General features: G+C 46.0%; 2 protein-coding genes across 12 annotated transcripts in view; both read right to left on the bottom strand.

Annotated features, from left to right (window-relative positions):
* Window positions 1–402: 402 nt before the first annotated feature.
* On the bottom strand, window positions 403–39,048 carry LOC113425110 (zinc finger protein 18-like). 6 transcript variants are annotated; one of them, XM_087952936.1, is made up of 9 exons: window positions 38,703–38,915; window positions 31,819–32,781; window positions 29,869–29,992; window positions 24,874–24,956; window positions 22,756–22,882; window positions 20,392–20,505; window positions 16,801–17,397; window positions 13,021–13,625; window positions 1,244–1,366 (listed from the first exon to the last, which is right to left on the bottom strand). In XM_087952936.1, the coding sequence occupies exons 2-8, from the start codon at window positions 32,524–32,526 to the stop codon at window positions 13,057–13,059; spliced, it is 2,322 nt and encodes a 773-aa protein (XP_087809062.1). In that variant the 5' UTR covers window positions 32,527–32,781; window positions 38,703–38,915; the 3' UTR covers window positions 1,244–1,366; window positions 13,021–13,056. The 6 variants fall into 6 exon arrangements, with proteins under 6 accessions (XP_087809066.1, XP_087809065.1, XP_087809062.1 ...); XM_087952938.1 differs by lacking the exon at window positions 1,244–1,366 and having other exon boundaries at window positions 12,914–13,625; window positions 31,819–32,784; window positions 38,703–38,931; XM_087952935.1 differs by lacking the exon at window positions 1,244–1,366 and having other exon boundaries at window positions 12,914–13,625.
* Window positions 39,049–43,949: 4,901 nt separating this feature from the next.
* The window catches only part of LOC113430525 (uncharacterized), a 23,250-nt gene continuing 16,474 nt past the window's right edge, over window positions 43,950–50,725 (bottom strand). For 3 of the 6 annotated variants that reach the window (XM_087952906.1, XM_087952911.1, XM_087952907.1), the window contains 3 exons: window positions 48,537–48,663; window positions 48,280–48,414; window positions 45,693–46,860 (listed from right to left, as the gene is read on the bottom strand). In XM_087952906.1, coding sequence (XP_087809032.1) covers window positions 45,875–46,860; window positions 48,280–48,414; window positions 48,537–48,663 — 1,248 coding nt within the window. In that variant the 3' untranslated portion in view covers window positions 45,693–45,874. Of the gene's footprint in view, window positions 44,539–45,692; window positions 46,861–48,279; window positions 48,415–48,536; window positions 48,664–50,725 lie in introns of those variants that run through there. The other 3 variants (XM_087952909.1, XM_087952908.1, XM_087952910.1) reach the window with 3 other exon arrangements.

Here is a 50,725-nt window from a genome sequence, read left to right as displayed (position 1 = left end):
ACATTCAAATGTTCAGTCCATCTGAGTGCGTCCTGTTAGGGCAGTTTGATCCCTTCCTAGGAAGGGAATCTTGTAATGCACTCGAGGATCGTGAAGATTTAGTTTTTTTAAAAAAAAATAGAAACCGAGCATTGAAAAGGGTCATTTCAGGCCAACCTGCTATCCAGAATGAGGTCCGGATTAAAGCCTCCACAGCAGATGGCTGCTTAGCTTCTATTTAAGTCCATGGAGGGATGATCACCCTTTGCTGGTTCACCTTCAAATTCAAAGGAAAAAAACCTTCAAGCCTGCATTAGTTACACAATACCCAACGTCCCTAAGCAATCAAAACTTAATTACAACGCTTCAAAAAACAAAGTACTTCCATTTTCTTAAGACAAAGCCTCAGAGACTCGTGTTGTCTAGGTAACATTTGTTTAATCGGAACAAAGCACAAACACAAAGCCGTTGCAATTGAGTTTTTGTTTACAAGGGTGCAGCGGTTCTCAGACGACAATTGTCGTCACGTGGACGCGCTGGTGCTTCAGCAGAGCCCCTTTGTGGCAAAAGCTTTTCCCGCACTCCGGACACTGGTAAGGTTTCTCGTGGATGTGCTTCCTTTGATGGTCGATCAAGCTGTCGCGCCGAGAGAAGCTTCTCCCGCACTCAGGACACGCGTAGGGCCTTTCTCCCGTGTGGATCCGCTGATGGCGTATCAAATGAGCCCGCTGTCGGAAGAACTGGCCACACTGAGGGCATTCGAACGGTCTCTCTCCCGTGTGGATTCTCACGTGCCTTATCAACGTTTCCCGGGTAGGGAAGTTTTTCCCGCACTCGGGACATTCATAAAGTCTCTTCCCTGCCCGGAATCCTCTCAGCAAATCATCTCTTTGTTGGAATATTTTGCCAATATCGGGGTACCCGTGAGGGATCTCGGCCCCGTGCAGCTGCCGATGGTGCATTAAATGTTCTTTCTGCTGGAAGCATTTCCCACATCTGGGACATCCGAAAGGCTTTTCCCCCGGTTGAATTCTCGGACACGGCTTTGGTTGGCCATTTTCCACCCATGTTGCACATTCGGTGGGGTCCTCCCCGGGGTAGGTCATCACAAACCCCGGCCTGTAGTGGTATTTCCTACAATAGTCTGAAACCAACGGTTCTTCTGCCATAGACTGCAGCTCAGAGGTTTCGTTGCAGATGAAGTTTTCTAGAGTATCTCTGGGCTCTGCGTCTAACGGCACCTTCCCCGGGTCCGTGCTGGGCTTGCAACTTTGTTCGTGAATGGTTGTCGTCGTAGGAATGTTCCACTGTGAGAATTCGGTCAGCGTCTCTGTCTCTCCTTCCATCTGGGAGCTCTTCAGTTGCATCCAAGGCCTCTTCTCGTCACCTGAAGGGAAACAGAGGAACTTCTAAATCTGCTCATCTCTTTCCTACGGTTTTTTGTTTTTTTTAATGGCGGTTCCTACCTTCCCGCTTCCTTCCTCCAACTGAATGAGAATGTGGTTACTAAAAACATCTGCCTTCCTGCCCTGCGATCTGGTTACGCCGGGGGGCGTGCAACCTTAAAACACTCAAAAGAGCCATTTGGATCGGTTTCCCACAGAAAGCAACCGGAAGCCACAAAACCTGAATGGGTGTGGCCAACTTGACGTCACTCTCACCCAGTCACATGACCCCCCTCCCCAGCCATGCCTTCCCAGGTTTTGTGGCTTCTAGTTTTCTATGGGAAACGGGTATTTCTGTGCCTCTCTCTGCTCTCTCTTTCTCTCTCTCTCTCTGTCTCATCTTAGGGATCATCTAATCTCAAGGATCCCGAACGCGGTTATTAAATTAAATTTATAACGAGGGAATCGCCTTGGTTCTCTTCAGTGGTACTGGATGTACATAGGATATGAGCCAAGGAAACGTTTGGTTACATCTCACACTGTGGAAAAATACGAAGTACAAATAATCCTTGCTGAATGACCAGTTGCTTAGCAACCATCGTTAAGGAGCCCTTGGTAGCACCATGGTTAGAATGTCCCCCCCCAACAATCTGGGTCCTCATTTTACCCACCTCGGAAGGACGGAAGGCTGAGTCAACCTGGTGGAAATCGAACTTCTGGCAGTCGGCAGACGTAGCCTGCAATGCTGCTGTCAGGGCTCCGGCATCCACCCCCATTTAAATCGTGAGTTTCTAGCCACATCATATTAGGAGTGAACATGCCGGTGCTACCTGGGTGTAGCCGGCTCTGAGACACGTCATTCATTTCCCCCTTGACCCTGTTCTTCCCCCACCCTCTGGGTGTATATTCTCCAATGGGACACATCCATAGCCAAGAGTCATCAATCATGCTCTCCAGTAATATTCTTGTGCGCCAGAAGCTTTGGCCACCTAGCAATTTATCTATGAAAGCATTTAAGGAATGCACTACTTTCCCCGCTCCCTTTCTGCTGGCAACTCTAAGAGACCAGAGAAATATTTTTGAGTTGACAACTGCATTCTAACCACAGTGCCACCACGATGCCAAAATGGGCCCTTCTGGGGACACACGTAACTGCCTGCGCTGCCGTGTTACGCACCAGTTGGAAGTTTCTGTGCACTCTTCAAGGGCAGCCCCAGATAAGAGCGCACTGCAGTAGTCCATGGCACAAAAATTACAGAACGCAGGTAGTCCTCCATCTAAGACCAGTTGAACCCAAAATTTCCGTTGCTAAATGAGACATTGTATTACATCGAAGACCACCCGTACAACCAAGTCACGGGTTCCCTTTGAACGTAAAATTAGAGGTAGTCCTGGACTTATGACGACAATTGAGCTCAACATTTCTGTTGGTAAGGGAGACATTTTGTCCCATTATATGACCTTTTGCCACAGTTATTCAAATAAAATAATAATAATAATAATAATAATAATAATAATAATAATAATAATAATAATAATAATAATAATAATAATAATAATAATTAATAATAATAATAATAATAATAATAAATAAATAATAATAATAGTAGTAGTAGTAGTACTTTATTGTCATTGTATGTATATACACAGTATGTCAACTAAAAAATACTTTGGTCTTTTTAGTTGCCAGCAGAAAGGGAGTGGGGGAAAGCAGTGCATTCCTTAAATGCTTCAGATAGTTGCTGGGCAGCTGTTGGCACGCAGGGTTATTACTGGAGAGCATGATTGATGACTCTTGGCTATGGATGTGTCCCATTGGAGAATATATATCCAGGGGGTGGGGGGAAGACCAGGGTCAGGGATGAAATGAATGATGTGTCTAGAGTCGGCTGTACCCAGGTAATGCCAATATGGTCACTCCTAATAAATCAAGATTTTTTTTACTCTTGAGAGACGTGGCTGGAGACTTATGATTTGAATGGGGGTGGATTGTCGAAGTGTTGACAGAGTATACGCATACAACAAAATTCATATAACACCCCGAGACCAGACCCAACACACACACACACACACACACACACACAAAATCCCCAAACACATCCCCACCCACCAAAAAACAGAAAAGCATCCACACAACAGACCAAGCAATACTATCCAACAGCTCACTGATTGATTCAGTGAATCGCTGAATCACTGCAATTGTTAAATTAGTCCAACGGTTGTTTAAGTGAATCTGGCTTCCCCATTGACTTTGCTTGTGAGAAGGTCAAAAAAGGGGGATTACGTAAACCCTGGGATACTGCAGCCATCAGTCAGTCGCCAAGCGTCTGAATTTTGATCGTGTGGCCCTGCTGCTGACGATGGTAAGTGTGAAAAACAGTGGTAAAGTTACTTCTTTTCAGAACTGTCGTAACTTTGAACAGTCACTAAATGGAACAGTTGTTGAGGAATTAGCTGTACTTTATACAGTGCTGATTTGTATCTTTCGGCAACATCTGGAGCTCGATCTCAAGAGAAGAACAAACAACTGCAGCCCACGTCGGCCAATGGGTACAACTTTGCAACCATGAAACATTTGCATTACACTTTATTTTTGATCCTGCCTTGTTTTTGTCTATTTTAATCTTTTTCCCAGTGGGGGCAGGCGGCACCCGTGCTCTAAAAGAAGGTTGAAGACACCGACTACGCTTCATAACAAGAGCAGGACAAGTTCAAAATTAAAATTCAGGGCATAACTTAAAGACCAAGGATGATGGTGGCTAACCTTTTTGGGCTCCTGTGCCAAAAAATTGTGTGTACGCTTTGCGTGCTCGTGTGCCAACACTCAGAAGGCAATGCGCAACCCCCTACGCATGCATGTGCAACCCCCACCCACGCCTGTCCCCTTACCTGCACTGCAACTCACAGCTGATTTTCGGCCAGATTGAGGCCTTTTTGGCCTCCCAGAGGCTTGAGGAAGGCTTCTGCAGGTTTTGCAGGCCGAATACTAGGTCCGTTTTGTCACTTCCGGTATTTCCGGAAAAACAAGAAGTGATGAAATGGGCCTAGTTTTGGGCCTGCAGAAGTCTGTAGAAGCCTTCCTCAAGCCTCTGGGAGGCTGAAAAAGGCCTCAATCTGGCCAAAAATCAGCTGTGATTTGTGAGGTAAATTTGTGAGGTAAATTTGCCTACAACTTGTGTGCCGGCACAAATGGCTCTGTGTGCCACCTGTGAGATGCGTGCCATGGGTTCGCCATCACGGTATTAGGGCAAAACATGCCGTTAGTTTATAATTGTCTTATTTTTGTTTAGAGAATTCAGCTCTGTTGGGCAAGATCGGGAAAGCAAGGCGTACACAGATTTCAGTACAATCTCTTTAATGTTCATCTCAGTGTCAATACAGTTAGAAAATAACAAAATAACAGAGTTGGAAGGGACCTTGGAGGTCTTCTAGTCTGACCACTGCTCCGGCAGGAGATACCATTTCAAACAAGTGACTTGCCCAGTCTCTTAAAAGCCTCCAGTGTTGGAGCACAATTTCTGTAAAGCAAGTTGTTCCACTGGTTCATTGTTCTCAGTTAGAAAAAAATTCTCCTTAATTCCAGGTTGCTTCTCTCCTTGATTAGTTTCCATCCATTGCTTCTTGTCCTGTCTTCGGGTGCTTTGAATAGGTTCAGCCTCTTGTCTTTGTGGCAGCCCCTCAAATACTGGAAGACCACTATCATGTCTCCCCTGGTCCTTCTCTTCATTAGACTAGACCTACCCAGTTCTTGCAACTGTTCTTCATATGTTTTATCCTCCAGCCCCCCCTAATCATCTCCGTTGCCCTTTTCCTCACTCTTTCCAGAGTCTCAATATCTTTTTCATAACATGGTGACCAAAACTGGATGCAGTATTCTGAGTGGATCTTAGTGGTGGGATTCAAAATCTTTTACTACCGCTTCTGTGGGCGTGGCTTGGTGGGGGTGGCAGGGGAAGGATACTGCAAAATACCCATTCCCTCCCCACCCCACTAACCTGCTTTCCAGCTCCATTCTCCTGTGCGGGGCAACCAAAGAAGACCCAGCCGATCAGCTGGGACTCAGGAGGCGGAGAACAGATGGGGGTGGGGCCAGTCAGAGTTGGTATTTGCTGGTTCTTCGAACTACTCAAAATTTCCGCTACCGGTTCTCCAGAACTGGTCAGAACTTGCTGAATACCCACCTAAGCAGTCCTGCCACAGAACTTCACTTGATCTTGATTCTATCCCGCTGTTAATGCAACCCAGGATTGCATCAACATTTTTGGCTAGAATTTGTCAAGGTGGAGTGTCAAAGCGATTGGAAACCCCCTTTCCCCAGATTATTACCAGTAGCCCCATGGACTAAGTTCCCAATCTCAATGGTCTAGACCAGGGGTGTCAAACTCAAGGCCCGAAAATCGGAGCTGGCCCGCAGGGCGCTTAGATCTGGCCTGCGAGGCCACCCTGGAAACAATAAAGGACCGGCCTGCGGTGCTTCTACCAATGGAAACAAGAGCTCGGGAGGGCCACATGCCCTCCGTTTTCGCTGGCAGAGGGTTGCAGGAGGCTGTGGCCTCCGAAAACGGAGCTCAAGGGCCCATTTTCGCTGGGAGAGCATTCAGGCCACCACAGGCACCCCAGACACGAGTGACATCAAGATGGCTGCACACAGCCTGGACCACTCCCCCGCAACCCCCCTCCCAAGGTCAAACACAACCCTGATGCGGCCCTCAATGAAATAAATTTGACACCCGTGGTCTAGAATGGGTGGGGATACTTCCAGCACCGTGTTAGTTTTAATATCTTCTAACAGTGTCTTTCATCATGGTCAGCCATTCGGTCGTGTCCGACCCTCAGTCATTCTATGATTTAGGATACAGTGGCTGAGGGTCGGACATGACTGAATGGCTGACGATGAAAAGATGCTGCTAAAAGATACAGGCAGTTCCCAACTTACAACCATTCAACTTACTGACTGTCCAAAGTTACAACACTGTAAAGACCGACTTATGATCGTTTTTCACCGTTTGTAGCATTCCCTACGATCACGTGATCAAAATTCAGATGCTTGGCAACTGGTTCACACTTATGATTGTTGCTGGGTCCCAAGGTCATGTGACTCTCCTTTTGCGACCTTTTGACGAGCAAAATCAGTGGGGAAGCGTGATGACCCGGGGTGTGGCACGAAGGCAACACAGTCAGATAAGCAATAAGAGTCCCTTTAATAGCTCCAACTTTACCCCCAATGTCCTGGTTACCTTCTGGCTGGAGAAAAACTCTCCCAAGAACAGCCTTTGCTGCAGAAAATTAAGTCCAAAACATGGTCAACACAAACTGTAACTTAAAAGTCCAAACAAGCCAAACTAAAGTGATTAGTTTGGCAGGGCAGGAGCAAGAATTTCAGACTTGAAGGCACGGCAAAGATCACATGGTTGGGAAGATGCCAGGAATACAGATAAGGCATGACAATACAGGATAAAGTCACGTTTGTTCCCAGTAGCTGCCGCACACAGCCTACCTTTCTTATCAACTGTCTTCCTACTGTGGCTAATGAAGGGGGTCAGGGCCCTTTCCTCCCCCGTAAGCCACGCAACCCACATTGCTCCTTTCTCCGTTCCTCCCTGTGTGCCCTAGGATGAAGAGGGGGTGGGCCTGGGTCTTCCTCTGAACTCCCTCTCCCTTGTTCTACCTCTTGCCCTGCTCTGCCCAGCCAGACTTTGCCCTTCCCCAGTTTCCTCCACAGCCAACTGAGCCACACTCCCACTCCGTCAGCTGTTCAGCTTCCTCCTCAGATTCAGACTCTGATAGGGGCATGACAGGAAGCCAGATTCACTTAACTGTTTCATTTGTATTAACTACCACTGTATCAGAAGTATCCCCACATATTCTATTTATGCTGGCTGGGGAATTCTGGGAGTTGAAGTCTACACATCTTCAACTTACCAAGCATTTCAAGATACAGGCAGTCCTCGACGTACGACCACCGAGCCCAACATTTCCGTTAAGTGAGTAATTGGTTAAGTGAGCTTTGCCCTGTTTTATGACAGTTCTTGCCACAGTTGTTAAGTGAATCATCACAATTGACAAGTTAGGAACACGGTTGTTAAATGAGTCTGGTTTCCTCACTGACTTTGCTTGTCAGGTGGTCACAAAAGGGGAATCCCATAACCCCGGGACACTGCCACCGTATAAATGTGAGTCAGTGGCCAAGCATCTGAATTTTGATCACATGACCATGGGGATGCTGCAAAGGTGACAACTGTGGGAAAATGGTCACATTTGCCATCGTAACTTCGGTCACTAAATGAACTATTGTAAGACGAGGACCCCCTGTATTGTTCCAGCCTCGTCCGTAAGCAAACTTGTCAAAAGGTGGGGTGACGATCCAAAAAGACAAGATAACCTAGTCAACCTAATCACAATTATTGTTCTTTCAGGCCTCCACTTATGAGCTTCGGAGGTGCAGTGGTTAGAGTGCTACACGGCAGGCCATTTCTGCTGACTATCAGCTGTTCAAATCCCACCAGGTTCAAGGTTGACTCAGCCTTCCGTCCTTCTGAGGTGGGTAAAATGACGACCCAGATTGTTGAGGGCAAGAGGACTCTGTAAACCACTTAGAGAGGGCCGTGAAGCACTATAAAGCGGTATATAAGTCTAAGTGCTATTGCTATATTCTTGTAGATGTAGTGCCATGTTGGCAAACCTATGGCACGCGTGTCACAGGTGGCACGCAGAGCCACTGTGCAGACACGTGAGCCCCAGCCAAAGTTATCTGCACTGCGCATGCGCGCACCTCCAAGCTGATTTTGGGTCCATTTGAGGCCATTTTCGCCCTCTTGGAGGCTCGAGGGAAGCCTCTGCAGCCTCGGGAGGCCGAAAAACGGGCCTCCTGGAAATACCGGAAGCGCCGAAACGGGTCCATTTTCAGCTTCCAGAGGCTCCAGAGGCTTCCCTCGAGCCTCCGGGAGGGCGAAAACGGCCTTAAACAAGCCAAAAATCAGCTGGGAGGCGCACTCATGCACAGTGCAGGTAAGGGTGGGGGGCGAGGCGGGGATGTTGCGCACGCATGGGCAGGGGGGCGGGATGCATTTTGTTGTGGGTGCCGGCGCTCGGGCGCGCTTTCGGCACACCACAACAAAAAGGTTCCCCATCACGGATGTAGTGTGTTCTGTTGTGCAAGTAGCTCTTGACTGACAACAGTTCATTTAGTCATTTTTCGAAGTTACAACATCACCGACAAAAGCAACTACAGACCATTTTTCACACTGATGACCATTTCAGAATCTCCACAGGCATGTGATCCAAATGTGACTGCTTGGCAACGGATTCATCTTTATGACCGTTGCAGTATACGGGGGGTGTCACGTAATCCCCTTTGCAACTTTTCTCTCAAAGGGCTTCCCATTGACTTTACTGGTCAGGTGGTCGCAAAGGGGATCGCATGACCCCTGGGGACACTGAAACCGTCATAAATGCGAGTCACTTGTCAAGCATCCCAATGTAAATCACGTCACCATGGGGATGCGGCAATGGTCGCTGAGTGTGACAAGTGGAACACACTATCGTTGCTGGTAAGATGGCACCATCCGATGGCTGCGGTGCCCCTCAGCTGGTGCATCTGCCTAGTGGTGGTGTTCTGGTTCGGCCCGGTTTGGCCGAACCGAGAGCTCCGAGGACCATCTGCTGGGCCCTCCCACATGCCCCGGCTCTATTCTGACCCAGCGGTGGGATTCAAGTTTTATAACAACCGGTTCTGTGGGAGGGGATAGGTGCCATGTGACTCGGTGGGCGTGGCTTTTTTGCAACCTCCCCCCCATTTGGGGGGCCTTCTGGGCCTCAGGGGAGCCTCCTGGGGGTGTTTTTGCTCCCAGGAAGCTTCCCTGGGGCCTAGGAAGGAAAAAAATGGAGGGGGGGCACAGAGCTCCCCCCGACACTCCATTTTGGGGCTTTCTGGGCCTCAGGGAGCCTCCTGGGGGTTGGTTTTGCTCCCAGAAGGCTCAGGAAGGAAAAACCAGAGGATACCGGGGGGGGGGGGGGGGTATTTTCCCACATCATTATAGTTGTGCTTTTAAAGTTGTAGCAACGTTTCGGCAGAATCTCATCTGCCATCATCAGGCTTCTGTATTGTGTTTGTCTGTGAGTCAGACTTTCACAGCCATTTCTGTTTTAAATTTGGTGCTAGCCTACTGCTGTGCCAGAATGGTTTTTTCACTGCCTTCAAAACAGACAGAAAAATAGCGCTCAGAAATCCTTATTGTCCCCTTGACATTTAATTATCCAGTTTAATTACCTATTGATGCCAAAGCGGGTTTTTCCGATTTCTCATTCATCTCTGTTCGCTGTCAACATAAGGAAGGAGAGTGAAGAAAAAAAAAACTTTCCCTTTTCACTTTCATTCGCTGCTTCTGAATCTTCTTTGGGAGCGATGTATCTTTTTTTTTTAAATTTAAATTCCAGGATACCTTGATTGTTGCTTCTTATCCCGGTCAGCCAAAACTTTCACTTCTTAACTTCCTCCTGCACTTTCTTTTCCGGATGAGTGCTTCTTTGAGGCGGCCATTTCTGACCGCCGCTCTTACCGCCTTCGGGAAAGGGAGTTTAGCCAGCTGGGGAGGAAAGATGCGGCTTTCCTCGACCCTGCTGGGATTTCCCCCCTGTTCACCACCTCTACGGGGTGGCTTAGCCCCAAAGCCAGCCAGCTCGGGACACTCCAGCGGCGAGCCCAGGCAGAAACCCGCGCACAATTGCGGATTCCAGCCTGCCGCCGAAGCCCTGCAAACCGGAAGCCACAGAATTATCAGAGGAGCCATAGAGATCGAAAAAAGACCTGAATGCATGAATAGAAGAGATGATTCCACCAGACTGTCAATTATCTGGAAGCCTGCACTGTCAAACAAAAAAATCTCCACACCACAAAGCTGAATACCATTCATGTAAGTACCCGCGAAAACTTAAGAAAAGATGTATGTATGTATGTATGTATGTATGTATGTATGTATGTTATTCAACTTTGTTCGGGTATTTTCCCACATCATTATAGTTGTGCTTTTAAAGTTGTAGCAACGTTTCGGCAGAATCTCATCTGCCATCATCAGGCTTCTGTACTGTGTTCGTCTGTGAGTCAGACTTTTACAGTTATTTCAGTTTTAAATTTGGGGCTAGCCTACTGCTGTGCCAGAATGGTTTTTTCTTCATCCTGATTGGTTGGGAGTCTTGGTCTGTGTTTATTGGTCTTGGAGTTTGCTGTGTTCTGCTTGATTGGTGTTTCTAATATCTTCTGTCTGTTTTGTGGCTTTTTTTGTGTCTTGATTGGCTGGCAACATTGTGTTCCTGTATTGGAGGCTTTTAGTGCAGCTTGGCTCCGAGTAAATGGACGGCTATCATTTGTTAGGAAGCTAGGTTTCATCTGGGTGCCTGGTTGGGGTGTGTTTGAGCTGGAGGTATCAGGGGGGATCTGTTTGTGCCCAGGTGTTTGGCTGGCTTGTGGTGTGGAGATTTTTTTGTTTGTGAGTGCAGGCTTCCAAATGATTGTCAGTCTGGTGGAGTCATCTCTTCTATTCATGCTTTCAGGTCTTTTTTCAATCTCTATGGCTTCTCTGATAATTCTGTGGCTGGAGTTTTCTATAGTGGCTAAGGTTTTGGTGCCATTGAAGTTGATGCTATGACCTGTAGCTTTCATGTGTTGGACTAGTGAGGAAGTGTGTTCCAGCTTTTTGACTGCATTTTTGTGTTCATCCAGGCGGGTACTTATTCTTCTATTGGTCTGTCCAATGTATGTGGCCGGGCATGATGCACAGGGGACTTCGTATATGCCTTGGTTTTCCAGGTCAATATTATCTTTGGGGTTTCTAAGGATGGCTGCTATTTTTCTGTCTGTTTTGAAGGCAGTCTTGATGTGATGCCTGTGTAGTATCTTACTGATTTTGTCTGTAGTACCTCTTATGTAGGGCAGGTCAGCTGTTCCATAGGTCTGTTCATCTTCTAGGTCTCCATTATGTCTCAGTGTGTTTTTGTGGATCAAGCCGGTGATTTTGCTTTTGTGGAAGCCGTTGGCTGTCAGTACTTTAGTCAGGGTGCATAGTTCAGTCTTTATGTGTGTCTTGTCTGCCAGGTGTTTGGTTCTAGCAATTAGTGTTTTGGCCACGGAGTTTGTCTGTGCTGGGTGGTGGTGGGATTGGGCGTTGAGGTAGCGGTTGGCTAATGCCACCCACAAACCCAAACTATGGTTAAGATACATCGACGACACATTTGTGATTTGGCCCCATGGAAAAGAAAACCTAAACAATTTCCTAACACACCTAAACAGCTCACACCCCAAAATCAAGTTCACCATGGAAACGGAAACAAACAAACAACTAGCATTCCTAGATGTACTAATCTACAAAAAAACAGATGGCACACTAGGACACACCATATACCAGAAGAAAACACACACCAACCATCGTAATTCCATGACAGTGGCCAAGTTGGATCATGTGTGACTGTGGAGATGCTTGCAAAGATCATACCCTTACCAGTTGTAAGTCCTGGTTTCAGGGCCGTTTTAATTCCAAGCAGGTGGTAAACGAATGGCTGTAACTTGAAGACTATCAGGAATTGCCAGTTTTCAAGATAATTAACCTGATATACCTCATATCAAGAAAGCAGATTTATTTGTCTGTTGTAACTGCAATGATAGCAGACAAGTTAAACCTGTTGTGCATCTTATGCTGACTGTTACTTAAAAGAAAAAAGAAAAAGCCAAATTAAACTACCCAGACTCACTGGGAGTTTGATGGCATAGAAATTCAGTCAACTTAAAAATGAAATAAAATTAACAGAACTGCAGAGCTGATCCCGATAACCTGTGTGGATTCCGACAAGGCTGCCATGTCCTGTCAGGAAATTACTGACACCCCAAACTCCTCACCGTCCACAATAACAATTGCACTTAGACTTATATACCACTTCACAGTCCTCTCTAAGGGGTTTACAGAGTTGGCATATCCCCCTCCAACAAACTGGGTCCTCATTTTACCCACCTTAGAAGGATGGAAGGTTGAGTCAACCTTAAGCCAGTGAGGATCGAACCCCTGGCAGTCGGCAGAGTTAGCCTGCAGTACTGCATTCTAACTGCTGCGCCACCACGGGCTCATAGCAGTCTAAATCTCACCAAGGGCAACTACTAAAACAGGCATAGAAATGTATATCAGAGTTGGCTTCATACAGGGCAGTGCCTCTAAGAAATCCTTTGAAGTTTTTGGAAGTTTGGCTCGAGAATCATGATTGAATTAGGGCGATTGCTGGAATCCTGACAACCAACTCTATGCAAATGGTAGAGGTAGCAATAGCACTTAGACTTATATACCGCTTCACGGTGCTTTTACAGCTCTCTCTAAGTGGTTTACAGAGTCAGCTTATTGCCCGCCCAATAATCTGGGTCCTCATTTTACCAACCTCGGAAGGGTCGGAAGGCTGAGTCGACCTTGAGCCTGGTGAGAATCGAACTGCTGGCAGTCAGCAGAATTAGCCTGCAGTACTGCATTCTAACCACTGCGCTGCAATGGCTCACCAAATAGGCAATGAAGTTTTATTTTATCACGGGATTTATTTCCTCCTGGAGCAGCCAAAGACTAAGAGGGGAAGGAAGCACAGAACACCCAAACACAAACCCTGAGGAGGGTGTGAGCCGACTAACCAGCTAACGCACGACCCAGAAGGGAATAAAATGAGCTCAGCACTGAAATCGGGCCGGCAAAGAACGCTTCCTTTTCAGGCGAATGCTTCTGTCCGACAAGCCGCCCTGAGAAGAGGGAGGAGGAGGAAGAGGAGGAAGAGGAGGCGAAGAGGCCTCTGAGTTCTTGCACGGCTCCGCGGAAGCTTGGGACTCTGTCGATGTTTCAGAACGGGGCATTGGGGAAGAAAAGGGGGCCTCTCGGACAGGAGAAGTAAGAACAGGCAAAGACGCAGCTGTACGGCCCTTGCAAACGATGGACAAGACATCCTGGAGAATTCCCGTCCGGCTTGAGTGGCCGGTTTGGAGTTTCCAGCCTTTCTCGCGTAAGTAGCCTTGCAGCTTTTCCACCGCTTTCCTTTCGCACTCTTCCCATGCCTTCTCGATTTCACTCGAAGGGGCCAGGTTGGCCTTGTGGGACCCTGGCAGGGCTGGCTCCTGGAGCGCGCTTCCCGCTGCAGAGTCCTCAATCCCGCCTCGGTCTCGACCAACGTCCGCTGTCCTTTCTTGCTGGGACTTGCGAATGTTTCTCATTCGTTCGGCGCTGGTCAGCGGCGGCTTGTGGCTTCCTGTGAGGGAAGAAGAGAGAAACACCGGCGTCTTAAAAGGAGTGAGTGTGAAACTCAGACACAGACTCGTCGTATCTGTGCGTGCAAGCATCAGGCCCTTTCCTGGCCTTACAAGGAAAAAAAAATACACAATGAAGTGTGATGGCATGAAGGCAGTGGCTTCCTTCGTCTGGGTTTTTAAAGGGGAATGCGTGGCAAGGATATCGTGGAAAGAGGTGAAAGAGCGATAGTGACGGCGAACCTTTTCAGCACCGAATGCCCAAACTGGAACTTTGCATGGGCAATCACCGGAAACCGAACACCAGCTGTCCGGTGCACATGTGCACGCCTGCCAGCTGGTCTTTGCACACGCTGGAAGGCCGGAAACCTGAAGACTAGGTAGCTGACGTGCGCATGAGCACCACCAAGTTGCTTTTCAACTTGAACAATGTTAAGGTCTGTGGACTTCAACTCCTAGAGTTTTCTGACTGGCTAGGGAATTCTGGGAGTTAAAGCCCACCCATTTTAAGAGTTGCCAAGATGGAGAAACACTGCTATACACTTTATAACAGTAGACTGAAATAATGTCACTCCCATGGCTGTTATCCTAAAATAGAAATGTTGCTTATCTTTGCTCTAATCCTAAATTCAGATAATCAACTGGAGCTTTTTTGCGAGAGTTTCCATAATCTCATATGACTCTGCTATCTTGGGCTGATGGAAACCCAGGTCCAAAACATCGGAGGGACAACACTGCCCCTTTCCCCAATTTTGTCCGACAATATTTCACTCATTTTACATCTCTTCCAAGTGGCTAAACTGTACAGGCTTGTCCTTGACTTTTGACCGTTAATGGAGCCTGTGCAATTATCATAGCGAGTCATGCTTGTGAAGCAGGTTATGACTTTTTTTTGTGGCGGTCGTTAAATGAACCCCATGGTTATTACGTAAACGCTATGATCATTAAGAGAATCCCTTGATTGCTATGGGATTTATTTATTTTTTTTGCCAAAACCTGGATGTAAACAGTTTCTAACCAAAAATATCATAAACTGAGGTCACATAACAGATAACAGATAACCAGTTGGAAGGGACCTTGTAGGTCATCTAGTCTAACCCCCCACCCAACAGGAGACCCTACACCATTTCTGACAGATGGGAGTCCAATCTCTTCTTGAAGGTCTCAAGTGATGAAGCTCCCACAACCTCCAAAGGCAAAGCTGTTCCATGGGTTGATGGTTCTCACTGCCAGAAAGTTTCTCCTTATTTCCAGGTGAAATCTCTCCCTGTTCAGTTTCTATCCATGCCTATAGGATGCCGCAAACGGCCATTAAACCCAAACTGGCTACCCAACATCCAAAATGCAGGTCACATGACCATGGAGTGACTGGCTGTTGGAACTGCACAATGGGGTTTTAAGTATCTTTTGGGGTGGTGTGTGTGTGTCAGTTGTAAGTTTTAACAGTTGTGAAATGACCAATCATAAATTGAGGATAGAATCAAGATCATGTTAATAGAGTTAATACTGCTTCATAACACCTTGGGGTAAAGCCACACTTAGAATCCTGCATCCAGTTTTGGTCTCCACAACGTTAAAAAAAAAAAGATGTTGAGACTCTAGAAAGAGTGCAGAGAAGAGCAACAGAGATTATGAAGGAACTGGAGGCTAAAAGATATGAAGAACGGTTGCAGGAACTGGGTATGTCTAGTCTAATGAAAAGAAGGACCAGGGGAGACAGGATAGCAGTCTTCCAATATCTCAGGGGTTGCCCCAAAGAAGAGGGAGTCAAGCTATTCTCCAAAGCCCCCTGAGGGCAGGACAAGAAGCAATGGATGGAAACTAATCAAGGAGAGAAGCAACCTAGAACTGAGGAGACATTTTCTGACAGGGAAGACAATTAATCCAGGAGCGTCAAACTCAAGGCCCGGTGAGCTGGATCCAGCCCGCAGGGGTGCTTAAATATGGCCCAGTGAAATATCAAAGGACACGCCAGCGACGCCTCAGATGGCCAAAATGGACCGCGGGGGTTGGGGGGGGGGAGTGGGGCATTTTTGGCGCCCCCAGCCTCCAGCAGCACCCTGACTGCCAAAAACGGGCCTCGCGGGGGCCTCACGCGGCCTCCTCGCCGCCCGTTTTCACCGGCAGAGTGCTACAGGAGGCCGTAGAGGCCGAAAATGTGGCATGGGACACCTCCCCCCCCCGACACCAATCCCCCGTTTTGGCCAGCAAAGTGCTGCAGGAGGCCAACTCCGTCCCAACTCCTTCCCCCCCCCCTCTCTCCTCCCCCCGCCAGCCCGTGGAGGAGAAGTACAATGCTGATCCGGCCCTCAACGAAATCAAGTTTGACATCCCTGAATTAATAATCGAAACGACTTGCCTCTAGAAGTTGTGCATTCTCCAACATTGGAAGTTTTTAAGAAGAGATTGGACAACGGTTTGTCTGAAATGGTGGCTTCCTGCCTGACCAAGGGGTGGGATTAGAAGGCCTCCCAGGTCCCTTCCAACTCTGCTATTCTATTCTGTGGTTGGGTTCTGTTCTGTTCTGAAAAGGTCTGCCGTAACTTTGAGCAACCGATCGTAAGTTGAGGACTACCTGTACACTCCTAGATAAAAGGTGGGATAAAAAGCTAATAAATCAAATATATAGAACAGAGGTGTGTTTTTGACAAGGGTTAGGCTGTGCTATGACTATGCTATGCTATGCTATATTTTCTATTCTATTCTATATTTTTAGCTATTCTATTTATTCTATTCTATGCTATGCTATTCTATATTTTCTATTCTATGCTATTCTATTTATTCTGTTATGCTATTCTATATTTTGTTTTCTATTCTATATTTTCTATTCTATTCTATATTTTCTTTTCTATGCTATGCTATGCTATATTTTCTATTCTATTCTATTCTATTCTATTCTATTCTATTCTATTCTATTCTATTCTATTCTATTCTATGCTATGCTATGCTATTCTATTCTATGCTATGCTATTCTGTATTTTCTATTCTGTTCTATATTTTCCATTCTATTCTATTCTATTCTATTCTATTCTATTCTATTCTATTTCTATTTCTATTTCTATTTCTATTTCTATTTCTATTCCTGTTCTATTCTAAATTAAAAGATTGCCTTGCATACACAGGAGAGCCAATCAGCGAATGCCCAAAAACCGGATAAAGCATTGAAGGCACACAAACCTGAGCGGGATGTCCCATCGGACAAGCGCGAAGCATGTTTTGCCTGCTTCTTCGACTGCAGCTCACGGGCTTCTATCTCCACTTGAACCTGGGCGACTTTGGCCCCCGGACTGGCCGAGTTCTTCACTCGTTTCCGCCGGCGGTCGACGAGATGATGCTGGACTTCCTTACGCCCGATCTCCCGCGGGACCACCAGCTCCTGCTCAACGCGGAGGAACTGGTTCAGCTGGTTGAAAAAAGGCCACGTTCTCCTGCCCGATCCCCAGTGGCTGTGCCCTCCGAGGCAATCCTTGTAGCTTTTCCGGAGATGCTTGGCTTTCTCCCGGCACTGGAGCCAATTCCGGTCGTAACCCCGGGCCTTCATCTGGCATGAAATCCACTCAAACTGAGAGACCGTCCGGTAGTTTGAGAAGAGGGCTCTCTGTACAGATGTGTCCCCCCAGATCTCAATAAAAGCTTGGATTTCGTCCTCGGTCCAGCGAGGATGCTTCCAGTGAGAGGCCGTAAAATCCCGGAGAGGACAAGAGGTTTTCCGGGAGAACCGGGCGCCTCCTGACGGGCTGGACGCAGCCTCCGAAAACGAAGAGTCCCTGGGTCCTAAGTCGAGAAAAACGGTGAACACGAACAGAAAACGAGCTATGTTTCACTCTGGCGTGGCAGGTCTTTTTTTGGGGGTGGGGGGGTGTATTTTTAAACGCCGGACGGAAGGGGTGAAAAGGCAGCAGGCACACAGCACAGTGTCAGGATTCCGTCAGCTAGCCAAACTTCCAAAACTTCCAAAGGATTTATTGGGAGTTAACATGTCCGGCCCTGCCTGGGTGTAGCCAACTCTGAGACACACAATTCACTGTCACCCTTGACCCTAGTTTTTCCCTTGCCTCCCTGGGCGTATAGTAATTCATATTCTCCAACGGGACACATCCATAGCCCAGAGTCATCAATCATGTTCTCCAATTAGAATTTTGCCCGGCAGAAACTTCAGTCACCTAGTTACTATCTTTGAAAAAAACTATTTATGGAATGCACTTACGATTTCCAAGCTGCCGCACACTGCTCTTTCAAACCCCTTTCTCCCCCCCCTCCCTTTCTGTTGGCAACTCTAAAATGACCATAGACATATTTTATGAGTTGACACACAACTAAGTAGGGGGGCAAATTGAAAGGCAAAAACTGTCACAGGAGATAGGTGCGGAAAAGCGGACGCCAACCAAGAAAGAGGGTGCCCACCAGGTTTTGCTATTTATTTTATTTTATTTTTTTGATGAACATGGTTCAACGCCAATTTGGGATGTTAATTTTTACGTGGGTGTTCCCGTGGTTAGACAGGCAGCCTTATAAATTGGATGAGCCGCTGTGGTGCAGTGGTTAGAGTGCAGTACTGCAGGCTACTTCTGCTGACTGCTGGCTGCCTGCAATTGGGCAGTTCGAATCCCAAAAGGCTCAAGGTTGACTCGGCCCTCCATCCTTCCGAGGTGGGTAAAATGAGGGCCCAGATTGTTGGGGGCAAGAGGCTGACTCTGTAAACCACTTAGAGAGGCCTGCGAAGCACTGTGACGCGGTATGTAAGTGTTACTGCTATTAATAAAGAAACAGGTGCTCAAAATAACAACTGTGAATGGGGGATGTGCCTTAAACCAGAACACACATTTGAAAAATGGGATTCAGCAATGATACATTCATTAAGTATTGTTTTTATTGTAATGGAGGATAGGGTTTCCAGAGTAAAGCACAGGCTATGTTGTGGATCTTGTGTTTACTTTCCCTCCCTCCCTCCCCTGTCATCTCTGTATCTCTCTCTTTCTCTCTCATCTCTGTATCTCTGTATCTCTCTCTCTCTGTCTGTATGTATGTATGTATGTATATACACAGATACATAGATATATAGATACATAGATACACACACACACACACACATATATCCCTCCCTCCCTCCTCTGTCATCTCTATCTCTCTCTTTCTTTCTCTCATCTCTGTATCTCTGTATCTCTCTATCTATCTGTATGTATGTATGTATACACACAGATACATACAGATAGATAGATAGATAGATAGATAGATAGATAGATAGATAGATACATACATACATACATACATACATACATACATCCCATATGGATCCCTCCCCTGTTATTCGGGTTTCTCTCTTTCTTTCTCTCTTTCTTTCTCTCTCGATGAAGTCTCTCTCATCTCATGTATCAGGCTTGTGTCTCTCATCTGTGCTTCTAGAGTAAAGAGATACTCTGACAGACAGACAGACTCTGAGAACACAGATAGAAGACACAAGCCTGAAGATGATGAATGAGACTTCTCTCATCTGTATGTATATGTATGTATGTATGTATGTATACATACAGATACACAGATGTAGATAGATAGATTTAGATAGCAGATAGAAAACACACACACACACCAAGATCTCTGTATCTCTTTTTTTCTCTTTCAAATCATCTCTATCTCTGTGAGAACCTCAGAAAATATATATATATATATATATATATATATATATATATATATATATATATATATATATATATATATATATATATATATATATATATATATATAAATATCCCTTCCTCCCTCCCTCCCTCTCCAAATCTAAAGAGATTTTTTTCGGCCTAACATTCGCTCTTATCAAGAGCCAACATCCCAAGATCTAGCCAAAATGGACATCCAATTCATACAGGCAGAGAGGGATGCTGTATACAATTTCACCCAACAGATCCGTATCCATAACCTCGTTTTCCTACTGACTGAGGGCTAGACGTTGCCATTGCTTTTGGTTGCAAACAAGGCCACCTCAAGAACACAGGCTACAAAACTTTCCAAAGCTGTGGGGAAATTCAAAGACAATTCATCGCAAATTTCCTCCTGTTTTCTTCCTGAGTTGTGACGTTTGCACTAATAACCTTAAAGGAAAAAAATACGGGTCGTCCTCAACTTACAGCTGTTCATTTTAGTGATCGTTCACTACTTGATATAAATACTTTCCAAAAAAAATTGGTAGACTACGCGTCATTGGGTGACCATTTGAAGTTAAAATGGCACTGAAAAAAAAATCTGACTTTTGTCCGTTTTTTTTCCACACCGATGAGCTTTGTGGCATCCCCATGGTCACGTGATCAAAATTCAGCCACTTGGCAACTGACCCATATTTATGACGATTGCTTTGTCCCGGGGGTCATGTGACTCCCTTTTGCGACCCTTTTGACAAGCGAAGTCACTGGGGGAAGCCAGATTCACTTAACAACCGTGTTACTAAGTGAACAACTGAAGTGATGAACTGAAGAATTGCGGCAAGAAAGGTCGTAAAACGGGGCAAAACTCCCTTAACGAATGTCTCGCTTAGCAACGTAAATTTTGGGCTCGGTTGTGGTCGTAACTCAAGGACTCCCTGTGGACTTTTACTGCCTGTCGATCCATTGCTCTGGGATCCTTTCTTGCTGAACAATGCCTTAAAACACGTGAAATAAACCTAGAGAAAAATCAAGCTGATTGAGGAGAATTAGGATGCTCTCCAAACTCATTCCCCTCGCTCAAAAGGAAGTCGGAAATTATTCTTGCAAGGGTGACAAGCAGACTTCCTCTTACCTGTTCCGGGATCTGGAATTCTCTCACTTTCGACAGGAAACTGGATGAAAACCTGCTCATCATCTTCTTCTTCTGGATTGGAAGCCAGGTCTGGTTTGGGCACCAGGAGTCCCTCTTAGGATTCAAGACAGAGGGAGACAGAGAATTATTTGGGGTACCAATTCTGGAGAATTCTTCGCTTCCCAGGCCCATCATTCATTTCAGTGAGGTCTCTATCACTTCAATTAGGTTTTTTTTTTAACAAACTGCATCGCTGTTTGGTTTGGTGGCAGCTGTGCCTCAGATAGAAAGTCCCTACAAAGAGTGGTAAGGACAACCAAGAAGATTATAGGACACTCGCTTTCCGTTATTCAGGATACTGCTTATAAGCGCTACATGTGCTTAGAGCTTGAAGGATTGTTAGAAACCCCATACACCCACGTCACGGTCTGTTTCTGTTGCTCCCACCTCAGAGGAGGTTTCTAAATATTTCTATTAGACTACCAGTTTGTGTAACAGCTTTGTTCCCTGCGCCCTCCCGGTCTGGTAAATTTGCAAGATTCGTCTCTTTCGCTATGTACATGCATACATCCGAACTAGACTGTTGTTTCTCTGTCTGTAATAGACAGTATGTGGGTATATGCATAATTTTGTATTTATTAATTCATTTAGTCATGTTTATGTAATATACATTGGAGGTAGTGAGCCTCTGAGAGCTGTATGCAATGAAATTTCATTTTAATGTATGCCGATAAGTATACACTCAAAGTGACAATAAAGTTATTCTATTTATTTATCCATCATCTATCTATCTATCATCTATCGATCTATCAATATCTATCATCTATCGATCTGTCGGTCTGTCTATCATCTATCTATCAATCGTCTAGCTATCTAGCTATCAATCATCTATCAATCATCTGCGGTGACGCAAGTGGCTAGAGTGCGGTACTGCAGGCTACTTCTGCTGACTGCCGGCTGATTGCAATTTGGCAGTTCGCATCCCACCAGGCTCAAGGTTGACTCAGCCTTCCATCCTTCTGAGGTGGGTAAAATGAGGACCCAGATTGTTGGGGGCAATAGGCTGACTCTGTAAAACCCCTTAGAGAGGGGTGAGAAGCACCGTAAAGTGGTATAGCCATGGTGAATAGGCGGCAATACAAATCTAATAAATAAATAAATACAACTGTTCTTTCTTTCTTTCTTCTTTCTTTCTTTCTTTCTTTCATCTATCTATCATCTATCTTATCTATCTATCATCTATCTATCAATCATCTATCTTCTATCTTATCTATCATCTATTATCTAACTATCTATCTTATCTATCATCTATCTATCTATCTTATCTATCTATCTTATCTATCCATCTATCAATCTATCATCTATCTATCTATCTATCATCTATCTTATCTATCTATCATCTATCAATCTATCATCTATCTTATCTATCATCTATCTATCAATCTATCTTATCTATCTATCATTGATCTATCATCTATCTTATCTATCATCTATCTATCTTATCTATCATCTATCTATCATCTATCTATCAATCCTCTATCTTATCTATCTATCTATCAATCTATCTTATCTATCTATCATCGATCTATCATCTATCTTATCTATCATCTATCATCTATCTTATCTATCTATCATCTATCTTATCTATCATCTATCATCTATCAATCTATCTTATCTATCATCGATCTATCATCTATCTTATCTATCATCTATCATCTATCTTATCTATCATCTATCTATCATCTATCTATCAATCATCTATCATCTATTATCTATCTATCATTAACTATCTATCCTATCTATCATCTATCTATCTATCTATATCTATCTTATCTATCTATCATCTATCTATCATTAGCTATCTATCTTATCTATCATCTATCAATCATCTGTCATCTATCTTATCTATCTATCTATCTATCTATCTATCTATCTAATGAGCAGCTAAACTCGCCCAGTAACCAGAGGCAGTCCTTGACTTATGATTTTAAATGAACCTGGCAATTACAGTCCTAAGTCATAACTGCAGAATTCTGGTCCTCATGCAACCGAGGCAATTGCTGTGTGAAGCTTGCAGCTGGGGGTTGGCTGAAAACCTGAGATAGGGCTGTTGGGGGAACAGACTGAATGAAGCTCTCGACACCAACCCCTGACGTGTGGGCGAGTGGGGTCGGTGGGGGCAGCACATAGCTGGACAATAGACACATTGAATAGACCCATCTTTCCCGGTTGATGAGCCGAGAGGTCCTTGAACCAAAGTTGGAGGGCCACCTGTCGGCGATGCTCCGGTGGTTCCTGGACCGAGAAAGGGGGTTGGGCTTTAGGTCCTCCAGGCCGGGACCCTTCCAATCCCAGGACCCTTACCCAAAGAATCGGCGTCCCCGTCCTCCTCCTGCATGACTTGCCAGAACATGGTCTGCTGGCCCGACTGGGTCGGGGTTGACTCCACCACATTCAACGAGACACCAGCATCTTTCAGGTCCACCAGATCCTAGGGAAGGGGGAAAAGTCACTGGGAAGTGTGTCCCAAACCGACAGATTGTTCTGGGCTTAATCATTTCTGCAGAACAACATGAGGCATTTTGGCAGTTGGTAAAGAGAGAGCCCTGGGTGCAAAAAGGGGAGAGGGAGGGAGAGAGGGAGGGAAAGAAGGGAAGGAAGGAGGGAGGGAGGGAGGGAGGGAGGGAGGGAGGGAGGAAGGAAGGAAGGAAGGAAGGAAGGAAGGAAGGAAGGAAGGAAGGAAGGAAGGAAGGAAAGGAAGGAAGGAAAGGGAGGGAAGGAAGGGAAAGGAGGGAGGGAGGAAAGGAAGGGAGGAAGGAAGGAGAAAGGGAGGGAAGGAAGGGAGGGAAAAGAGGAAGGGAGGAAGGAAGGAGAAAGGGAGAGAAGGAAGGGAAAGGAGGGAGGGAGGGAGGAAAGGAGGAAGGAAGGAAGGAAGGAGAAAGGGAGAGAAGGAAGGAAGGGAAAAAGAGGAAGGGAGGGAGGAAAGGAAGGGAGGAAGGAAGGAGAAAGGGAGGGAAGGAAGGGAAAGGAGGGAGGGAGGGAGGAAAGGAGGAAGGAAGGAAGGAGAAAGGGAGGGAAGGAAGGAAGGGAAAAAGAGGAAGGGAGGGAGGAAAGGAAGGAGGAAGGAAGAAGGAGAAAGGGAGGGAAGGAAGGGAAAGGAGGGAGGGAGGGAGGAAGGAAGGAAGGAAGGAAGGAAGGAAGAAAGGGAGGGAAGGAAGGAAGGAAAAAGAGGAAGGGAGGGAGGAAAGGAAGGATGGAGAAAGGAAGGAAGGAGAAAAGGACGGAGGGAGGGAAGGAAGGAAGGGAAGGAGGAAGGGAGCGAGGGTGAAGAGGAAGGAAGGAGAAAAGAAAGGCAGGAGGGAAGGAAGGGAGGGAAAGGAGGGAGGAAGGGAGGGAAAGGAAGGAAGAGAGAGGGGAAGGAAAGAAGGAAGGAAAGGGAAGGTGGAAGAAAGGGAAGGAGGGAGGGAGGGAGGGAGGAAAGAAGGAAGGAAGGAAGGAAGGAAGGAAGGGGAAGGAAGGAAGGGATGGAAGGAAGGAAGGGATGGAAGGAAGGAAGGAAGGAAGGAAGGGAAAGGAGGAAGGGAGGGAGGGTGAAGAGGAAGGAAGGAGAAAAGAAAGGCAGGAGGGAAGGAAGGGAGGGAAAGGAGGGAGGGAGAGGGAGAAAAGGAGGAAGGAAGGAGAAAAGGCCGGGAGGGAGGAAAGGAAGGAAGGGAAAGGAGGGAGGAAGGGAGGGAAAGGAAGGAAGAGAGAGGGGAAGGAAAGAAGGAAGGAAAGGGAAGGTGGAAGAAAGGGAAGGAGGGAGGGAGGGAGGGAGGAAAGAAGGAAGGAAGGAAGGAAGGAAGGAAGGAAGGAAGGAAGGAAGGAAGGAAGGAAGGAAGGAAGGAAGGAAGGCAACAAAGGATAGAGCCACATTCGCCTTTACTCTTTGCACGTACAAACACATTCTCAGCCTTAAAAGCACAGTAGAAGGTGATTCTCTTTTAAGATCACATCAGATCCAATCAAATTGACCACCGGAAATACTTCCGGCAAGAGGCACCGCTGTCCACAAATCCTACACTAAAATGGTTACGTGGTGTTGTGCATCGCAGCCAGGTACTCTAGTATACCCTGGGTTGTCCCAAAGGTGGATTTTTTTTTTCCCAAGAGGCGACTTGACTTTTTGGTTTTTCTTTTGAAGACCTTTCACTTCTCATCCAAGAAGCTTCTTCAGCTCTGGCTGGATGGTGGGGAATGGAAAGACTGATACTCCTTGCAGACAGCTGGCCTGCACCTCTGAGTACTGCTTCAAGGACCCCCATCTGGCACAACCAGCCACCCGGCCACCCCAGCCAAAAGCCTCAACCATACCCCACTGCCCTGTGCTTGTCAGGCACTGCTTTAGACAGCCCCATCCTTTCCAAAGGACCCTCCTCTCCTCTCCTCCTCTCTTCTCCTCTCCTCTCCTCTTTTCAACCTCTCTTTTGCATTTATTCATCATACCTTACTAGGAGAATCTTGATCCGTTTCCTCTCCCTCAGGAAGAAGCAAGGAGCTGGAATCTCCACAGTCTTTGCTTCCATTACCTTTAAAAGTCAGAAAATATATATATAGATATATATATATAGATATATCCCAACCAATCAAGATGAAGAAAAAAACCATTCTGGCACAGCAGTAGGCTAGCACCAAATTTAAAACAGAAACGGCTGTGAAAGTCTGACTCACAGACGAACACAATACAGAAGCCTGATGATGGCAGATGAGATTCTGCCGAAACATTGCTACAACTTTAAAAGCACAACTATAATGACGTGGGAAATACCCAAACAAAGCTGAATATATATATGTGTGGATCTTTGGTTATTCGGGTTTTCTCCCGCGTAAAATTGGAAGTATCTAGGCGACGTTTCGATGAAGTCTCATTCATCATCTTCAGGCTTGTGTCTTCGGCTTTCCACAAATCCTTTCCACAAATCCTTTCTACAAATCCGAGAAGCACAAAGCTGAAGACAGAAGCCTGAAGATGATGAATGAGACTTCTTCGAAACGTCGCCTAGATACTTCCAATTTTACATGGGAGAAAACCCGAATAACCAAAGATCCACATACAAATACCCGCGAAAACCTCAGAAAATGTATACATATACATACATACATATACATACATACATACTTACATACATACATATTTGTTTTCTGAGGTTCTCGCGGGTATTTGTATGTGGATCTTTGGTTATTCGGGTTTTCTCCCGCGTAAAATTGGAAGTATCTAGGCAACGTTTCGATGAAGTCTCATTCATCATCTTCAGGCTTCTGTCTTCAGCTCTGTGCTTCTCAGAGTGATGTGAGCTTGCAGCTGCTTCTTCCTTTTAACTGCTAGTGGGGGTGTGACTTGATTGGGTGGGGGGCTTGGCTGTGTTCTGATTGGGTGGGGGTGTGTTCTCATTGGTTGAGGGTTTGGCTGTGTTCTGATTGGTTGGGGGGTTGGCCATGTTCTGATTGGCTGGAGATGTGTTCTGTTCAGGTGGGGGCTTGGTTGTGCTCAGGTTGGTCTTAGTTACTGGGGGATTTGAGCTGGTGAGCTGTGATCTTGCTGTTTGTTTTCGAGTTTGTGGTCGTGCTGCATCTTCATGGTGGGGGTCAGTTCGCTTCATGTATGGCTCAGAGGGGTTTGAAGTGGGTAGTGATGCAGCTGCAGTGCGGCTTCTGGTCTGTGGTCGTGTCTCATCTTCTGTATGGGTGTGAGTCTGCTTTTTACGTGGAAGTGTGGTGGTGGCATCTTTTTTATAAATAAAAAACGTAAGGAGAAAACAAAATGCATTCCAAGTACTGCTCAATTTATAACAGCAGTCTGTTTAGCGACCATATTGAAGTTGCAACGGCACTGAAAAAAGTGATGTATGACCGGTTTTTTTTCACACTTAATGACTGCTGTGGTATCCCCACGGTCACATGATCAAAATTCAAAATTCAAACCCTTGGCAACTGACTCCTATTAATAACGGTTGCGGTGTCCCAGGATCGCGTGATCCCCTTTTGCGACCTTCTGACAAGCCAAGTCAGTGGGGAAGCTGGATTCGCCGAACAAGCGTGTTACTAACTGAGCGACGCCGCCAACTCGCTTAACCAAGGCAGCAAGAAAAGTCATAAAATGGGGACAGATTCGCTCAACAAATGATTCACTTAGCAATAGAAGTTATGGGCTCAACTCTGGTCGTTAAGTTGAAGGACGATCTGTATTTGGGGGAAAGCTGGGCAGTCCCTGACATTAAAAACTCCCAGAGGTTTACAAGTCAGCAAAACAGAAAACAAAAAATTGAATTAGTTTGTCCAATAGTCTCCATTTTTCTGTTTGTTTTCTAGGAAAGGTCTTTCAGCTTGTCCAAATTTCCTAACAGTGAGGACAATTAACCAGTGGGATGGCTTCCCCGCTAGAAATTGTGGGTGCTGCATCACTGGAGGTTTTTAAGTCACATCTGAAACAGCATAGAGCATATGGTGAATTTTTTTGTCGTGGTGTGCCGAAAGTCTGGTGCGTGTGCCGGCACCCACAATGCAATGCACCCCCTGTGCATGCGCACGCCACACCCACACCCCGCCCCTTACCTGCATTGCACAGGCGTGTTGCCTCCCAGACTGATTTTTGGCCTGCTTGAGGCCGTTTTCGCCCTCCCGGAGGCTCGAGGGAAGCCTCTGCAGCCCCAGGAGGCTGAAAAACGGGCACTTCCGCGGTCTCCTGAGGCTGCAGAGGCTTCCCTCCAGCCTCTGGGAGGGCAAAAACGGCCTCAAACGGACCAAAAATCAGTCTGGGAGGCGTGCGCATGTGCTGTAGCAAATAAGTTTGGCTGGGGCTTGCATGCCTGCACAAATGGTTCTGTGTGCCACCTGTGGCACACGTGCCATAGGTTTACCATCACAGGCAGAGGGTCTCCTTCTAGAGCAGGGGGCTGGACTAGAAGACCTCCAAGGTCCCTTCCAGCTCTATTCTATTCCTATTTCTCCTCTATTCTATATTCTATTCTATTTCTATTCTATTCTATTTCTATTCTATTCTATTCTATATTCTATTCTATATTCTATTCTATTATATTTCTATTCTACTCCTATTTCTCCTCTATTCTATATTCTATTCTATTTCTATTCTATTCCTATTTCTATTCTATTCTATTCTATTCTATTTCTATTCTATTCTATTTCTATTCTATTCCTATTTCTATCTATTCTATATTCTATTCTTCATGTTCATTCTATTCTACATTTCTATTCTATTCTATTTTTTTTCTTTCTATCTATCATTTATTCTTTCTATTTCTATTCTATTCTATTCTATTCTATTCTATTTCATTCTATTCTATTTCTATTCTATTCTATATTCTATTCTATTTCTTTCTATTCTATTTCTATTCTATTCCTATTTCTATTCTATTCTATATTCTATTATATTTCTGTTCTACTGTACTCTATTCTATTTCTATTCTATTCTATTTCTATTCTATTCTATTCCTATTCTCTTTCTATTCTATTCTATTCTATTCTTATTCATTCTATTCATATATTTCTATTCTATTCTATTTCTCTATTCTATTCTATTCATTCTATCTATTCTATTTCTATTCTATTTTATTCTATTCTATTTCTATTCTATTCTATTTCTATTCTATTCTATATTATTCTATTTCTATTCTATTCTATTTCTATTCTATTCTATTGTATATTCTGTTCTATTTCTATTCTATTCCTATTTCTACTCTATTCTATATTCTATTCTATTTCTATTTCTGTTCTACTGTACTCTATTCTATTCTATATTCTATTCTATTTCTATTCTATTCTATTTCTATTCTATTCTTTTCTATTTCTATTCTATTTCTATTCTATTTCTACTCTATTCTATATTCTGTTTCTATTTCTATTTCTGTTCTACTGTACTCTATTCTATATTCTATTCTTTCTATTTTATTCTATTTCTATTCTATTCTATTTCTAATCTATTCTGTTTCTATTCTATTCCTATTCTATTCTATTCTATTTCTTTTCATATTTCTATTCTATTCTATCTATTCTATTTCTGTTTCTATTTCTGTTCTACTGTACTCTATTCTATATTCTATTCTATTTCTACTCTATTCTATATTCTATTCTATTTCTATTTCTGTTCTACTGTACTATATTCTATATTCTATTCTATTTCTACTCTATTCTATTCCATTTCTATTCCTGTTCTACTGTACTCTATTCTATATTCTATTCTATATTCTTAGAAAATCATTCAAACTTCCAACTCTCTTTAATAATTTCAAGAGACACACTCATTTCTCCCCCCAGCTACATAGACATCCAGACACATTCCCACTACTTAGTTCAAATAGAGGGTTAAACCTTGGCTTCTTAACCAAGGTTAAAGTTAAGGCTTATAAAATAATACTTTATTTCTAACACTGACTCATTAGCACAATACCCTGAGCCTTTTATACTTTTTTTTTTTTAAAAATTGCCTGATATAGGACTCACACATTGTGACAACCCAAAGCTGGACAAACTGGAATAGTGGTCTGTGCGTGTGTGTGTGTGTGTGTGCTGTTGTGCTCATTCACAGGCACATGTAATGATGGTTCAGTGGGTTTATTAATCATCATCATCTTCATTTAATGACCCCACAATCCCTTGCAGGATGGAGTCTGGGCAACAGAATGGAGCTAGCAGAGGGCGTTAATGGCCGGATGCCTTTCCTGTCACCAATGCGGAGTTTTGTTTAGCAGATATATTCTCAGTGTGCCCGGAGAAATATCTGCCTCTACCTAGGATCGAACTCACAGCCTCCTGATTGTGAGGCGAGAGCTCTACCTCGAGGCCACTGCAAGTGGGTTTATTAATATTCCCCATCAATTTCCCTTCACCAAAAACCCAGAACGGTCCAGACCAGGGGTCACCAACCTTTTGCACCTGAGGGACCACTAAATTCATAATTTTAAATCTGGTGGACCATGAATATGATCTGCCTAAGAACTGGCTGGATGGGTGTGGCTAGGTGGTCATGTGACTGGGAGGGTGTGGCCAACTCGATGTCACTCATGTCGAGGGGCGCCTCGCTGGCCTCTACACGCCCCTCCCCCTCCCAGCCCCTCCTCGCATGCCCGCCTGGGCTCCTTAAGGCCCCCACAGGAAGCAGTGGTTAGAGCTAAGCAGCAGTGGTCTATGAACCACCAGTTGGTGACCGCTGGTCCGGACTACGTCCAGACAAAAGCAGACCAATGCTAGTCCACAGAGCAATAGCCAATGAGTCCACAAGGCCCTTGAAAGTTTCCTAGACAAGATAAACCCACAAAAACCACCGTTTAAGTGTGCGTGTGAGTGAGTGGGACACCACAGTGCGATCTGAAGGCAGCCACTGTTCCTTGAGGAAGGTCATCTTGGCTTTTTTTGGAAAAAAACAAAAAACCCACACACAAACACCCACGATGGAAGACCCTGCTTTAATCCTTGGCGTTTCCTCACCCGACAAATGGATCCCTCCGTGATTGTCCTGCTTAATGTCTTTATAGATCGCTTCCTGGTCAACATCCAAAGTAATCCGCTCTTCGGCCAGGGCGGTCTTGGCGATCACCTCCTGCGACGGCTCCTAAACAAGAGAGGAGAATCCCGTTTTGGATCAGGCCGGGAGAATGAAGCCAAAGCATGAACAATTCTGCCAAAACTGAGCACCGACGGTGTCAGCCTTCAAGATCTTCTACTACTGCTTTGCATCTTTTGGCTGCCATAAGTAACGGGGGGAGGAGAGGGAATATTGTCTGGGAAGAGAGCTGGAGGTGTTACATTCTTGTGTTGTGTAAATGAGGAGAGGGGGGAGTATAAATTCCTATTTAGGTTTCTATTTCTCGCTTAGCTCTCTTTTCTCTGCGCAGCTGCAAATCTTTATCAAAATATGCCAAGGTCAACGGACAGAGGCCTCATCACCACCTGAAGATGTCCACATGATCATCTTCACAACTTTTAATTGGAAGAATCATTTGAACTATGGGGGGTGGGAACATTTCCATCACTTTGTATATGTGATTTGCGCGCCTAATTTCTCAGATTCAGAATTCTACTGATGCTACCACTTCATTTTCAGTAAAAGGTATCTTTTCTCTAATCTAAAGAGTCTTAAGTATTTCTTTCTTGAATTTTGAATGGAGCACCACCTGACAGACGGTCTTCTCTTACAGGTGGTCCTCGGTTAACGGCCATTCGTTCAGCGACTGCTTGAAGTTGCGACGAATGAAACCAGTTGGCAACTGGCTCACCCTTACAACGCCCGCAGGGCCCTGTGGTCATGTGGTCACCATTTGCAACCTTCCTTGCCACCTACTCATCAATGCGGAAGCCAGTAGAAAAGACCGCAAGTTGCACCCGCTGCCTTTCTCCTGAGGGGCCCTCTTGCAGAATACTCCGTAGCAAACAGTTGTGCTGCAACACCCTCCCTACACATTCAATACGGTCTCACTCTGTAGTATGTACCCGCTCTCCGGTATTGAAGATTTAAGAGCTGACCAGCCGCTCTAAATGCTGATGCAATGAGAATTGAGTCAGCAGGACATTGCTGCTTTAAGAAGCTGTCTATGTAAGGGAGGCCATAAGAGGGCTTATCTCTCTCTCTCCTGGTGTCCAATGAAACTACATCTCCAATGTAGCTCTCTGTGCATAGTAATGAAGATTGACTGCTTACCTGGTATGTGCCTAACACGTATATGTATGTACTAGTTCTATACCCTGCTTCATTACAAAACTATGTGATCATGCTTAGTTTTTGGGGAGGAAAATAAGGGGGGGGAAATTCTGCCTCTGCCTTACCAGCATCCATCAGTATTCATCTGGCTAAAATCCTGTCAGTGTGTGAGAGAGTAGAGGGCTGTTTGGAAACTGAAGCAGTATTTGCCGTGTGAGCCAGGAGACAGCAAGGAGCCCGGGCGTGGCTTAGCTCAACTGTTTTGTACTAAAGCTACTACTTGGTGCTGTGAAACTGAAACTGAAACTCCTCTGCTCTGCTTGTGTTTTGCATTTAAAACAGATTTCTTTTCAGGTGGGAAGGGGGAATAGAACTCCTTAGCATCAGAGCGTGTTAATAATAATAATAATAATAATATATGAAATATTAATGCTCTGATGGTCATTTCGAAAAATCCTTTCTTAGTGAGCACCTAGAAGCCAAGAGGGACATCTGTGCCAAATTTCAAGTTTGTAGGCTTTTATGGTTCTGGAGATTTTGTGATGATGTCACATAGATGGATGGATGGATGGATAAAAATAGAAGGTTCCAATAAACATGTTCTCTGAGGAATCTGCCTGCCTCAGAGTTGTGATTTTGGTGGATGCGTTACTCAGAACGATGACAGACAACCTGTACTGAAACTTAATTCACCTGTCCTGCAGAGAGGCTCAAATATTACAGACCAGCCACTTTCCTACCTTAACCTCCTGCCGGTTCAGCAGGAAATTCTCTATCAGAGCCGCCGCCTGGGAATACGTGTCCGATCCTCCAGGTCGGATCCAGCTCTGGAGCTCCGGTGGGAGGCTGGCCAGGAACTGCTCCAGGATCAGCAGCTCCAGGATCTGCTCCTTGGTGTGTCTCTCCGGCTTCAGCCACTGGCGGCAAAGCCTCTGCAGTTGTCCGTAAACCCTACGCGGGTCTTCGATCTCCTGGAAGCGGAACTGCCGGAAGTGCTGCCGCTGCACTTCGATCCGTATGGCTTCCCCTCTCAAGATGGCCTCCTTCACTTTCCCATAATCCTCCTTGTCCTTTGCTTCTAAGCCGCTGAAAGCCCGCTTCGCTTCTCCGCTCAGGGCTGGCAGCAGACGAGGCACCCACTCGCCCCTGGGCCACTGGCAGGCACGGGCCACCTGCTCGAAGGAGGCCAGGAAGGCCTTGGGGTCATCCCAAGGAACGCTGGCCAGCATCTCAGAGTCCTCCTCCCACCCCACGTGGGGACATGGCAAGGTCTTCAGGAAGTCCTGCCACTGGGTTTTCCAGGGTTGCTGCATCCCACGGAAAGATTCCAGTTTGATTTCTTGAGATAGCTTCCAGCCTAAGTGCTCCATCTCTGTGCATTTGGAAAAATCATCACTGCAAGGTTTCCTTACACGTTCCCCTTCTGGACTTCTAGATTTTGGCTCCATGTCTCCCTGAACTGTCAAGCCACCAATTTGGAACGGGATCACTTCTTTAAAAAAAACACCTGTTCCCCCGATTAAGCTAACTGGAATAATTAAACGGCCTTTTCCCCCACTTCTTTCAAATTCTGGTTTGAAATCCAAAACACATTTTCTCCGTCTGGATTGGCAAAGAGGAACCCCGAGCCAGGACGCTGGTTAGCTTCCAAGTTACAGAAGACGCTGCGTTGGCCTCTCTCGATTTGCAGAGGGAGCTCCTTCCTCCTAAATGAACACAAACCAAACAGAAGAAAAAGTGTGAGATACGCCAAAAAAAAAAAAGAGAGAGAGGAGACTTCGAGGATCATCTCAACGGACAGAACCAACCTAGAATGAAGGAGAAATTTCCTGACAATTAAAACAATTAATCAGTGGAATGTCTGGCCTTAAGAAGTTTTGAGTGCTCCAACACTGGAGTGTTTTAAGAAGAGACTGGACAACTATTGTCTGGAATGGTATAAGGTTTCCTGCTTGAGCAGCGGGGTGGACTAGAAGACCTCCAAGGTCCCTTCCAACTCTGTTATTCTGTAGGACTACCTATAGAATAGAATAGAATAGAATAGAATAGAATAGAATAGAATAGAATAGAATTCTTTATTGGCCAAGTGTGATTGGAAACACAAGGAATTTGTCTTGGTGTAAATACTCTCAGTGTACATAAAAAGAAAAGTGACATTCGTCAAGAATCAATACTTACACTTAATAATAGCCCTAGGGTACAATAAGCAATCAAATCATACTAGGAAACAGTCAATAAAAATTGTAAGGATACAAGAGACAAAGTTACAGTCATACAGTCACAAATGGGAGGGGATGGGTGATAAGGTTTTTCATTCTATTTAGATTATGCCCTTTCTGTAAATGAAATATAGCATATTTGTAGCTCAGGGTTGAATTGTGGGGTCCTCGGTGCTCTCTGAGCCTGGTGGTTTTCTTGTAGACGTTTCATACCCAACTAGATAACGTCATCAGTGCATTGATGACGTTACCTTGTTTGGTAATGAAACGTCTAAGGAAAACCACCAAGCTCAGTAGAAACTCTCTCTGTTTCCAGGCTGGTTATCCTAGGGCTGTTTCACCTCTTTCCTTTCCAACTCTTGTTATTCTATTATAGTAATTCATTTAAGCAAAAAATGCACACAGACACATACACAACTCAGAGGGCTGAGGCACTTTAAAAATTAAAAAAAAAAAAGATTTAAAAAGGATTAGTTTTTCTTAGAATGCGGTTATGTTAACGTTGTGTGTCAGGGGAATCTCAGAAGGAATCTAATAAGTCCCTTTTCCGACTAAGAAATGTGGTTAAAAGGTAGAAGCTTTTAGAATTTTGTTCTGTTCTGTTCTGTTGTTCTGTTCCGTTCCATTCTACTCTATTCTATTCTTTTGAAAGGAGGTGAAGCCAGAGCAATTGTGCAGGTGCACATTGCATGTCAAACAGGTTACAAGGGCCTTATCAAGTAACTCCAGGCTATTATTTATTTATTTTTTTATCAACAAACAACCACAAGACCTAACAGGCCTGAAGGACATACAGGTAGGAAATGGCTGCAAATGTGGGCCGGTTGCCTAGCACCTGAAATGTAGTCACATGATCATATGGGGGGGGGGGTAGGAACTTTGCAACTGGGTTGTAACTAATTTTAAGGGAGTCCGTTGAATATTTGAACGGTTGCTAAGCGACCGGCTGTACAACCACTACCTGTACAATTATCCTCCAGGTGTAGCTTCAGTTTCAGAAGGCCAAAGACTCCTGGCTCCATAGCAAGATGGGAAGCAAATAAATTTAATAATAAATAAAATAATAAATAAATAAAATAGGGTTTTTAGTGCCCCAGAAATATTCAAGGAGCAAAGTAGTCTATGGGGAACCAAGTGCTACTTTCCTTTTATTTAAAAATTCGCAGGGAGCACAAAACTTTTTTTTCTCCTCACAAAGTATAATAAATGTAGATCTAAGTTACACACATTTCAAGATACATTTCCACCTGTTTTTATAGGCATCAACCTTTTGGGGTCAAATTAACTATCTCAAATGCGACAAAGATTATCTCCACAGATTTCTTCTTACTTCCAAAACACCCAGATAATGGAGAACAATCGAAGACGTAGTTGACGGAGGACCAAATTTTAACAATGTCACAAACTGCCAACGCTATTTAATCAAAGTAGTATGGTATATGACAGCAATTCAACTCTGCAGTTACAAAACATACTTAGGGAAACTTTTGAGGAAAATGGGGGGGAAAGCTAACCTTAATCAGAGGACTTTGCCTTAATATGCCACATAAACTTATCCTTTATGGCTTTCAAATCATAATTCAGATTACTACGATGGAAGACCGCTCTCGTTATTCAATATGTTATTAAACACACCTTAGTTAATTAAGACTAGGTTCAAAGAATATTTCTAAGAGATAAGAGAGATAGGAGAAAAGGGATCGAGCCCAGAATTATGGGTGGCCATACAAATCTTTTAAATGAATTAATGATTATTTTAAATTTTTGTTGTTGTTAAGTTTTTGTTGATTTAATTGTTTTTAGTTGCAAAGTTGTGAGTCTCTCTAATTCCCATTAGGTATAGAATAGGTGGTACCCTGCTCAATAGTAATAACTGTGAGAGGGATCTTGGAGTCCTAGTGGACATGAACATGAGTATTAAATATATATGATATGAAATTAAATATGAGCCAGTAGTGTGCAGCAGCTGCCAAAAAAGCCAACACAGTTCTAGGCTGCATTAACAGATCACATGAATAGAATAGAATGGAATTTTTTATTGGCCAAGTGTGATTGGACACACAAGGAATTTGTCTTGGTGCAAATGCTCTCAGTGTACATAAAAAGAAAAGATACATTCGTCAAGAGTCAAGAATCATAAGGTGCAACACTAAACAATAGTGATAGGGTACAAAAAGCAATCAAATCATACTAGGAAACCATCAATATAAATCATAAGGATACAAGCGACAAAGTTACAGTCATACAGTCACAAGTGGGAGGGGATGGGTGATAAGGAGCGATGAGAAGATTAATAGTAATAGTAGTGCAGACTTCGTAAATAGTTGGACAGTGTTGAGGGAATTTTTTGTTTAGCAGGGTGATGGCATTTGGGGGGAAAAACTGTCCTTGTGTCTAGTTGTTCTGGTGTGCAGTGCTCTATAGCAGGGATCCCAACCTTTTCGACGCCGCGCCCGGTTCCGGCGTCAGCTGGCGCCGCGGCCCGGTTCAGCGTCAGCTGGGCGCCGCCATCTTTTTTGAAAAATCACTTCCGGTGGCGTCACGGAAGTGATTTTTCGTCAAAAATAAGCGGCGCTAGCGCTTCTGGTGAGCTTTCGGGTAGAAATGGCTTTCTACCCGGAAAAGCTCACCCAGCTGGCGCCGCCATCTTTTGAAGAAAAATTGCTTTTTTACCAAAAAAGATGGCGGCGCCCAGCAACCAGCGGCCCGGTAAGGCTTGTTCCATGCTGCCCGGTACTCCGTCCGCGGACCGGCGGTTGGGGACCCCTGCTCTATAGCGTCGTTCTGAGGAAGGAATTGAAACAGTTTATGTCCGGGATGTGAGGAGTCTATAAGTGAAGTGTTAATGCCACTTTATAATCCTTTGGTAAGACCACACTTAGAATCATAGAATAACAGAGTTGGAAGGGACCTTGGAGGTCATCTAGTCCAACCCCCTGCTCGAGCAGGAGAGTCTATTTCGAATATTAGCCTCTACCTAGGATCCAACTCACAGCCTCCTGATTGTGAGGTGAGAGCTCCACCTCTGGGCCACCGGAGCTGCACTTGGAATACTGCATCCAGTTTTGGTCTCCATGATATAGAAAAGATGTTGAGATTCTGGAAAGAGTGCAGAGAAGAGCAAAAGATGATGAGGGGACTGGAGGCTAAAACATATGAAGAACGGTTGCAGGAATTGGGTCTGTCTAGTCCAGCGATGGCGAACCTTTTTGTTGTGGTGTGCCGAAAGCGCGCATGTGCATAATAGCACACGTACGTGCCGGCACCCACAATGCAATGCGCCCTGCCCCCCTGCGCATGCAACACCACCGCCCCGCCCCCTTACCTGCACTGCGCATGCGCGCACCTCCCAGCTTATTTGTGGCCCGTTTGAAGCCGTTTTTGCCCTCCCGGAGGCTCGACAAAAGCCTTTGCAGCCTCGGGAGGCCGAAAAACGGGCCTTCTGGAAATACCGGAAGTGTCCCTTTTTCAGCCTCCGGAGCCCGAGGGAGGCCGTTTTCGACCTCCCAGAGGCTCAAGGGAAGCCTCTGGAGCCTCAGGAGGCTGAAAACAGGCCCATTTCAGCACTTCCGGAAGCCTCATTTTTCGGCCTCCTGAGGTTGCAGGGGCCTCCTTCGAGCCTCCGGGAGGGTGAAAGCGGCCTCAAACGGGCCGAAAATTAGCTGGGAGGCGCACGCATGCGCAGTGCAGGTAAATTTGGCTGAGGCTCGCGTGCCTGCACAAATGGCTCTGCGTGCCCCCTGTGGCACACGCGCCGTAAGTTCAGCATCACAGGTCTAGCCTAACGAAGAGAAGAACTAGAGGAGGCAGGATAACAATGTTCCAATATCTAAGAGGCTACCACAAGGAAGAAGAGGCCAATAATCTAATCTCCAAAGCACCCGCAGGGAAGACAAGAGGCAACAGATAGAAACCAATCAAGGAGAGGCCTAATGTAGAAATAAGGAGGCATTTCCCAAGCAATTAATCTGTGAAAGGAATTGAACCCTGGAAGTTGTGGGTCCTCCATCTTCAGAAGAGATTGGATCACCATTTGTCCGTGATCAAATTTTGGCGGTCCGCAGAAAAATTACTTGCATTTTTTAATATTGCACTAAATCAGGGCTCCTCAAACTTCGGCCGCTGGGCTGGCTATGTTCAATGAATGTTTGCGTTGCTGCTAAGTTTCTCCCTTCGGGGTCTTTTTGTGCAGGTCGGAGAGGGGGCAGAAACTCCTATTTGGGGTCTGCTTCAGCCTCCTGGTGTGGGGCTTTGGGCGAAGGCTGGAGGGAAGGGCCACTGGTGGCGAAGAGCCGGAGGGCCTTATTCCAGTGGGGCCACTTCCTGGCCTGGAAGTGGCTGAGCATCTCAGCTCACTGAGTCTCCAGGTGCCGGTACGTGGCCTTGCACTCCCGCAGGGCTTCCCTCTGCTTGGAAAGCCTATGCTCGTAGTCCTCAGTGAGGTGCTTCTGCTGAGCCTCCTTCTCGGTCAGATCCAATTTGGACTAAGCCGACTTTTTTTTGCCAATTCTTTCTCTCGTGGTGGCTGCTTAGTAGACACCAGCAAGGAGCCCCTTGATGTGAGTGACATCAAGTTGGCCACACTCACCCAGCCACCCACTCACATGACCACCTAGCCAAGGCCCACCCAACCGGTCCTTAGGCAGATCATATTAGTGGTCCACGGGATTTAAAATGATGAATTGAGTGGTCCCTCAGGTCCGAAAGAAAGGTTAGACTAGATGGACCTCCAAGGTCCCTTCCAACTCTTTTGTTATTCTGTTCTGTGATTTCTGGTTCGAGTCAGGGGGGTCGGGCTAGATGACCTCCAAGGTCCCTTCCCACTTAACGGAGTGGGAGATTCCTGATTTCAACCCAGGCTTCCCATACAGTCCTGGGGCATCTAAGTTTAAAAAGAAAAAAAGGGGGGAGAGATTCGCCACGGCCTTCTTCTGGGACCCTTCCCCCCCCACCCGGCCCCGACTGCCCAGCCTAACCTGCAGCCCGGGCATTTCCTCGTGGTCTCCTTTCCCAGCGTTAACCACGCCTCCTCCTCCTCCTCCTCCTCTTTGCCGGTTCCTCAGCCCGGCAGCCACACGGGGCCGGCGGAAAAAGCAAAAAAGGCGGAATGGCGGACAACAAAGATCCCTCACCCTCCACCTCCACCCCGCCCGCCCTTTTGTCCCGCGATGGAGACCCTTCGCGAGGCGCAAAGCGGATCCCTCCGGGGGGGGCGCAGGAGATCGCAGGCGGCTGCGGCGTCCCCGGGATCCATTCCCCGCGCCCCGCCGGCTCCAGGGCGCGGCGGAGGAGGCGGTGCGGGCCCTCCTCCGGTTCCCGGGGGCCAGCGGCAGCAGGCCGGGCCCAGGCGGCGTCCAGCCCTCCGGGGAGGGGTGGGGGACGCGGAAGGGACCCGGCGGGCATACCTTGCAATCTCGGCGGCTGCTCGACCCCGCTGGACACCCGGCCGTCCCCGGACTTGAAAGCGGAGCCGGGCAGAGGAGCCCGATTGCCGGGTTTTTATTGTTTTTTTTATTTTTCCCGGGGTTGGGTGGGGTGGGGAGAGGATCCGACCCGACGGCTCCTTTTTCCCCCCCTCCTCTCCTCCTTCTTCGATCCCGCCGGCCGGGCGCTGGGATTAATGGCGGAGCCGCAAGAAGCAGGCGAGGCTCCTGGCCCCACCGCCCCCTGCCGGCGGATCGGCGTTTTGGCTCCGCCTCGACAAAAGGCCCCCCGTTCGCACGGCGCCCCGAGCCTGGGATGGGAGCCTCCCCAGGCCGCTTAGCAGGCTTGTCCCCACCCCACCCCCGGTCCCACTCCGCGCGTTGCGCTCCTGCCCGCTTTCAGCTCGGGTGGGGTGGATGGGTGGGGTGGGGTGGGGCTGTCCTTTGCAAACTGGCCCCGTCGCCCGATTGCGAGGTCCCGCCGGGCCCCTGCTTGGCCAGATGGGGTGGGTGCATAGGAGGGCGGGGGGGGAAATGATTGACCCAGGTTTGCACACGCACACACACACACACACACGCGCGCGCCGGGAATGCGCGGAAATGGCACGTCAGGGTTTGCGAACGCGGGTCTGCGGCGCCAGTTGCGTTCTTTGAGTGCTGACGTGCATGGATGCATGGATGCATAGATGGGTGAATGAATGGATGCAGGGACGGATGGATGGATGGGTGAGTGGATGGATGTAGGGATGGATGTGTGGATGCACAGGTGGGTTCATAGATGGGTGCATTGATGGATGATGCAGGGATGGATGGATACACAGATGGGTGTATGGATTGATGCATAGATGGATGCAGGGATGGATGTATGGATGCATAGATGCCTTCATAGATGGGTGCAGGGATGGATAGATACATAGATCTACTCGTTGTAGAATACCTTATGCCACCAGACTTGAAATTCTAGAACTAGAAAACCTTGAATTACGCCGTCTTCGGTCTGATTTAAGCATGGTATATAAAATCATACATTGCAATGTCCTACCTGTCAGTGAATACTTCAGCTTCAACCATAACAACACAAGAGCACACAATAGATACAAACTCAAAGTAAACCGCACCAAACTTGATTGCAGGAAATACGACTTCAGCAATAGAGTGGTCAATGTCTGGAATACTCTACCCGACTCTGTAGTTTCTTCCCCAAACCCCAAAAACTTTAACCTTAGACTGTCTACTATTGACCTCACCCCTTTCCTAAGAGGTCTGTAGGGGGCGTGCATAAGCGCACCAACGTGCCTACCGTCCCTGTCCTATTGTTTCTTTTATTTTTCTTATATGTACCCATTTCATGCATTCACAACTATGTATACACTTATACTTATTATCTTGTAAACAATTGGCAAATCAAATAAATAAATAAAAAATAAAAATAAATAGATGGGTGTATGTATGGATGTGGGGATGGGTGAATGAATGGATGGAGGGGTGAGTGGATGGATGCAGGGATGGATGTATGGAAGCACAGGTGGGGTCATAGATTGTGCAAGGATGGATGCAGGGATGGATTGATATATAGATGGGTGTATGGATTGATGCATAGATGGATGCAGGGATGGGTGAATGGATGGGTGAATGGATGGATGCAGGAATGGGTGCCTGGATGGATGCAGGGATGGATGGATGGATGGATGAAAATGATGCTTTACCTCCTTCAGCTTTTATTTTCCCTGCTCCGTGTCAAAAGGAGAATTAAAATTAAAATAACAGAGTTGGAAGGGCTCTTGGAGGTCTTCCAGTCCAACCCCTTGCTCCAGCAGGAAACCCTATACCATTTCAGACAAAGGGTTGTCCAACTTTTTGTTTAAAACTTCCAGTGATGGCACACCCATAACTGAAAAAGGAGGGCTTTTAGGGATCTGGCTTGGTACAGTTCGTCTGCTGGATTTTTGCACCCCTGTTGGCTCGGTGCATCCTTCTGCATCATTGGCTGGCCTTGCACACCCGGGCAAGGCCAGAGAAAGCTGTCCTTGGCTGAGCTCAATTGGTGAAAGAGTGAAAGTTGGAGCTCTTTTCAAAATGAAAGCAGGAGAAATTGTTCAGGAGTGGAATGTCTGTGAAGATTTTCAGTCCTCCAGGTCAGGGGTAGCCTGATTTGTGGGTGAGGCTTGGTGGTCATGTCACTGTCTGGGCATGGCTTGTATGTAAATATTGGATTTATATATTGGATTTTTTATTTAAAAAAAAGAGCAACTTTTACCCCAAATCAGGCAAAGCAGGCAGGCAGATTGAGTTGCTCACAGAATCACAGATTCATTCAGAGATCTATCTATCTGCCATCTGCTAGCTCAGTTTGACGCATAAAATTTGCTTGCAAACTCACAAAATTAATTCACAACACACCATGTATGTAAATATTGAATTTTTTTATTAAAAAAGAGAGCAACTTTTACCCAAAATCAGGCAAAGCAGGGAGGCAGATTGAGTTGCTCACAGAATCATTCAGTGATCTATCTATCTGCCATCGGCTACCTGAGTCTGTCGCATAAAATTTGCTTGCCATGAGTCTGCAGTGAATAATAGAACCCTCAGTCCTAAGGGAGGTTCGGCTGTGCCTAAAAGCAGAGCCAAAGATCTAAAGACTAGCTAGAAAGCAAGAAATGCAACCATTTCCTGCTTTCTAACTAATCTAAATCTCCTGGCACAGCAGAACAGCTGATGGCCGGGAAAATAAAAAATAAAAAAGGAAAAATAGCAACTTAGCAGGCAAGTTTGCCAGGTAAGGAGTGGACGGGGAGGGTTCCCGCAGGCCATGTGGGTGGCGCAGCTTTGTCTTCCTGCGCAGCCTGAATTAATTGCTTTGGGGGATGCTCTGAGGGTGACATTTCTCTGCAGCCCACCAAAATTTTCTCACGGACCACCGGTGGGCAACGGACCACCAGTTGGCGACCACTGCTCCAGGACATGCTTGTCCCAAAGGTGCTTTTTTTTCCACAAAAGGCAACTGGCCTTTTAAATTTTGCTAGAAGACACGGGAAACCCATTTGTCTCCAATTGTATAAGGTCTCCTACTTGGACTAGAACAGTGGTCACCAACCAGTGGGCCGGGGACCACGAGCAAATTTTGGTGGTCTGCAGAGAAATGTCACCCCCAAAGCAATTAATCCAGGCTGTGCCGCCCACATGGCCCGCGGAAACACAAGGCTTGTGTCGCTTGCATTGCGAACGCGAGGTAGTGAGGGGAAGGGGGGAGGGGGAGAATTTGCCCCACTTGCCCCATGTGCCTCACCTGGTCACCGGTGGCTGCTTCTTTCCACTTCTTTCTTCTTCTGCTTTTGGCTGCACGCAAGGAAAGCAGCAAAAGTCTTTCTTTCTCTCCCCCAAACTCTGCCAGAAATGAGTCTTTGGGACGCTTCAAGGCATCCTGCTCCAAGAGGCTGCGCCAGCAAAGACTCGTTTCTGGTGGAGTTTGGGGGAGAGAAAGAAAGGCTTCTGCTGCTTTCCTTGCATGAAGCCAAAAGTCTCTTTCTCTCTCTCTCTCCCCCTGAGAACGGAGCTGGAGACGGTATCCTGCGATCCCAAATAAAGAAAGATCAATTGGTAGGAAAACAGGGGTGGGGGAATTTTCCTGCAGACTTTTGGGGGGATTTTTCCAGGCTCTCTGGTCCGCAGGATTTAAAATGATGAGTTTGGTGGTCCCTGAGGTCCAAAAAGTTGGCGACCCCTGGCCTAGAAGACCTGCCAGGTCCCTTCCAACTCTATTCTGATTGACTGATAGAAGTTTCTGCTTGAGTGAAAAGTGAAAGTTTAAGTCCAATTGCCTTTTGAAAAAGCACTTTTGGGATAGCCATGATCTAGATGACTGAGAATCTCCACAGACAAAATTCTGAAGATTGAAATCCACGCATCTTAAAAATCGCTCAGGTTCAAGGAGTCTATTTTAGAAAGCAGAAGGTCAAGCCTCAAGCTGCTGCTATCAGGTCAGAGGACTTCCTTGGTGAGGCATTTTATTTTGTCTTTTTGAGTTCTTAGTTTGCATGTGGAATCTGTTTTTTGTTTTGTTTTCAACCCGTGTCCCTGAGGGCTCGAGAGATTGAAGAGAATCAGTGCGCTATGCCTCTGAAGAATGAGGTGATGTTTTGGTTTGTTAGGTGCTGGTCATCTCTCTCTCTGCCACACAGAGATAAGGAGGCCTTCTGCAGTGAAAGAGGGGCTCCTACGGCGCCAACATCTTGAGATCTTGGTGGATCTTCCTTACACTACTTCCATCCCTGGATTCTCATTGTGACACTGAGATAGATTATAGAATATTATTTATTGGGAAAGAGAGAGAGAGAGAGAGAGAGAGAAGGAGGGAGGGAGGAGGAGGGAGAGAGAAGGAAGGAAGGAAATAGAGTGGAAAGAGAAAAGGAAGAAAGAAAGAAAGAGGGAGGAAGGAAAGGAGAGAGAAGGAAGGAAATAGAGAAAAGAAAGAAAGAAAGAAAGAAAGAAAGAAAGAAAGAAAGAAAGAAAGAAAGAAAGAAAGAAAGAAAGAAAGAAAGAAAGAAGATATAAGAGAGAAAGGGAGAGAAAGAAAAGAATAAAATAGGGAGAAAAACAGATGAAAGAAAAAGAAAAATGGAGAAAGAAAGGAAAGAGAAATGGAGAGAAAGGGGGAGAGAAAGAAATAGGGAGAGAGAGAAAAGAGAAAGGAAAAAATAGGGACAGAAAAGAAAGAGAAAAAAGAAGGAAAGAGAGGAAGAGGAAGAAAGGAAAGAAAGAAAGAATGAGGCTCTTTAGCTCACAAGAGCATCATCGCATAAAAAACGAATGGAAAGAGATTCACAGGAGCTCCGGACTTCAAGAATAATGGTATACACTCAGTCCTTGACATGACCAATTTCTCTTTTCCTTGTGAAGGTCATTTGCCCAAACCAATGAACTACCCTTCCCCTATTGCCTTAGTGCCGAGTTCTCCAATGTTTCTGGCTTGTGTACCACCGTGTGTGTGTGTGTGTGTGTGTGTATGAATGGTTCACACAAGTAGCCAGCAAGTGTGTGTGCGCACACAGCTCCATTTGCGCAAGCGGCATGCATGCACGCCTGCCGCTCAGGCGAATGCACTTGGATGGGAGACCAAAAGGAAATCCAGGCTGGGAAGTCAAACCCCGTTCCCCCCATCCAGGCCATACAAAGCAAAGCACTTCTATCCCATTGGGACAAGGAAAAATAAGTATAACACAGAGGATTCAAATTGGGCTCATTTTATCCAGGGATTTAAAGTGGTATTTCTCAAACTTTGGCCATTTTGAGATATGTGGACTTCAACTCCCAGAATTCTGGGAGTTGAAGTGGATTTCAACGTTGTCAAAGTTAAGAAACTGGATAAAAGAATCTTTTCCCTGCTTGATAGCAGACAGGGTTTTTACCAGTCCTGATTAAAATTGTTCATTTGCCAAGTGTACACTTTGTTTTTTACTGTCCCCTTTTTGCTTTTGGCTCAATTCTGCCTTCATTATGTCTTCAATCTTGGCACGCCTTTCAAAAAGGGCGTGGCCTCGGCCCCCGTCAAACCCCTTTCCTTTTTTGCACTTCTCTCCTTTTTTTGCCACAGCGAGCTTTTCCTGGCCACGCTCAACGTCTTTTCACCCCATCCTTCCTACTACCGCAGAGATGGAGAAGGGCTCGGTGGTAATTTCCAGAATTCAGAGGGCCTTTAATGTTCTCCTTTCCTTCAGCCCTCCTTCATCTGGGGTCCTTCAGAGGGGTGCTGGATTCCCAATGTCCAAGGCAGGAAAGGCTGGCTGAGGATGATGGGATTGACAGTCAAAGTTCGGAGCTGCTTTTTAAAGCAAGAGGCAAAGAACAGCGTCAACTAAAAAAATACTTCTTTGATCTTTTTTAGTTGCAGGCAGAAAGGGAGCGGGGAGAAAAGCAGTGCATTCCTTAAATGCTTCAGATAATCGCCTTGGCAGCCAAAGCTGTTGGCGTGCAAGATTATTACTGGAGAACATGATTGATGACTCTTGGCTATGGATGTGTCTCATTGGAGAATATACATCCAGGGGGTGGGGGGGAAGACCAGGGTCAAGGAGGAAATGAATGATGTGTCAGAGTTGGCTGCAACCAGGAAGCGCCGACATTAACTCCTAAAAATCAATATTTTTTACTCTAAGAGATGCAGCTAGTGACTTGTGATTTGAATGGGGGCGCATGTTGGAGCCCTGACAAACAGAGCTGTTCATGTGGCATTGCGCGAGGCGAATTCTGTGCCGCTCCTCTAAAAATGTACAACCTGAAGCTATTTGTTTTCGTTTTTGGAGTGTCTGTAGCACTGGTGGGTTGCTCCCAATTCGAATTGGGTCTAGCGAACCGGTATGATGATCAGCTGGCCTCAACCCCGCCCTATCCTGTCTTACATTTCCTTCTTTTGCAACTCAGTTGATTCGCGTGGCAAAGTGGATTACTGTGCCTCAGCTGTTGTACTTCACTGGGAAAGGCTAGAACAGTGGTGGCTAACTTTTTGGGGCTCCTGTGCCAAAAATTGTGCGCACACACTCACCTGCCACCACCCAGAAGGCAATGTGTGCCCCCCACACACACTCTTGCACATGCGTGCACAATCCCCCGCCGCCGCCCCCTTACCTGCACTGAGCCTCCCAGCTGATTTTCGGCCCATTGGAGACATTTTTCGGCCTCCCAGAGGCTTGAGGAAAGCTTCTGCAGGCATTGCAGGCCGAAAAATGGGCCCGGTTCGTCACTTCCGGTATTTCCAGAAATATAGGAAGTGACAAAACGGGCCTATTTTTCGGCCTGCAAAGGCTTTCTTCAAGTCTCTGGGAGGCCGAAAAGGCCTCAAATAGGCTGAAAATCAGCTGGGAGGCGCGCGCATGCGCCATGAGGTAAATTTGCCTGCAGCCCGCGTGCCAGCACAAATGGCTCTGTGTGCCACAGGTGCCATAGGTTTGCCATCACGGGGCTAGAAGGTGAACTGGAGAGGTTCAAATGGGTGTTTATTGAATGCTGCACGTGTGAAGCGTGCACTCACAGAACCGGTTGTTAAACCGGTTGCGGCCCACCACTGATCTGTAAGAACCTGTCCCAATCCTGACAGGCATTTGAGGAGACTTAAAACCGTCTGGTAAAATAGGCTACCAAAGAATGAAGCCGAAAGTCTGTCATTGTCCTTCATAGAGATTTGGATGTTTGAGCAGTGCTGCCTTCGGATCGAAACTCTTCCCAAGTTCGGGATGCGCATAAGTTCGCTGACATCGGTGGATACGCTGGTGCCTGGTCAATTTATCCCTCCGAGAGAAATTTCTCCCGCATTCGGGACACTTGAAAGGTTTCTCTCCCGTGTGGGTTTTTTGATGACCCATCAAGTGGACCCTCTGCCGAAAACATTTCCCGCACTGGGGACATTCGTAGGGTTTCTCTCCCGTGTGAATCCGCTGGTGCCTCAGCAGAGGTTCTCGCGACGTGAAGCTCTTCCCGCAAGCCAGGCATTCGTGCAGCTTCTCGCCCGTGTGGATCTTCTGGTGTTTGGTCAATGTTTGCCTGTGTCGGAAGGATTTCCCACACTGGGCACACCGATACCGCCTCCCTTCCGTCTGAATGCCTTGATCTCTCTTTACGGCTTTCCGGCTTTTACTGTCTTTCTCCTCCTTCAGGCATTCGCGAGGTTCCTCGGATGGGTGATTTTTCGGGCACCCCGTCAAATCATCCCCCAGGCGGAAGTCTTTCCTCACCTCCAAAGGTTCCGCTTCTTGCTCAGCTGAATGGGTCCTCTGAGGTTTATCCAAGTAACATTTCTGCTGGATCGTTTCCTCCAAAGAGGGACAGGGGCAGGGTTTCCCATGCATCTCCACAAATCCTGATTTATAACAGCATTTTCGTCCCTGCTTCGGCGGCAGGGCCTTTCCCCGTTCTGCCTGTGCGGTGGGATTCTTCTCGACGGCAGTTGTAAGATCATCGGAGACGTCACACCATTCATTCTTCCCCTTGGCGGGCATCTTATCCACTTGGAATTCCCACCTCAGTCCATGAATGTTAGAGGTGACAGGAAATGTCCACTGGGAATTGTCTGCTAGCGTCCTGGGGGTTTCTTCCAGCACAGTCTCTCCCCGCTGAGAATTTTCCATCTTGATCCAACCTCGGCTGTCACCTGAAGAAAGAAGAAAGAGGAATGTCTGTAGAGATTCTCAACCGTCCAGCTCACGGTTTTTCCAAAAGGCCACTGGACTTTTCTTGGTTTTATTTTTCTTTGAAAACATTTCACTTCTCATCCAAGAAGCTTATTCGGTTCAGTTCCTGGATAAGAAGCAAAACATTATGGAGGTTAAAACAACAACAAAAAATAACAGGAAAGTCCAGTTGTCTTTTGAAAAGCACCTTTGGGACAAGAAATTCTCATTCTGATTATAATTATTCTATTCTATTCTATTAAAATACTGAAGTTTGCAGATGATACAACAGCAATTGGTCTCATTCGAGACGACGACGAATCAGCATAAAGACAGGAGGTTGTACAACTTGCCTCGTGGCGCGACCGGAACAATCTGGAACTGAACACACTCAAAACCATAGAAATGATGGTAGACTTTAGGAGAAACCCTCCCATTCTACCACCTCTAACAATAGTAGACAACACAGGATCAACAATATAGACCTTCAAATTTCTAGGTTCTACCATATCACAAGACCTATAATGGACACCTCACATCAAAAACGTCATCAAAAAAGCACAACCAAGAACGTTCTTTCTGCGCCAACTCAGAAAGCTCAAACTGCCCAAGGAGCTGCTGATACAGTTCTACAGATGAATTACTGTCATCTGCACCTCTATAACTGTCTGGTTTGGTTCTGCAACCCAACAAGGCAGACACAGACTTTAGAGGATAATTAGGACTGCAGAAAAAAGCAATTACTACCCACCTGCCTTCAATTGAGGACCTGTATACAGCACAAGTCAAAAAGAGGGCTGTGAAAATATTTACAGACCCCTCACATCCCGGACATAAACTGTTTCAACTCCTTCCCTCAAAATGACAGTACAGAGTACTGCATACCAGCACAACTAGACAGAAGAACAGTTTTTTCCCGAACGCCATCACTCTGCTAAACAAATAATTCCCTCAACACTGTCCAACTATTCACAAAGTCTGCACTACTATTACTGTTAATCTTCTCATTGTTCCTATCGCCCATCTCCTTCCACTTGTGACTGTATGACTGTAACCTTGTTGCTTGCATCCTAATAATTTATATTGACTGCTTCCTAGTATGATTTGATTGCTTATTTGCACCCTATGACTATTATTAAATGTTGTACCTGATGATTCTGGACGAATGTATCTTTTCTTTTTATGTACGCTGAGAGCATTTGTACCAAGACAAATTCCTTGTGTGTCCAATCCCATTGGGCCAATAAAGAATTCTATTCTATAATTATTCTATTCTGTTCTTTGAGGATCTGTCATAAGCTAAGGATGACCTGTACAAACAGCTCCAAGGTTTCCCGAAGATTTTATGGATTTATCCTGTGTTTCTAGAAGTTTCCCTCCCTCCCCACTGTCTGACTCACATCCCTCCTCCTGTATGTCGTCCTCCATTGACGCATTCCCTGTGTTTATCTTGGCCGCGGTCCTGGAGGTCTCCTCCGGATCGTTTCCTCCATACAAAGAAGTTTCCATTTTGATCCAGTTTCTGTTCTTGATCCCTGAAGGAACAAGAAAGGGGACATTTCTAAGCCTTTGGTTTTTGATCCCTTTTGTGGGTTCCATCGCCTCGTTCGCACTTGTGTCTTCCCTGGTTGCAAGGCGCTCAGAAGCATCTACTTACCCAAACAATCTGTGCTGCCGTTCTCCTCCTGCAGGACTTGCCAGAATATGGTGCGTTGACCAGGCTGGATCAGACCCTGCTCCATGGTCTGCAGAGGAGCCCCTGTCTCTTGGAGGCTCATTGATCCCTACAAACAAGGATACGCAGCCATCAGTTAACGTGAAATCGGTGAAGGGATGTCATGCTAACTTGGGGAATGGAGAAGGTATGAGGGAGCCATCAACATGGGACAGCAGTAGCAATAGCACTTAGACTTGTATACGGCTTCACAGTGATTTACAAGCCCTCTCTAAGCGCTTTACAGAGTCAGGCTTATGCCCCCAACAATCTGGGTCCTCATTTTACCGACCCTCGGAAGGATAGAAAGGCTGAGTCAACCATGAGCCGGTCAGGAATCAAAATGGAACATTATATGATTTGGGGTTTATTTTATAAATGGTTGGAAAATAAAGCAAGCGATTAAATGATATTGTTATAATGACATATAATGCTGAATAGGCTATATGAATGTAAACTTAGTAAGAAATGTATATAAGTATTAATACGTGCACAAGATATATGTCCAGCCGGTCTTTGAAAACTTGCAGATTTGCACAACAAACCACAAACCACCATGCAGAGCAGAAAGCAGGTTTCAAGGGTTTTTAATGTCAAACAACAAATTTTCTATCCAACAAGAACGGTATCCCAACCGGTCTAGGTTAGCACTGGAAGCTTCTGCCTCACAGTGTTATTTAAAGGTATAAAAACACCCACCTAAATGCTTCTATCTCCTATCCATGCCCCTAATTATTCCCTTAATCACCCCTTAACCCATCATCCAGCTCCTGCAAATGGGCTGACTGGCTCAGATCACCTGTCATCCCTTAACGCAGGGGTCCCCAACCACCGGACCGGTACCGGTCCGCGGAACAAGTCCTACCGGCCGCTGGCTTGCTGGCGCCGCCATCTTTTTGATGAAAAAGTGCTTCCGGTGAGCTTTTCTGGGTAGAAAGCTCACCGAAGCACATTTTCATCAAAAAGATGGCGGCGCAGCGCTTCCGTGAGCTTTTCCGGCAGAAAGCCATTTCTACCCGAAAAGCTCACGAAGCTAGCGCCGCCATCTTTTGGATGAAAAAGTGCTTCCAGTGAGGTCACCGGAAGCACTTTTCATCAAAAAGATGGCGGCGCCCAGCTGATGCCGTACCGGGCCGCGGCATAAAAAGGTTGGGGATCACTGCCTTAACGGAGTCCGACAATATATACCCGGTCAACACACTGCATTATTGAAAGATGGTTTTATTTTTTGTTTTTGTTATAAAAATAAAAATAAAAAAAATGTTTAAAAAAAAGGAATCGAACTGCCAAACTGCTGACAGCTGATAGTCCCCAGAACTAGGCTGCAGTACTGCATTCTGACCACTGCACCTTGTGAAGGTAAAAGCCCTATTGCAAAAAGGGCTACAGGAAGTCCTTGGACTTATGGCTGCAATGGAGGCCAGCATTTCCGTTGCTTAAGCGAGGTGGTTGTTAAATGACTCAGGTGTCATGTCCCCTTTTGCCACAGTCGTTAAGCAAACCATCACGGTTGTTAAATGAATGATGTGGTCGTTGAGCAATTAATGTAATAAAACATGTAAGCCGCTCAAAGTTATCCTGCGGTAAGATAGATGGCCAATAAATTTGATGAGGGAGAGAGGGAGGATAGATAGATAGATAGATATAGACAGATGGACGGACAGACAGAAAGATTGATAGATGATAGACAAATATAAAGAGAGAGATAGGTCTCTATCTGGAGAAAGATGGATGGATGGATGATAGATAGATAGAGATAGAGAGATAGAGAGATAGATAGATAGATAGATAGATAGATAGATAGATAGATAGATAGATAGATAGATAGATAGATAGATACCGTGTTTCTCACATAATAAGGCCGGGCCTTATTTTTTTTTGAGCCCCGAAAAAACGGCTAGGCCGTCTTTTCGGGGGGTAACTTAATTTCCCCCCTTTCATCCTCATCTAGAGCGCCCCACAGGCAGCCTCGCCACCAGCCGCTCCTAACGGGCGATCATGGCGAAGCGCAGAGAGCTCCCTACTCCCACCAAACACCTTTGCTGCAGACCCAAGACCTTTGGCACCTGCCGCTGTTGCTTTCCCTTCTGCCCATTCCGCTGCCGTTTGGAGTGCCGTTGGAGCTGCCTCTG

This window comes from Notechis scutatus, chromosome 2 (genome assembly GCF_049901735.1).
Source record: "Notechis scutatus isolate UNSWTSFEM ecotype Mainland chromosome 2, rNotScu1.2, whole genome shotgun sequence".
NCBI classification, from domain to species: Eukaryota; Metazoa; Chordata; class Lepidosauria; order Squamata; family Elapidae; genus Notechis; species Notechis scutatus.
This window is presented reverse-complemented; position numbering and strand designations above follow the sequence as displayed.

Excerpts from the sequence above, each read along its gene's own strand:
- LOC113425110 (XM_087952938.1), bottom strand. The coding sequence starts at position 32,526 with ATGGAGCCAAAATCTAGAAGTCCAGAAGGGGAACGTGTAAGGAAACCT. Across the intron at positions 22,883-24,873 it reads ATCAAGATTCTCCTAGTAAG|GATCTGGTGGACCTGAAAGA; the intron begins GTATGATGAATA and ends CCCCTTCCCTAG. Across the intron at positions 13,626-16,800 it reads CGATGGGACATCCCGCTCAG|GAAGCCACAAGCCGCCGCTG; the intron begins GTTTGTGTGCCT and ends CTTCCCTCACAG.